At 37.6% G+C, this 60,948-nt stretch overlaps 5 protein-coding genes and 1 long non-coding RNA gene across 7 annotated transcripts; 5 read left to right on the plus strand and 1 right to left on the minus strand.

The window, feature by feature from the left end:
• The first annotated feature begins 26,975 nt into the window (after positions 1–26,975).
• On the plus strand, positions 26,976–27,559 carry LOC116179714. The gene is made up of 2 exons (XM_031499533.1): positions 26,976–27,113; positions 27,165–27,559. Exons 1-2 carry the CDS (start codon positions 27,060–27,062, stop codon positions 27,498–27,500), a joined length of 390 nt encoding a protein of 129 aa, XP_031355393.1. The 5' UTR covers positions 26,976–27,059; the 3' UTR covers positions 27,501–27,559.
• A 5,233-nt stretch (positions 27,560–32,792) lies between these two features.
• LOC116179742 lies at positions 32,793–33,376 on the plus strand. The gene is made up of 2 exons (XM_031499560.1): positions 32,793–32,930; positions 32,982–33,376. The coding sequence occupies exons 1-2, from the start codon at positions 32,877–32,879 to the stop codon at positions 33,315–33,317; spliced, it is 390 nt and encodes a 129-aa protein (XP_031355420.1). The 5' UTR covers positions 32,793–32,876; the 3' UTR covers positions 33,318–33,376.
• Positions 33,377–35,909: 2,533 nt separating this feature from the next.
• LOC116179632 lies at positions 35,910–36,495 on the minus strand. The gene is made up of 2 exons (XM_031499436.1): positions 36,356–36,495; positions 35,910–36,304 (listed from the first exon to the last, which is right to left on the minus strand). The coding sequence occupies exons 1-2, from the start codon at positions 36,467–36,469 to the stop codon at positions 35,969–35,971; spliced, it is 450 nt and encodes a 149-aa protein (XP_031355296.1). The 5' UTR covers positions 36,470–36,495; the 3' UTR covers positions 35,910–35,968.
• Positions 36,496–40,488: 3,993 nt separating this feature from the next.
• LOC116179335 (trimethyllysine dioxygenase, mitochondrial) lies at positions 40,489–44,006 on the plus strand. Its single transcript, XM_031499112.1, has 8 exons — positions 40,489–40,714; positions 40,764–40,826; positions 40,890–40,980; positions 41,038–41,153; positions 42,892–43,094; positions 43,179–43,354; positions 43,403–43,627; positions 43,676–44,006. The coding sequence occupies exons 1-8, from the start codon at positions 40,660–40,662 to the stop codon at positions 43,947–43,949; spliced, it is 1,203 nt and encodes a 400-aa protein (XP_031354972.1). The 5' UTR covers positions 40,489–40,659; the 3' UTR covers positions 43,950–44,006.
• Positions 44,007–48,445: 4,439 nt separating this feature from the next.
• LOC116179726 lies at positions 48,446–49,052 on the plus strand. Its single transcript, XM_031499548.1, has 2 exons — positions 48,446–48,603; positions 48,652–49,052. The coding sequence occupies exons 1-2, from the start codon at positions 48,553–48,555 to the stop codon at positions 48,997–48,999; spliced, it is 399 nt and encodes a 132-aa protein (XP_031355408.1). The 5' UTR covers positions 48,446–48,552; the 3' UTR covers positions 49,000–49,052.
• Positions 49,053–50,930: 1,878 nt separating this feature from the next.
• Positions 50,931–56,208, plus strand: LOC116179784. Of its 2 annotated transcripts, none has more exons than XR_004147037.1 (3): positions 50,931–50,966; positions 51,028–51,305; positions 55,736–56,208. It is a non-coding gene; the product is annotated as an uncharacterized LOC116179784 (long non-coding RNA). The 2 variants fall into 2 exon arrangements; XR_004147038.1 differs by having other exon boundaries at positions 50,947–50,979.
• The last annotated feature ends 4,740 nt before the right edge of the window (positions 56,209–60,948 follow it).

Here is a 60,948-nt window from a genome sequence, read left to right on the forward strand (position 1 = left end):
ATTTAAACGAAATTTGATACATAGGCACTTGGGATAAAGGAAAATCCAACGCCAGTTTCAAAATTTGGTTTTGCGCATGCGCAGTGCCAACTTTTTTATTTATGGAAGAATTTAAATGAAATTTGATACATAGGCACTTCGAATAAAGGAAAATCAAACGCCAATTTCAAAATTTGGTTTTGCGCATGCGTAGTGCCAACTTTTTTATTTATGGAAGAATTTAAACGAAATTTGATACATAGGCACTTGGGATAAAGGAAAATCAAACGCCAATTTCAAAATTTGGTGTTGCGCATGCGCAGTGCCAACTTTTTTATTTATGGAAGAATTTAAACGAAATTTGATACATAGGCACATGAGATAAAGGAAAATCAAACGCCAGTTTCAAAATTTGGTTTTGCGCATGCGCAGTCCAACTTTTTTATTTATGGAAGAATTTAAATGAAATGTGATACATAGGCACTTGGAATAAAGAATCATCGAGCGCCAGTCTCAAAATTTTGGTTTTGCGCATGCGCAGTGCCAACTTTTTTATTTATGGAAGAATTTAAACGAAATTTGATACATAGGCACTTGAATAAAGGAAAATCAAACGCCAATTTCAAAATTTGGTTTTGCGCATGCGCAGTGCCAACTTTTTTATTTATGGAAGAATTTAAATGAAATGTGATACATAGGCACTTGGAATAAAGAATCATCGAGCGCCAGTCTCAAAATTTTCTTTTGCGCATGCGCAGTGCCAACTTTTTTATCTATGGCACCATTTAACTGAAATTTGATACTTAGGCGCTTGGAACAAAGGAAAATCTAACATTAGTTTTAAAATTTAGGTTTGCGCATGCGCAGTTCCAACTTTCTTATTTAGAAAAGCATTGAAATGAAATTCTTCTCATAAACTGAAATTGAAGTAACACGTCAAAATGGATTGCCCATGTGCAACGCTATCTTTCATATTTGTGGCCGGATTTTTACGATTTTAACAGAAGTTGCATCTTATAAATGGGAAATGAATGCAAGTGGAAATGCGCTTTATGTAAATCGTTTACGATTACTTTTTAACTTGTTATTTTATGGATCTTACAATTAGTTACTTGCTGTTTAACAACCTTACCACTGCATTTCAAAGCTTCGGGAATGGGGAATCATATACTCGAGGATATACTAGGCCTGGTGGAAAAGTCTCGGGAAAAGTCACCAGATTTGAACGCGCGCCGCAAGAGCAGACGCCGCGTCGGCGGCAAATATCTTCCTTATTTCATCATGAACATGTTTTTTTCCGTGTATATTAACAAAAAATAGCGATTTAAGTCGATATTATAATTAAATGGGTGATTGTGCTTCTATAATAGATAGACTAACGGGCTAAAAATTTTCAGCCCACAAATCGCCCAAACCTCTTAAAAAGGGTTTTCTGTGTTGGTAAATATTCCTTAAACCTCAGGTACCTAACTAGGCAGATGAATAAAAAAAATTGCGCATGCGCAACCCAACTTTTATATTAGCGCAATCCAAATTTTTATCTGTTAAGATATTTAACTGAAATTTTGTACGTAGGCACCTCAAAATAAAAGTAGAACTGATGCCGGTAAAAAAAATTTTGCCGACGCGCAATCCGACTTTTTGACATCTCCGTTAGTTATGAACCGAACTGAATGAAATGTTGTGTGTAGGCACCCCAAATAAAAGCAAAGCTAATGCCGAATCAAGAAATTTGTTTTGCGCATGCGCAATTTAAATTTTTTTGTGTTCAGATATTTAAATGAAATTTCGTATATACGGACCTCGAATAAAAGTGCCGATTCAAAAATTTGTTTTACAAGCTATGCTGATCTGGTGGAACAGAATCAATCCCAAAAATGATGTATGTGCGAAGATCTCTCGGATCGTTCGGTATTCAGTTGTATCGGATTTTTAACGATGAAAATTTGAAAAACAGAGCTTGTGACGTCATCCCGACATCGTGGGCGGGGTGGCACGGATCCAGGCAGTCCGAACGTCAGGTCAGGGCCGTTCCTAGGCATTTGGCCGCCTGCGTGACAAAATGAAATTGCCGCCCCTTTCTTCAACTTTATAGAATAATCAAGTTAACTAATAATGCTTTATTTTATGCTGTAATTTAAAAAGAATGCACTAACAATAAATAAACATTTCATTCACAAAAAGGGTAGATATTAAATATAATATGCAAAAACAAAAAAAAAGCACAAAACTAAAATTTCGCTTTCCTTGCTTTAACACTAACTTGAACCACTTCCTTTAAACTAATATTTTTCACTAAATTCTTGTGTCATTGACGATCGCAAATAATTTTTTAAACTTTTCAATCTTTAAAAGCACCATTATCCTTGACAAAAATTGTAATACTTATATTTGGTCAAATATTTTCTTAAGGCGATCGATTTCGACTCATAATAAGTCATCATCAGGCCATTGCGTCACTTGGGTTGAAATATAAACTTAGGATGTGTGTGCGATATAGCCATGAGTGATATGAAATGTGGTTTGCTGTTATGTTATATGATATGATAGAGTGTCTCGTGTACTTGGTGGTTATGTACACGACAGGCTTTCTTTTCATCCTAGAATATGCACAAACACATCACCTTTCAAACCGATATCTCCAACCGTTTTCACACCGGCGCTTTGGTTCCAACTTTATTAGCCACTCTGTATAATCATTGTATAATATACAATGGTATAATCAATGTATAATCATAAAGCCTTTGACGAGCGCTTCTTCTCTTATAACCTCTAGCCGCCCTTTGCTTCGGCCACCCTCGTGATTTTCACGCATCGCCCTATAGGTAGGAACGACCCTGCCGAACGTATTTTATATGATGGTGCATATGCCTGACGTCGCCGCCTCTCCCAGGATTTAGTCAACTGTCGTGAGGATGGGTCCCTGGTAGGCACTATCAGGGACGCTTCACCACTACTTTGTTGCCATCGCGCTGGGCCGCGACATATGCCAAACAATGTGGTGGAGTTTGTGGATTGGGGGGGTTGTGGGGGGCGGCTAACTGGGTGTTATCCGACCCGAACGGGTACGGCCACAGCTTCGCCACTGGTATTCTGCCTTGGAGGGAACTCTGCTTTCTAGTGATAGCTTCTTCTCCGGGCGTTCATTGGCTTCCGATGCGCCTATCCTTTGGTCTCGTTCCCTTCCCTGTTTTCCTTCGTGTTAGGCTCTTTTTATTGTTGTCATCTCCCTGCGTTACTTTCTGTCACATTTTCCTCCTCCCCTTGGCTACTTGTCCTTGTGGCTGATTATTCCTCCACCTCCAGTATTCTTCTGCTTTCTTTCTTTCTTTGATGTTTGTCTCTGCTCTTCTCTTCCCATCTTCCGATGGTAATCCCCGAGACCTCTACCGTTTGGTTTATGGTGGTGTTCCATGTCTGGCAGGGTCGTCCTACCTTCCATTCCGAGGCACATTGATTCTTGGCAACTCGTAGGATGTGGTCTTTGTTCCTCCTGTTTATATGTCCCCAGTATCTCATCTGCCTCATGTTCAGTCTCCTGGCAATCGTCTATTCCTCTAATAGTTCTCTTCTCTGCTTTCTTGTGAGGTTGCTGTTTTCTTTAGTATCCTGAGTGCCTTCCACTCCGCCCTCCTCAATGTTCGTCTGTTGCTTCTTGTTGGCGCTGAAGTGTTAATTCCGTATAAGATTGTCGGTGCTATGATCGTGTTGTAAATTATCATTTTCAAGTTGTCCGGTATTTACTTTTCTCGTAAGAAGTTCCAGATTCCGTGTGTGATTCTGAATGCGTTGGTTATTCTGTCTTTCACTGCATTGTGCCATATGACGGTGCATTTGATAACTTACCTAATTTTAAGTTTAGAATCTTTAAACTTGTTATCCTCTTTAAAGTGGACACTGCAAACGGCATGATTATGATTCGGCATAAAATGTTTGCGGTTAATTCTATTTTTCCATGCTTTATATCGACACTGCTCCTTCTCTTCTCGGGGAAAATTATGCAATGTAACATTGGCCTTTTTCAAATTATTGTTGCAGCCAACAACACAACAGTTAGGCATTAATGCAGATCACTGACTACCAGTCTCAAATTACACGTCAAACGTCAACGAAGCTAGTAGCACTCATATACAGTGCGTTTATCTTAAACTCGAACATACGATTTTGCATGCAATGTTAATGTTCCATTAAAAAAATTCACAGATTTCGCAATCCTTGCAACCATCGGAGACATTGGAAATGATAATCGTATAACCTATAAAGTCATAAATAACCCTTATTCACGTGGAATAATCTTGCTCCACTCGCTCGCAAGCTATCTCGTGTCGCAAACGTAAACTTTCTGAATAATAAGGGGCGTAACATGCTCGTAATACTATCACGGGCGATTTGCGATAAATTTAGATTCGAATTAACAAAACCCTTGCGCACTGTTAAGTAAGCACGCATCGACACCGCTACTTTTCCTGAATCTACCGATTGTAGTCGAGTACGGTACAATCAACACTAGACGCGACACCACTTGTTTTCTTTTCTACTCGGCAAACCTGGTAACTTCATACCCATACAAAACATATTTCCAATGCTAAAATGCGCCAACTTATAGGAGTAGTTCAAATGGGTAGTAGGTGCCACGGTCCGTATACTAAACGGTTGCCTCACTTTCAAACAACCAATAAAACGCGCTGAAAATTGTGACGTACTTCAGCACGCAGTAAACGCCGCCCACCACACAATTCTCATGTACTATATGCAAAAAGAGTTAATTTTTGCATATTTGTGTTCGCTAATGATATTTTAAGCTTCAATCAGTGGCCGGTGCATACGTACGATCGTCGACGTTTGATATACGTTTAGGTACCAATAAAACCAGTAAGTTTTACTTATGGAATCGAAAGGTTTATAATTTAGTATTACATGCATAATTATCTTGATATATAAAATTCTGTGTGTGACTGAACTCCTAAACGGGTCCGTTAACTTGCCCCCCCCCCCTGAGAGATTTCATAGTCGTATTATTTTGAAATGAATGCGCTCATATGCGCCACCGATAATAACTCTTGCGCCATTATCGTTTTTTAGAAATCCGAAAAAAACATTTGGGGGGGGCCAAGTGAACGTAGCCCCCCCCCCCCCAGTACGTATTTTGTCCCTTGTAACTAGGTCACCTGATACATTTGGTTATGCGCTCAATTGCGCCACTTGAATTAAAGCTAGCGCCATTACGGTTAAGCCGTGAAAAATTTTCAAAAAGTGGGGGGGCCAACTTAACGTTTTTAAAAGTTACTTTTTTTTAACATCTTTTCATACGAAATTGTACTCTCAGGTATGCGCTGAAATGCGCCGTAAAAACATATCTTTGCGCCATTATTGTTTTTGGTTATCCTTAAATATATTTGGGGGGGGCCAAGTGAACGGAATCCCCCATAACGCATTTTGCTACCGGTATTTGTGCCACTTGATACATCTGGTTATGAGCTCAATTGCGCCACTTGAATTAAAGCTAGCGCCATTACGGTTAAGCCATAAAAATTTTTTAAAAAGTGGAGGGTCTAACTTAGCGTTTTCAAAAGTTATTTCCGGAAGTGCGTCCATTTTGAAAATATTTTACATCGATTCGGCCTTCGGAGTAACTCCTAAATACAAATTTTTAAAAACCTACCTATTTTACTTTCTCAGAATCGTTTAACTAAAGCTCCCAAAAAAACACCCTGTATAGTGTTTCTGAAACACTATAATGGCGCCAAGATTTTTGTTTACGGCGCATTTTAGCGCATGATGAAAGGTACGATGTAGTAGAAAAAACATGTTAAAAAACGTAACTTTTGAAAACGTTAAGCTAGCCCCCCCCCCTTTTTAAAATTTTTTATGGCTTAACCGTAATGGCGCTAGCTTTAATTCAAGTGGCGCAATTGAGCTCATAACCAGATGTATCAAGTGGCACAAATACCGGTAGCAAAATGCGTTATGGGGGATTCCGTTCACTTGCCCCCCCCCCCAAATATATTTAAGGATAACCAAAAAACAATAATGGCGCAAAGATATCTTTTTACGGCGCATTTCAGCGCATACCTGAGAGTACAATTTCGTATGAAAAGATGTTAAAAAAAAGTAACTTTTAAAAACGTTAAGTTGGCCCCCCCACTTTTTGAAAATTTGTCACGGCTTAACCGTAATGGCGCTAGCTTTAATTCAAGTGGCGCAATTGAGCGCATAACCAAATGTATCAGGTGACCTAGTTACAAGGGACAAAATACGTACTGGGGGGGGGGCTACGTTCACTTGGCCCCCCCAAATGTTTTTTCGGATTTCTAAAAAACGATAATGGCGCAAGAGTTATTATCGGTGGCGCATATGAGCGCATAACGAGCGCATTCATTTCAAAATAATACGACTATGAAATCTCTCAGTGGGGGGGCCAAGTTAACGGACCCCTCCTAAACGGCTGTACGGCAACTGCAGGCAACCGTTTAGTATACGGACCGTGAGTAGGTGCAATGAACAACTGTCACCTTCAAATCTACCGCTCTGCAGATAAATTTCAAAACTGTTGTCTAAAGAGATGAAAGTTGAAATTCTAATTTTTTCCAAAGGTCACAAGAGTGCAATACAAGTCCGCGATTTACTTGCAGTCCAGTAGCCTGATGAGCCAATACCTTCCATTTCAACGTACATTACCTCAAAATAATTAAAGGCTGGTTCAGTTGTGACTCGCACAAATTTCCAATACGATAGGTGTGAACCGCACATATCCTATAGTTTGATGCGTTTTTTTTAAATGTAACATCGGGAAACATCATTGCATGTAAAATCGTATGTTCCAATGTAAGATAAACGCACTGTATATTGCTATAGCGCGCCACCGACTCATTTGTCGGGATGGCGGCACACAGGGCCGTTGTTCACATTCGATAACTTGCCATTTAATAACGAAACGCCGTAGCGACCTGCGGTTTTCACCGTTACTCTTAGATATTGTAAATCTATTTTTAGACGAAAACATGAAATTTGGATAAACTGCCCCTTTAACTCATCAATTATGTACACAACAAATTCTCCCAATTTTCGTTGTTCGGCCAAGAATTACAGTGGAATTTTTTTTGAATTTTCAAAAACTAATTTCAGATTTGTGATTTTCATGTTCAAAAAAACCCCAGATACTTACCATGTCAAAATCAGAATTTTTTTCGCACTCCTATTTAGGGGCGCGCCCTTGCGTGGTAAGAATTTTGAACATTTTTTTGCAAATTCGGAAAAGGCATACTTCAAAATCTATTGAAACACATGCCACCGGTCGTTGTAATTCTTATGGTTGCTGAGAAGAAATTAAAGAAGAAATGCAAATTTCACCACTTTTTTGAGGGTGGCTCTCAAACGAAACACATTGAACTCTCGGTGTATTTGGAAAAAGTGCTTGTTTTGATCCTCTGTATGACTCATTTTTTTTACATCCTTACATGTAACACCCTGTATAGTCATAAACTCATAATTGATGCAAAAATCTAATCAAATTTGATACTACATAATTGTGAATGTTTGACCTTAAATAACATAATTTACATTGAAAATAAAAAACGTAAGCAATTTATACTAGGAATTAAAGAAGCACATTTCATTTATTTCTCGTTGTTGTGGTAATGTCCGTAATCTCCCTCTAATACTGGCTGCATTACCACTTTGGATTGCTAATGAAAGTCTCATGCCTTCGTAGATTTCTGTGTTGGCTTTACAGATTTTGAACATATCACCGATTGCCTACGTGTTTTCTTAAAAAATGAGATATAAATAAAGCCGCACCCGAGGCCGCACCATACTGAATTGCTTTCTTTTTTTAAAAAATTTTGACCTCTAGGTGACCCATATTAACAGTCGCAGTTACTGGGGCCAGGATTAATAAACAAAAATGTTTCAAAACCCGCTTGCTAAACATGCTCTTACCTTTTTCTACATTTTCAGGTGGCGAAATTTTGATTTTTTTGATTATATGAACCAGCCTCTTTCTTCTCCTCAAAACCTGATTTTTTTGCGGCGCTTCATTAAGCGAAGTGGCACTCAAGTGGTTTTTGGTTCTTGCGGGAGCTCTGCGGACTAGTATCAAATCGTATATTAGATTCTCCGGTTAATTAGTAGGTTCTATAATTAGATTGGTTACTAAATGTTATGCCCAATTATGACTTAATTCATTGCTTCATTTTAATTTCACATAACGACACGCCGAATTTAGGTAACAAGATCGCAAGTTCAACGCTACATCCAATAGGAAGAATGGTTTGCGCTCTTGACATGAACTTCGTTAAAAAATCAGCGGTTTCTTTGTTGTGTTGTTCTAGCCGAATGAGTTCCGCAGGAATCTGGATGTTTCAACTACTTCACATGCTTCGAATAACCCTCTGCACATCAGTTTTACCACCTTATCGAAGAGAATCTATTGGAGCCCAGGGTCAGGGATTACATCGCAGTTGGTATCAGCCCAAATATGCTGGCATGTCATTGATTCTCCGTCGTGGGTGACCGCCTCTCTTAACTTATCCAACAAATCTGCCATCAACGGTAACGGACATCGAACTTTCACAGCAATCGCGTTTGAGGCTCTGTGATACCTAGCCAGTCTTAGGTATACATATACTGGAGTCGCATACGCCATTGCTGATGAACTTTCTGATCCCGCCTGCATTTAAAGCATTATTACTCGATGTTTGGCATGTTGTTGCCGAGTATATAAAGGATGAAAATGTGCAAGCTCATGGACCACAATGGAGAAATCAACTTAGGGGCGGTATAACTCTAAAATTAACCTAGTGCAGCCTTTATTTCTAGGGTGTGTGCATGTACATACGCGCCGCACCACAGTGGCATGCTTTTTGCTATATTTTGGAATATCTAAAGAAACAGCAATAGATTTCAACGAAAAATATTGGTTTGCGATTTTTACAATTTACTGAAGCTATTGTAATGTGTACTTTTGTGTTAAAAATACATGCCGTAAGGTATGTCCACATTTGCGACATTGTCCCGTCGCTAATCACGCCGAGTGCCGCGCCGCACCAGTGTAGACGACGGCGACGCAACGTACTCCGTCTACGAACCCGATAAGGGTTGCAAATCGAGGTTCGCCGCGATCCATGAGAGTTGTCGGTTTTTCGACGATAACATCAAAGGAAAGAGTGCGGCGCTTATACTAGCTAGTGTGTAGTAAGTTCAATTGAATAATTGAACCACCCTTGCGTGGGTGGTAGACTTGTGATAGCAACGCTTCCAGCTCGGTAGACTATTACCATACTTCATTTTTAGGTATTCTTAATTACTGTACAAATTTTCATTCTTGTAGAATATAAGGCATGTACATAAATTTATTAACATGTTCAGAACATTGTTGCAAATTTAGGAAACATCGCCGACGCGGCGGGCCACCGTTTTGTTTACTTGTACTATTAAAACAATAAAATGGCAGATTATCAGCTTTATAGAAATGCGTGCATAAAAAATTTCGCTGCCTCCTGGACTGTAACCTGCATTAAACTTTGACGTTTCTTTGCATGCGCATTGTAGGGAGCCCTCTTTAACTTAACGTGGCACTGCATCCACACATGGGCCATATTATCAATAAAATTGCTAAAACTGTTCGAGATTAGTAAAATAGCGAGCCAGTACCAAGTGCAAATTTGATGAATATAATGTTGGTGATCTGTAGTATACCAATGTGCATTTAATTATATGGTGTTGAAAATAATTGTGCACATTTAGTTACGTTTAAGTTTATGTTTATTTAACATATTCCATACAAATGATAACCACTAATTGCTGTATATTATTGTGACAAGAATTTAATGAGCTGTAGAACACAAAAACACCACTATATATGACCATTAATTAGGATTCTAATTACTTCAGTATATATTTTCACAATCTTACAACTATTAGATTCTCGACTATCAAGATCTGAAGAACATTATATGTATATATAACTCTCGCCAGGAAAGATTGCCGGTCACAGCACACCTTGTGTCGATCTGCAATCTATGTTTTTCTTAAGATGCGAGCGACTTCCGGAATAGGATCGTGCCAATGTTGAACGAAAAGCCTTTTTGTTCAACATTGACACGGTACTATCCCGGAAGTCGCTCACATCTTTAGAAAAACATAGATTGTAGATCGGGATCAAGTGTTCTGTGACCGGCAATCTTTCCTGGCGAGAGGTTTAGTATGTGTTAATGCATTGCTGAACTTCGAAGGTGCTTACTGATAATTTGTAGATTTTTAAATTTTATTGTTTTGTGTAAGGCCTCATTAGCTGCTTTTTAAAGGCCTTCATCAAGGTTTGACTGATATCACATGTACGTTATTACTCGTATGTAGATACATACATCATTTAAGTGCAAAATAACTGTCATCCAAAAGCACGTGTGCTGCAAGCAAAATAGAATTAATTGGAGCCAACGTGTGAGAGAATAGAGATAGTCATATCATACATTGTTTTAGGGTGTGTTTTACATGTTTCAGTTGAACTTACCTGGTAGATACGAGATACGCAGATACGTGAATTTGTTTCCGTTGTAATTAACCTTTAGATAGATTTAAAGGTTACACAAAAGACCGGCGCTTTAGTTTCTACATTTGTCCAGAATGTTTGCGGTTTGTAACTCAACTTTCAATGGGCGTATATTTCAATTTAGTGCATTCTCAACGTGTGTTTATTTTGATTGTTCTTTAGAGTAATTGTGACTTCAGTACAGCCACATAAATTATGTGGAGAAGTCTTCATGGAGCCCAAGTTAATTATTATGGATTGTGGCTGTTATTTTTACTTTTGGGTATTACCGGCCGTCTGTTCATCTGCACGACAATCCGTCGTTTGAAACTTACCAAAGAAATCGTTTAGTATAAAATAAAGTCCTTCATTTCCATTTTCAACTAGGTACGTAAATCAGCAGTATATCGGTATTAACGATAAACGTATGATTATGAATAATTCCATTTATTTTTTTATTACAGCATGTGGAGTAGGTTTAAACTGATAGAATTGAGATAAAAGTAATTCGTGTTTTGTGGCCGTTTCTTATTCGTGCTAAATCTTTGTGACTCAAAAGACCGTGAAGCACGCCGACAGGTATATTAAATTGATATGGATACACGCGGCGGTCAAACGTGCATTTTTTTTAAAGCTTCTGGATATTTTGGCTCTCAAATATTCGCTTAAAGGCAGATTTCAGAAAATGTGAGGATTAATCACTAATAAGTGCTAAAAGGGAATTAAGATGATTTCAATTTTGTCCGAATGTATTTGTGACACGGTTTTTTTAAGTTTTATCTGACTCCAATAATGAGTATGTAGTATTTTAACTTTTTAGTTTTGAGTTTATAGTAGATAGGACTCGAATACAAACAGACATGCATATTTTGTTTTAATATTGAAATTGTCCAAGAGTGAAATATTTCTAGGTATTTTGAGACTCAATTTGCCATCAGAATGGTAGGTACGTTGAAAATTGAAGAGATTGATCCTAATGAGATATTATCAAAATATGCTTTCAAAAAAGACATATGCGTAGTTTTGCATCATTTCTTATCACAAGAGTTAGTTTACAGAAAGATTAATGAAGCATGAACAAAAGCCCAAAAATGTCGAAATACCTATATTACAAAATTCCGACTTCTTGATAATATCGCATTGAGATGAGCATAACAGATAAGTATTTAGGATAGGATAGGATTTAACTTAAAGACATTTACCACCTAAAGAAATTACCTGCTGATGCGAAACTGAAATTAATCCAAGCATTAATATATCCCATTATAGAATACTGCAGTATTGTGTATTACAATGCGCTCAGCTCACGCAAGAAGGCAAAAGTAAACTGCAAAGATTACAAAATGCATCTTCGTTATGCACTAAACATACCATTCAGAGAGCACGTTACTCCGTATCTGGAAAGAAACCGATTTCTGAAAATTGAGAAGAAATTTAACTATCTGCTCGCTGTGTTTCTGTATAGATTAATGAAGCATAATACACCTGATTACCTCGTAGAGTATTTTATAAGACGTTCCGAGGAACATGCAGTAAATCTACGAACGGATACATTTACCATCCCAAAATATAACACGAGCAAATTTAGGGGCAGTTTCAATGTTAAATATAATTCATCCATACTTAGATTGTCCAATTGAAAAATTTAAAAATATTATATTAAGCATACAAATTTAATTTTTTAATGGTTATGTGTTGAACTTGTTTTATATCAAAATGTTCTTTTCTCTATAAACCCGAATACTGTATTTTATGTAATTATGAATTATTGTTAGTTGAATTGTATGTATAATTATGTATGTCCGAAATGGTTAATTTGGTAGGGTGGAAGATCGCTTCTGAGCGAACCCTGTACCATTTGTGAGTTTTCATCACAATAAACACCATTATTATTATTATTATTATTATTATAGGTATAGGGAATATAATAATTGATCGATGTAGAATTTTGTTGGACATTTGAAAGTGCAAAAAAATAAAAGCATGTTCCATTTGAAAAAATCAACGTTTTAAGGTTTGAAATTATTAAACTCGACAATTAATTTCAAAACACCCTGTAGAAGGGCGATCAAAGTTTAAATCATTCGCATGAATAGCCAATAGAGCCATAGGTACAGGGAGCTAAAGAAAAGCAGTCAAACGTCAAACATTTGAGTGTTCTATTTAAAATAAGAAAGTTGCTATCGGTAAAACCGGAGGTGCTACAATAATGATAATATTTTCTTTCGATAGACCATAAAAAACTATATTGGTATGCAAATTTTCACATTTAAATTATTATTAATGGGAGTCTGAATGCTTTAAGTAACGGTTTGCGTGAAACGGCCTGTATATTGTCTTCCGAAATTGAGCATATTGATTTCCTCTGTTTAGGTGGTCTTGTTACAATGTCGTCTCAGAGATTTCCAAAATGGAGACTCACCATTAAATATAGATGGTACATTGTTGTCATTTTTAATAATAATAATAATATCCCTTTATTGAAAATAAAAGTGAATGGAAAAGCAGGTACAGTAAAAACAAGTTAAAAAGTAATCGTAAACGATTTACAAAAAGCGCATTTCCACTTGCATTCATTTCCCATTTGTAAGATGCAACTTTTGTTAAAATCGTAAGAATCCGGCCACAAATATGAAAGATAGCGTTGCACATGTGCAATACATTTTTGACGTACTACTTCAATTTTAGTTTATAAGAAAAATTTCATTTCAATGCTTTTCTAAATAAGAAAGTTGGAACTGCGCATGCGCAAACCTTCGACTGCAAATTTCAAAATTATAAGAATAGGTTATGTAATTCCAAAATCTTTAGATATCTACAAAATGTTCAGATTTGATCAGACTATAAATGTGTGTGAATCTCTGAAGCGTATATAGAGTTTCGGCGGCCAAAAACGGAAAACTGATGCTTGCAATACTATTAGTATAGGGGAGCTAGCACGAAATCCACTTAACCGATGGAGTTCCATTTTGCCCTATCACAGGGTATGCTAAAATCGATCGTCTGCCGCCTCAGGTCGTATGACTTAAGGCGCTGCGGGTACTTCTTGCGGTACCAATTCTGAAAGGTTGTTTTTCGAGAAAATAAGTTATACACCAAATGAAAACGTTGATATAATAGCTCTTAAAAAAATCGCGCGCATTTGATAATTCCTTAAAAAAACAATTCTTAGTCGGTTTTTCACGAACTTTCTATGGATATAACTAGGTTACGGTGGGACGAATGAAGCTGATTTTTTTTTACAGCCTGATAATAGGTACTACTAATGACTTAACGGTGTTTCGTTTTTAAATTTTTTCTCTAATTATAAGATTATCTTATTATCTTAACATTATAAGATATCTTATAATTAGAGAAAAAATTTAAAAAAGAAACACTCTCATAGTCATTGGCTGTACCTATCATTAGTCTGTAAAAAAAAATCAGCTTCATTCATCCAACGGTAACCTAGTTATATCCGTAGAAAGTTCGTGAAAAACCGGCTAAGAATTGTTTTTTTACGGAGTTATCAAATGTGCGCGATTTTTTTAAATATTTTTTTAAGAGCTATTATCAACGTTTTCATTTGGTGTATAACTTATTTTCTCGAAAAACAACCTTTCAGAATTGGTACCCCAAGAAGTACCCGCAGCGCCTTAAGTCATATGACCTGAGGCGGCAGACGATCGATTTTAGCATACTCTGATAGGGCAAAATGGAACTCCATCGGTTAAAATTTTGATCATTCTCGTTCAGTGGATTTCGTGCTAGCTCCCCTACTATATGTTTGTCAGTCCAGAACCAATGCAAATGCTTCCAATTTTGTTGGGATGTAGCCAAACCTTTGATTCCAAGACCGGAATAATTAAGCTCTTCTATATTTAGTCATTATTTGGTGATGGTGATGCTAAAACTTTTATGGCACTAAAAAAGTGCACATTGCATAATTTATACCTACTTGTTTAATTAAATCTGTCGATTTGTAAATCGTTTACTATTATTGTTCAAGGATGCTATTGATTTGGAAGGTTTGCCTAGCATATTAATTGCGCCAATTGGTGACAAATTTTTTACACGACGACGCAGCAGTTATATTCAATAAGAAACGTATACGTACAAAAAGTAGGTTACATTTAAAATTTACTTGTGCGAAGAGTTAATAAACGACCTTACCGATTAATTAATTTGAACTAGATTCAGTGTTTGTCTTTCGCCTTCAAGTACCCCATTTGGTGTAATAAAACATTGCGAATAAACATTGCAGTGGGTTTTGAAATGAGAAGGATGATTGTTTTGATTTACACTTCTTTCACAGTACACGTATTTGGAGACTTACTATTTTTTGGCATTTTACATATTCCTTATAATTGCTATTATATTTTGGGAGCAAGTGTAATTTTGTTAAATGTTAATCATTTTTTCTCGTCATGTTTTGATTGGCCAATTAACCTAGTATAAATAATTATATTTCTAATCACGTCGCGGTTCATTGTCTTTCTGTCGAAACTTATAAGAATAAATATTTACAATGTATGAAGCATATCTAAATCTATCAATGTTTACAAATCTTCTCGTATCTCAGATTACTCTAACTTTTGTTTGCTGAACCACTTTTGTTACTATCTAAAAAAACATAATTTATACCTACTGCATAGGTATATTGCTAACAAACCGTTACAGGTTTGGTTACTAACGGGCATGTAAATGGATTTCATACTATTTATAGCAGTTATGTTCGGTCCTCGTTTGGTTAAGTGAAAATGTGATTTACTTTTAATAACGTCTTGAATGATAATTTAATGTATATTTAAATAGTCTTCACAACTTGTTGCACAAAAAAGTGGGATAGTTAATTACTTATACTGTTATAGTATCTGCAAATTATAAACTGCTCCAAGAAGCGTACAATTTTATGTCTATTATTATTTTTTGATGAAATTATAGAGGCGATTTTCTATTACCTAAATTAAAAGTGTATGTATTATTTTTTATACATTGGTCCACTTAACAGAAAATAAGCACGTTTATGTGTAATAATTCATTTTTGATACGCAGGGAAAGTGGTCACTGGAAGTCTCGAGTCTCGACTATTTGGATGGGACCGTGTATTGAATGAAAGCGCAATGTAATGATAACCATTAAAAATTTGCTCCATAATAGCGATTTATGTAACAAGTTGCAAATTCAGTGTCTTTGGCGCACTAGACGTGTGCGCCAAACACAAAATTTGCAACGTGTTACATACAAGGTTTTTTGTAATTTCGTCAAGAAATTGATAAAATGTCCTTTATAGCTTTGTATTGTCGTCCGTCCGTCCGTGTGCGCTCTAACTCTTTTTAAAAGTGGCCGATAGTGTTGACATTTGGTGTACGGGTATTTTGGACACTAAGGACGGACGCTATTGATTTTCAGGAAGCTGGTTCAACAGGAACAAAAGTTATAGGACTTCGAGTGAATCGGGAACAGGAAAAACTGCGGCGCTCAATAATAGAAATCAACATAAACCTCTCGCCAGGGAAGATTGTCGGTCACAGAACACTTGATCCCGATCTACAATCTATGTTTTTCTAAAGATGTGAGCGACTTCCGGGATAGTGTCGTGTCAATGTTGAACAAAAAGACTTTTCGTTTAACATTGGCATGATCTTATTCCGGAAGTCGCTTGCAGCTTAAGAAAAACATAGATTGTAGATCGACACAAGGTGTGCTATGACCGGCAACCTTTCCTGGCGAGAGTTATATTTCATTCCCTAGGTCATGTATTGAGTTCGGACTTTCGCTACATTATTCCCTATTGCTTTTAGATGTGTAACATTAATAATGTTTATTTATCCTGTTTCGACATAGAGATGTAGGACAAAGTCAAATATGAGTAGGTACAATAAAACAAACACAGAAATACAATTCAATATAACTCTTCTCTGTGGTATAGGTCGAAAGTTTTAGAGCAAAATGTAGCCAAAATTATACTTTATACATGAATTTAGAGTTTTAAAAGGTTTTAAACGCATTATCTTGATGCTGAAAGAGTACATCACGTGCACATTTGATAACCACATGTACGTGATGTTAAATGTTTTTCTGAGGCCACATGGATTTTGATCAAAATAAGTCAAAATCTTTATTTATGCACCAAGATCGTGGAGAAAAAAAAGACTAGGGGCATTATCTCAATGCTCAAGACATGCTTTATCTCAATGTCCAAGACATGAATTTGATGTATTTTGTAAGATTAAAATAAATTGTCGGTAAAAGTGATTGTAATACTTAGGATCCTTCGATATTTGGTTGTATCGGTTTATTATAATGGGATAAGAACTTTATTTTAAGATTGAATACCCATGTATTATCGAGATACTTATGCGTTGCTATGGATACGCAGAGACTGTCATCTTTGTTTGAATCATCCACAGAATACGGCCTTCTCAGAATCGAAACAGTAATGTTACAAATTTGTATGGTATTTTGGCGGACCCTGGTGGGTGTACTCTGAACTAAAACATCAAAATCAGAGTAGCGCCATCTGGTGACCTGCTTCTAAAACCATGAAGTAATTTCCCTAATTCGATCTAAATCATAAATATCGATAAAGAATACGCAGTTGTTAAATTGCAAGTGTATTTAGATACAATCACGTTAAATTATTTAACACAGAGCTTAAATTACACGTTTACAAATTAAATATAAAACTCGGAAGTGAGGAAACTTACGCTTTGTAGAAGTTAACACTTTGCAAAAAGATCCTTACTAACGATTTGTCGTAAGAAATATTTGGTTTTAATTGCTGTTTGGACTACATATTTTTGCTCAAAAATGTCTTTTAAAAATTATAACTAAAATTTTTGTTCCAAGAGGTACTAAAACCGTTTTAGCAAATTGTCACACAAGTTCTTGACAACAAAATAATGTTACCTAGATCCTGGTGGTTACTTGTTACTTGAGAAGCGAGGGTGGAAGTTGTTGAGTTATCTAAAACGAATTACTTATATCTACGTCTACATAAATATAAAACTCAAGTCTACACCCTTTTGCGCCTATACACTTGGTAATTAGTCTGCGTTAATTTGTACCTGTTAGGAAATTTATAAATTCCATACCTTGCATAAATAGGAAAGAAATAACAGTACATTTCAACCCTCTTCGCGTTTCAAGCACAAAACAATATGCTTCAAAATGTGGGAAACGATGCCTCTTTGATACTTTATCGTTACAATCCGCCACACAACACTTTTTACAGTCACATAACTTGTTCATATTTTAAATCTTTCCAAAAGTCAAAATTGATATGTGTAAAACCATGTGTACGTATAAAATCGACGGTAAAAATATTTCCTGTAGGTAACGAGCAAAATTACAGGTTTTGCAAAAAATATTTGAGTCTGCAATAAATAGTTCTCCGTACAACCACAGGAAGCGCTGTAGTCAGTGACAATTTAGCGCCATTTATGTTTCTGTTCTGTGAAGGTCTTATTCTGTGGAAGCATCCTCATTTCGCGTCTTTTATGTTTCAATCGCGTTTGGGAACTTTTTGCTAGCAAAATGAACGATTCGTATGAAAATGTGAGTATTTCATCCGACGTTGAAGCGACTGCAGAAGTAGCTAGTTCGTATTTACTTCCTCCGATATTATTTCCGTCCAGCACACGAGGTAGCATACGCACGCTTTGAGGTGTGGGGTACGCAGCGACAATTGAGCAGCATTAGCGGAAAGGTACACCTATTAACTACCGTATTTTCGTTAATCGGTTTCGTATAATCGATTGCGTTGTATTGTAGGTTAAAGAAAAAATAAAATTTTAGTAATTCAGGCAATTATTGAGACTAGGTATAGTGTAGGACTAACGTACGAGTGCGCCAATTTAGATTGGTGCACTAGTTCGCCAATGTTTCAAAATGTGACACTCGTGGCCAAATGACGGCTTTTTTAAAACTCAAAACGCCTACTAAATTTAAGTATTTGATAACGAAATTACAAAATAGTCATTTATCCAAAATCGTCATGAAAGCTTCATTTTCATGCCTACTTTATGTCAGGAAAATGTTAGTTTTCATGACGGAGGCAGGCCAGTCTACTTTTCCTGCCGCGTGTCACTTTACCGGCCGCACCTGTCACATTGCTAAATTTCTATAATGACTCTTGTCATCATTGACAGATTGGCATTAATCAAAAGTTCTATATGAAAATTGAAATTTTATATGAAAATACGATTTCGAGTAAAATTTAATACAAAACTCGTCAGTAAAATGACATTACTTGACTCGGAAATGAAAGTACTCGGCCCCATAGGGGCCTTATACTGCAATATTTCCTCGCCACACATGGGTTGCGGTCTCGGTTGCGGTGCTCTTAAAAGTTTGTAGCTACCTGTTAGATTAGTATCACCTGTGCGTAATCTGGTCAAGACCACTTGCTCTCTCCTTGTCAAGAAGCCAGGGAAGATCCACCATTTTACTTCCAACTTTATCTGTTGAAGTTGTGCTGTATTGTTCAATGCCCATCTATTTTCCCAAAGTTTAATTATTTTTTCCTTAGTTGCGCATTTTAAGTCCTCCGCTCTAATTAGTCGTACATCTTTCATCTGTTCTGTACCTGCATTTCTGGCTGCTTCATCGACTTTGCCATTTCCTGTAATGCCTACATGTCCGGGACTCCATGCTAAACAGATTTCCTTTTCGTCATCTGTGGCCTTATGCAAAGGCTGCGAGATTATTGTTATGGTCGGTGTTTGTGGTGAGAACTCAGGTCTAGCCTGGTTAACTAATCGCATGGATTAAAATCAAGTAACGATTAGTATTTGTCTGTACGGCGCGTCGTTCGTCTGGTCAAGTTTTGACGAGTCCTAAATTTTATAATTTCATAAATAACAGTAATTAAATTTTAAAAAAACTACAAATTAAAGAAATATAGGAATAGTATGTAATTCATACTTACCAAAATAGCTATTGATTTATTATTATTATTATTATATTTGTCTCGTCCTGACGTGCTACTTGCCTTTTATGAGTACCTACCCTCTTCCGACACGTTGCTTTAGGTTCATCAATAGATATGTCTCATCCAGTCGATTCATTTTGCCTTTGAGGTCTTTTCCTCCGACAAACCGTTTTCGCTCTTAAAGTTTTTACATCACCAATGGATATATTTCCTTCAGACGTTTTAATCGTCCATTGTGAGTACGCTCTTCGGACAAGCTGTTCTGCAGGGGGCATTCCGTAAGGGAATATATGCGATCACGATAAGGGGAGAAGGAGCATATGGTTCAATTGAAAATAATTCCTTTCGTTAAGATCTTTCATTAGAGTACCATTGTGGGGCTAAATATTAAGGGAAAAAGATGAAAAGAATGGATATTGAAAGTGCTCGGATCTTGCTTGGCGGGTGACGCTACAACACCCCCTTGCCAGAATTTTGGTTTATACAAAAATTTGAAATAGTAAGTGACACAAACGATACAGTTTAAAATAATACAGGTTGAAACTTAGAACTAGAATAATACACATATGTAATATACAATATAAAAAAATCCATTTTAGTCGCGTCGTAAAACGAGCACAAACATAAGGAGCACCTACACTACAACTCCTATTTACACGTATCCAGGAGTACGGGATAGTTATAAATCCATCCAAATGCTTATTCGGACGGGAAACCGTCGAATTCTTGGGCTATCGCGTATCACAGGACAGTACATCACCACATCCGGCGAAAGTAGAAGTGCTCATGTCTTTCGCAAAACCCGAGACGGCGAAGCAATTGAGGCAGTTCCTAGGTATGATCAACTTTTATCCTAGATTTATTCCAAGGGCTGCCCGAAATTCAAGCTCCATTGCACAACTTGCTACACGGCAAAATTAAAGGCAACAACCCCGTAACCTGGACAACGCAGGCCGAGGACGCTCCAGTACCATTCCGCCCCCCCCCTCCCCCGTCGCGGCCCAGTCTGTACAAACCAATTTATTTCGATGAGACCTTTCATAAGAAACGACAGGCCGAGGACGCTCCAGTTCCATTCCGCCCCCCCCCTCCCCCGTCGCGGCCCAGTCTGTACAAACCAATTTATTTCGATGAGACCTTTCATAAGAATACCATGGACAGAACGTGGATTTCCCCCCCTCCAATTTTCAAAAGTTTTTACTTTACTTGGCACCGCTAAAGGCATGCGTAATGCAAAATCTGAGACCAATTAGTTGTAAAAAGTTTTGTTTTCAAAAACAGCATCTCAGGAAATAATTCATCGGGGGGGGGGGGGGGGGGCTTAAGACAGTGAAATTTGATGGCCGTCTGGCACACCTTCAAGGTATAGGCTACCTACTGCAAACAAATCCAGGACTCGCGGACCATTCCCCTAGTAGTAGTTCAAAACGACAGAAGTGGGTCCGGACGGACGGACGGACGGATACACAAAACAATTCTTAAAAAAATGCGCTAAAAATAGTTGTAGATGGTAAAATCACTTCGGGAATATTGGGCCGTTTCCATACACATCGGCAACCCCGTGCCAGTTGAATCGTGAACGTTGTATTTCCACCCTACCAAGTGCTTTATTTCAAGGGTTTGTAAAATTAAACCTTACTTTTGATTAACCGCACACGTGCAATAAAATTGTTCGTTCAGTTGTAAAAATTGTATAGTGGAAGAGATGGCCGTAAAAACAAAAAGGAGAAACCAAATGAATACAGATTAACGAAGCGTGCAGTACTTATAGTAGGTAAATATTAATTTATAAATTGTAATAGAAGAAAAATTAAGCAATCGTACTTTAGCAATAATAAAAATTAGAAACTTTATTGTTTAACTTTTACTTCCTTGTGTATATAAATGTAATGTAAAAAAACTAAGCTTACTGTTTGCAGCTAGGATAATGTCCTTTGTTCATATTTAGGTGTTACCCGTCACGTGTATTATACACGTTTTGTATAGTATCCTCGTACATGCCGCCAGGTCAGATCAATATTAGAATCTGAAGTGCGAATTGAGTTGCGAAATGCATAAATTTGTTATTACTTAACAATGCCTATAAATTGTAGAAAGTTGTTTACGTTGCTTTTACTATCTAATAAGAAAATAAACAAATTTTCTAAAATTTACATAATATAAGCGTCTTATGGCACGTTGCACACTATCGCAAATACGTTACTCAATAGGCAGACCACGCCTCTATAACAAAAACACGTGCACCAACCATGCGAGAACTTTAGGAAGCTTGCCAAATTACAAGATGTAAACAAATATTTTTTAATTAAATTAAATTAATGCCGCTAATTTTGTTGTGATTGAAAAATAACGCTAATTTGTTTTTCTGGCTGCAAGAATGGTCGAAAATACCGGGTGATTGCAGGAAATCATTGCGCACAGTGAATATCGAAGATTAATATCCTAAATGAAAAGCAATGCGCAACTACGAGGGCTGTCAGACATTTTGAAATAAAAAATTTTAAACTTGTCAAGAAAATCTATTATTGTATACATTTGGGGGCCACACTCTTGGGCTATTTATCAACACAAACGCCATTCAAATTGAGGCACTTATCATAGCGTGGCACAAGTGTTTTGATTCCAACTTTTATAAATCCGCCGCCTGAAATTTTAACCTGCACTGGGTAACGCTGACATGAAGTTCGGCGTCGCTTTCGAACCGCTGCGTTGCGACTTTGCGAGCCAGGGCTTCAACGCTGGGAAGAGGTGGAAGTTTTGTTGTTCAACGACAAAGGACGCCCGTACCCAGTCAACCGTACTGGACAGCTCTCGGATGATTTTGGATGGAAGAAAACATCACTCTCCATACAGCATGGATCTAGCGCCAAGCGACTTCCACCTCTTCCCAGCGATGAAGACGTCGCTCGCAACACGGCGCATGGACAGTGATGCCGAACTTCAAGCCGGCGATAACCAGTGGTTGAAGTCTCAGGCGGCGGATTTATAAAAGTTGGAATCAAAACACTTGTGCCACGCTATGATAAGTGCCTCAATTTGAATGGCGTTTGTGTTGATAAATAGCCCAAGAGTGTAGCCCCCAAATATACAATAATAGATTTTCTTTACAAGTTTAAAATTTTTTATTTCAAAACGTCTGCTACTTTCTAAAGGACAACCCTCGTAACTAAAAAATAATAATTGCTTGTATCTCGCGCTGCATAGCGAGATTCTCCTGTAATCGTCTGTTCCTTGTGGTGACCTGACTTTTCGGCTGGGGATCTGCACTGTCTGTTGCCATTCCTTGGGAATTAAGTTCCTAGTCCATACCTTTTGAATTAATTCGTGTAGGTCCTTTATTAGCCATTCTGAAGCATATTGTAGTAATTCGGCCGAACCCTATCCTGCCCTGGCATTTTCCCCTTTTTCAGTCTTCCTACTATATCCGTCATTTTTTCCAGCGTGGGGGTGGTGGTAGTGGCGAATAATCGTTCTTCTCCAATAACTGGGCTGTGCTTCTTGTTCCTCCTTCAGAATTTTCTCCCATGTTGTCATTGGTACATATTTTTTGGTTCCTCCTTGTTTGCCCCTTCTGTTTTTTTATGTGCTTATACATTTGCGCATTCCTCTCCATTGATCGATTGATCTGTGATTCAGAATTCCCTCTTCTCTATGTTGTCAGCACCGTTTTGGATTTGCTGAATGTGTTTTCCACCCTCAGTCTATGCAGATGCACCATGCTCCTAAGCTCGCTGCCATTCATTTTGTCTTCCTCGTGCTTGAGCATTTTGCCTAACCTTTGTTCCTCTGCTTCCCTTCCGCCTATTCTGCCTAGTTGCGCATTGAATTCGCCTAGTATGATTCCCGGGTACCTTCCGCTCTTTTGGCTCAATTCCGCTTTTTCTCGTTTGTCCGAGGGGATGTGGCATCCTATGACCGTTAGTTTTTCTAAACTCGTCCTGATTTGGGCCATACATATACTCTCGCTTCGTTCTTCAAATTTCTAAACCACAATGCCTTGGTGTTTCCTGATCACGAGTGCTGTGCCCCTGCTGGTTCTCTCCTTCTACCCTCCTCCTATCCACCAGTGGTAGTTCCTTGTCGCTGCCATCCCATTTGTCAGTTTGGTTTCCTTTATGCTGACTACCTCTATATCCTGTTTTCTTAATTCGTCGTCGATTAGCTCCCTTTTATTTGGGTCGTTTGCCCCTTATACATTCCACGTGGCTACTCTCATACTGTTGTCTCCTTCTGCATTCTGGCTACTATTCTGGTTATTTCCACTGACGAGGCACTCCTCCCCGATACCATGCTGAGACTATAATCGTTTGGGATGGCGGCTCCTCTCGTTTCTTCGTACTCTTCCATCACCCTTGTTTTCCGATGTTCGTCCTTTTCATCTACCTCCCCTATCATGTTTACTGCCCTCAGCACGCTGCCGTAGTGGTTCCTGACATTGTTTCTCCCTAGTCTGTATGCCTCGCTGTAGGTGTGCTATATAGCAGCGGCCTGTGGTCGTCGTTATTTGTCTCGGTTCTATGATGTGATTTCCCCCTTTTTAGCGCATTTCCACAAAAATAAAAAAAAAAATGCGCTATTGTGGCCACTTTGTCCGTCCGTCCGTCCGTCCGGCGTCCGTCCGTCCGTCCGTCCGTCCGTCCGCTAACTTTGCGACGCTACTAGTTTTTTTATCTTAAGAGCTATTGTTCTACTTTTTTCGCTATTTGGTTCGTTATGGTGTCGAGTCTTGTACCAAGGAAGGAATTTTTTCTGTACCGCTTACAAAAAAAGTTATTGTAAAAAAAACAAAAAACCGTTTTTTACATGTTCCATAATTTTACACTTTTGCCGTTTATTAACGATCCTAGAGATCGTTTATAATTTTGCATTGCTATCTGTCGCCTGCCGGTTGGTCTCTCCGTCTGTTCCTTTGTCTGTCTGTCCATCTATCTGTCCGTGTGAACGATAACTTTGTTTAGAAATGTTCGATCGCTTTTACATCTCCGTTAGTTATGAACTGAATTGCATGAAATTCAATATGGGCATAGCTTTAGCCATATAATACGCAATGCCAAAAGTTGAATCGAATCGATTCAAAATTCACAGTGCCCTTTTCGCATCTCGACCATTTATAAACCGAATTGCAAACTTTTTTACTTATAAAAGTATTTGAATGAAATTTGATACATAGGCACTTGGAATAAAGGAAAATCAAACGCCAATTTCAAAATTTGGTTTTGCGCATGCGCAGTGCCAACTTTTTTATTTATTGAAGAATTTAAACGAAATTTGATACATAGGCACTTGGGATAAAGGAAAATCAAACGCCAATTTCAAAATTTGGTTTTGCGCATGCGCAGCGCCAACCTTTTTATTTATGGAAGAATTTAAATGAAATTTGATACATAGGCACTGGGATAAAGGAAAATCAAACGCCAATTTCAAAATTTGGTTTTGCGCATGCGCAGTGCCAACTTTTTTATTTATGGAAGAATTTAAACGAAATTTGATACATAGGCACTTGGGATAAAGGAAAATCAAACGCCAATTTCAAAATTTTATTTTGCGCATGCGCAGTGCCAACTTTTTTATCTATGGAACTATTTAAGTGAAATTTGATACTTAGGCGCTTGGAACAAAGGAAAATCTAACATTAGTTTCAAAATTTAGGTTTGCGCATGCGCAGTTCCAACTTTCTTATTTAGAAAAGCATTGAAATGAAATTCTTCTCATAAACTGAAATTGAAGTAGCACGTCAACAATGGATTGCCCATGTGCAACGCTATCTTTCATATTTGTGGCCGGATTTTTACGATTTTAACAGAAGTTGCATCTTACAAATGGGAAATGAATGCAAGTGGAAATGCGCTTTATGTAAATCGTTTACGATTACTTTTTAACTTGTTTCTATTTTGTCGCTTATAAGCGACAAAGTGACATTCCTCGAAAAAGATGACGTTTGCGTTGTCAAATACGAGCGCAAATGCCTACTTTGGATATCGATTGTAGAAAAAATTATAAACGATCTCGAGGTTCGTTAATAATATAATGAGACGAATAACTTTAATTTTTTTTGTACTTCTTTCCAATTCAGGAATATCGTTTCAACTTTTCTTCTCCTATAATACAAGAGAAGATGCATAGACAACTCAGACACTTTTAACATTACTTTTTTTAAAACCTGAAACACAACAACTTGCTATATATTTGATTTATTACTAAAAGAAAATTCAAATTTCAAATACCTACTTGACAGATGTCTCTAAACAGGTGTAGCAATCCCTAACATTAAAGTTACTAGAATCTGGTATCTGGCAATTTTTGGACAAAAAACATGCGTTCTCTCTCTAACACACGGGCTCAATGGATTGCGGTACTTTCTATATTTAGTGACTTATAATGGATCTACAGTGACTGTATACCTACTGTATAGAGGCAGTTTGGTCATACTTTGGTGTTGTTTTTTATTGGTATGTGGGATATCCGCCATATTTTAACCAAATAAATCGGGTTGGCGGAAATTCACTTGGAATCCAAGGTGATCAAGTCACAAACAGTTGTGGCAATAATATTGTAACCATAGAAAAATGCCAAGATCTGCCAATTCAATTCAACCGATCAGCTTAATGAAGAATATGGGAAAAACATGGCGGATATACAGCATATGACCACACTGTCTTTATACAGTCACCGTTAATGGATCGATATTAATTACAAGGCAAAAAATTTGCGCATGCGCATAGCGTATCGCACATGTGGTCAGCTAGCTTCTTCTTTAGCCAGCAAAATCATAGTTTTTGTGTTTAAAGGATGCCGCCTGAAAATTTGTTGTAGTGTCTAGAAAAAGCCTATAAATAGCCTATAATTTTGTGATCTGAATTTTTCGCCTTAGAAGCAAATCTCACAAGTGGTTAGCTAGCTTCGTCTTTAGCCAGCAGAGCCATATGCCGCCTGAAAATTTGTTCAAGTGTCCAAAAAGGGCCTATAATCAGCCTATAATTCTGATGTATTTCGTCCTTCATTTTTCTAAAATGGCTCTGCTGGCTTCTGGGACCTAATGTTTTATGTAGGTATCTACCGACTTTCTAAATTAATTAGTAATGAAGAACCCTAAGAAAACAAACACGCAGAAATACATTCACGTCCGTCTCACTGCAGTGAGCTGTAAATTTTGATGATGCTCAATGCATAAACCAAAAAACCGCAATGTAGTCGTTGTAAAAACATCTTAATTTCCGCATGAAAACCAATAAGAAAACTTACAGTGCAAATTATTACGTAGTGAAGCTCTCTCCTACTCGCAATAATACAACAAATCATTTAAACGTCATTGATGAAAGAAACTTAACCCGACTTGAAGTCGAGTCAATTATCTTGACATTGTTTGATATTAAGTCAAGTCAAGTACCAAGTGTTATCAAAAATCATCAATCTACGTCAGTTGATGAATCACTAATTGTATTTATTGTGAAATGACCAATTTTATACGTCTTTCATTCGAATTTTACCTTAAAAATCGGGTCCAGTTTTTTCGTAATTATTCTGAAATGGTTTCATTGAAATTGAAATCGAAATGATTATACGACTCTACGAAGCAGAAATGTGTTGTTCCCCATTTGTATATAACACGGCAGGTTTAGTGGTAAAGCATCCAGTAACATGAAGGCCTTTATTGCAGTAGTGATCACCTGTTTCGTAGCAGTCGCCCTTGGGGTAAGTACCGTTTACAATAACTAGCGTAGGTTAAGCACAACAAGTTTTTAGCAAGAAGATGATTTTAAGAAGATGATGAAGGATTGCGGAGAAAGTGCCGGTTTCGCAGATAAGGAGTCATTGGCAAAGGCGATAAAGGAGAACGGCATCAATGATGAGAAATTTCAAAAATTCAGCGAGTGCATTTTGAAAAATACCGGTACTTTGAAAGATGACGGTTCTTTGGATTTTAGTAACTGGAAGACAAAGTGCGAGGCGTCTGGTAAAGATTGCTCATTCATCGACGAATGCGCAAAGCAAAAGGAAGATACCAATCCGAAAACTTACGCAAGCATTGTCCTCTGCGGATTTAAAAATGTGCGCAAGCAAAGGAAAGAGAACGCATAACTACAGGACGTTCCGTACCTGAAATCTGTCAATTTTAATAATAAATTTGACTAACTCTGTTTCTTCTTTACTATCTTTACGCCTTTGTCTTGGTTCATTTCAGTGTTCTAATGCGAATACATGTGTTTTTCACACTGTTAGGGTGAGATGAAAAACCGACCTAGTAGCAGCAGTTACATCAATTTTACTTCAAAAAAACATCCAATTTTTGTTTATTAATTGATAAGCAGTAGAACAAAGAGATGGAAGGGGAGTCGATATGGTCTCAGTCTGTCCGTCTATCCTCCGTGAACATTATAACTGCCAAACGCATGGGCCGATTCGGTTGAAATTTTGGACAGTTGACCTATATACCACATTGAAAATGGGTCCGCACCAATGACCCAGTAGGGTCCCACCACTCTGGTGCTTATCTAGATCCGATTTAGGGGTTTATTTGTACGAGTATTAGCTGCACAACATAATAAACGAAACAATTGTATGCAAATATGTACGATTTTCATAGTAGGTGGTTTAAGAAAGTTAATCTGCAGTAGAGTTGGTTAACACTTACTGAAAGTAACGAGGAATTTGGGACCATTCCAGCCTCGACTGCAGCTAAGCTAATGCAAGCGGAAGAGCACGGAAGTTACCGTCGGAAACACAAGTACCTACTATTTCACTCTTTATTATGTATAATATTGCCTTTGTTGGTGTTGGAACGTTGTCATGTTCTACGTCGAAAATGGTCAACTTAAGGTCCCGTCTACTAGCAGCACAGTTGAGAGCAAGATCAGAACTGGATGCTATAGGAGAATAAGTACTACGAGGCAGTGCGTGTCTATAAGACGCAAGAATCCTGGAAGAAGAGGAAGAACGTCGCAGGCGGCAGTTGTCAGAGTCCGAAGACTCAAGTTTTGATGTCGATCAGACCGGATCTGCTATTGCCACTCTCTGAACTCCACACGTTAATCATGAAACAGACCATTGACAGCTGGGAGACATAGGAGTCGGACAGTTCCAGCATTAAAGAGATTAAATAACCAGGACTTCGTTTCCCAAGAAGCCTATTTCAAAATGGAGTCACAAGCAATCCGTTTTGATTTTGTAAATAAATCTATGCGAGAATCAAACAACGTAGAGAGATGTGGGACAACTGAGAGCCATGTTTGAATAAAGCCTTAACACTCGATTCCACTTGTCGTGCCGGAATTATCAAATAATGTTTTATGAGATACAATATTAAAACCAGTGACAAGAGATTTACCTGAATTTTGTGGAAATCCTGAAGAATGGACTTTCCTCAGCGACTTTACAGAGTCTACAAAATCTTCTGGTTTCACAGACTCTGAAAACATTCAACAGGCGTAGAAATCTTTAAGAAGGGAAGCTCGCACTGCTCTGTAGTTCGAAGAATGTTAAACGAATCATTAATAATTTAAGTTTAAGTTTAAGTAAAAACTGCCGCTGTTTTTTTTAGGTGTGTAAATAAGTAGAGTCCGATATTTCACATCCTCGCTAACTTATTCAGTCAGTGATATATAGCCATGTCGGAATGGTCAATAATCTCCCACACATTCTTCCAATCTGCAGATTTTGCGGTTTCCATGCTACCGAGTGATTTCCTCGTATAACCTTCCCTTTTTACCAAAATTCGACTACATCAAAATTTCTCGGGAAAACACTTTTTCTTATTAATTTGGGTGCGTAGAATCCAAATCAATTCGTACTTTTTCGATCAGACTTCTCAATCAAAAGTTATAGACTAGAAACCAATTTCGAATGAAAATTCAAAGGGCTGTAACTTTTGAAGTAGCCCAATCTTGGAACTGTTTGAAATTATGGATTCTACAGGCCACATTCTATAAGAAAATTTTTTTCCGGGTCGATCTGAGACAATTTTTTTTCGGGGCTCAACATTATTAACACGTTTCTCTAATTGGGGTTGTGTAGTGTTTTACAATGAATTTATCATTTTTTGTCGTAGCATGAAAGTGCTGAAAGATAATGATAGGCGACGCACCTCGTGTGGATTGTATATTTTGTTACTTTTAATTATCAGCTGAAATTAAAAAAAAACTGTATGGTAATTGATTTTCGAGAAAGGAGTACTGTTCTTGTGGTGCACCTCAGAGCCCCCCCCCCCCCCGCCACCTTCATTACTACACTAATACTTTAATGGCCCGTGACCTATGCAATTCCACCTGGTCCGTAAGTACCCAGTCCGCCCCTGATCTCCTGCAGTTTTGCATCCAATCCAATAGTACCGATTATAAAGATTAAATACGATACAAATTCCAGTCTTTATGTCTACCAACTTAATTAGTAAACAAGAACCCTATAGAAAACAAACACGCAGAAATACATACACGTCCGTTTCATTGCAGTGACCCGTAAATTTTGATTCTGCATAAAAATTTTAGAGTAATCATTGTGTGCGCGCTTGCGTGTGTTACTTTAGTATGTAAGGGCGCGGCTGACACTTATCGAACTCAGTAGGGTGCGAGTAGCGTACGTCGATAGTCTATCCCAGTTAGTGTTATGTATGTACCTAACGTATACTTATAAGGTTTATTAAACGTATTACCCGCGGCTCGTTATCTCGTTGATCACTTGATCCGATCCTCTAACAAAAAATTACTCAATTCCAAAAAACCGCACAAAATCAAACTTTATCTATTTCTGGTAAAAGTTCGAAAAAGTGAATTCAAATATACAGCTACCGTTACAATATTTTTATTATGTATAGCAAATACATCTGCATCTGTAACGGAAGAGAAATATTCAACATTGCTCCTCATTATGTGAGAAAAATAGGCCGCGAATCTTTGTACCGGATCAAGAGTGACCCTGTTGGACCTAGCCCCACCACCATTGCGACTCAATGTGAGAATGGTATCCAATTTATGAGCTATTTAGAAGCTTTTCATATCGCAAGCTTAAAATTTTAGAGCTCGCTTTAATCACTAGGAATCCAACATTCCTTATGGGGTGGCCAAGTCTACTTGGATTCAGCCCCCCCCCCACTGATCAGAATTACTTTTTTCAAATTAAATTTTGTACTGGAATTACGAGCTATTTAAGAGCCATTAACAAGTAATTTCGACTTTTGAGCGCCACTCCTAAAAGAGCTAATAGATATAATCGATGGGGCGGCCAGTTCCACTGGTGACTGTGTTACAGCTTCCTATAGTGAGTTTAGTACTTGTGAGCATCCAAGGAAAAGTCCGGAATCTACTACATATGAGTCTAATTCTGCAATCGATGCTTTGCTGTCTGTTACTCTTAAGATTTTCTTTTTGGTAAGGTTTTCTGTTAATATAGTTCAACAGCTGCCGTCAGGATGGCGTATACTTCGGCTTGGAGAACGGTTGCTTTTTGTCCTAGATTCTGAAGCCCTGTCCATTGCTTCCGTACACTCCACAGCCGGTGCCCTCCGTAGTTTTTGAGCCATTTGTGTAATACACGATTCCATTCTGCTTTACCTTACTAGTATTATCCTCCCTTCCGTATCGAGCGGGGATTATCATCTTAAACAGCTTTTTTTTATCAGAAACTGTTTTGGTTATCCTCTCAGTTATCCTACCGAGGATTTTATTTTTAGAGATTTCATCACAGATTAAGCGAATGCCTCACCTTTGACGATTCCTCCTTTCCATTGACTCTCAGCCAGTATGCCCGTAATTAAGGGGCGTAGTGGCGGCCAGTTCATATAGTCTCCATAGCTACTGTCACGGTCGTTATCATTGCCCTCGTAATTGTAAGGCAATCTTTGCGCTGCACCTTGATAAGTATATGTAAACCTCTCGCCAGGAAAGATTGCCGGCAATCTTTCCTGGCGAGAGTAATATGTTCTTCTGGACGAAGATCTTATTCCACCACACCAGTGACGCATAAGTATGGTATAATTATTTTGGTGTATATCCAGTGTGCTCCCCACAGCGACCTTGTGACGTTGTTCGCTATTTTTTTCCATTTGTGCTTTGAAGGTAAGCGCTTACCCGAACGTGATGCCCAAGTATTTACCTTCTTTCACTACCTGTACCTTGGTGCCCTACATTGCAACGTCCGTTAGCCTTGTAGGCCCTTTTGTACGTGAGAAAAGCTAATGAGGTTTGTTTCTGTTGAACTAACAGACAAGCCCTCCTCTTCGCATTATGTTTCCACTAGATTTAAAGCTCCCTGTCTCACAACTGATACGGTCTCCTCAAATCCCCTACGTACTACAATCACTATGTCATCGGTAAAGGCAACACTGTGGTGTAGCCATCATCATTTAATCTCCAGCATTTTGGCTTTCGATCCTTTTCGGGATTTTCTCAGGTTTTACGTGAGTACCGGAGATACAGGCGTGTGCCCTTACGGTCTTCGTTTCACAGAATCAAGATTTCGCCCCCCCCCCGCCCTTCTCTCGCTAGTTTTGGCCTAAAGCAGTCCACCGATAACTGGTTTGCGAATTGATCTACAGCGCTCCTCCTCATGGCGACATCCCATAAATTGGGGAAAACCGTCTCAATGAACAAAGCGTCGACTCTGTCAAGGATCCAGGCTTTGATTCGCCATATCTCCTCTTCCCACAGCGTTCCCTCCAAGTCTTCATGAACAAAAGCAATTCGGAAACTGTAGCTGCTTCGTTAATGGCTCTGGTATTCTTTACGGTCCAGTTTTTGCCTTTTTCGAGGTACTTCCCTTGGAAGTGCTGCCATCAGACCGGTGTTGCTTTTGCGTCCCAGTCTTCAGTGCAGTCTCGGTGGGTGCGTTACCTGGTTGCTTAGAACTCCCCGGTTGCGCCTACTTCATCAGATGGCAGGTCAGGTTACCGAGAGCCTCCTGGTTCCTGTCTCGTCTTGATTAGCTTCCGGCGCGCCGCTCCAGAGAGTTTTTAAGGCTCTCTAATAGGTGCTCTGGGAGTAGTTTGTTGTGTTTTCTGATTTTTCTTGGACCATAAGAGTGCCACGAGTATGGGGGAAAGAAATGTCCACACGCGTCGTGCCCCCTGCACACGTGTAAGGCGACTTAATACAACGGTATTCAAAATTGAGACAGTATGAAATAAAATTTTGTACGCTACACGGCCGTGAAGTGATTATTAAAGCACTCGTTTATAAATTCCGAACTCGGCTCCTTCGTCGCCTCGTCCGTAGTTTAATAAGCCACTTCCCGGCCTTATAACGTAAATAACTATATAACGTAAATAACTATATTGTGAAATGACCAATTTTATACGTCTTTCATTCGAATTTTACCTTAAAAATCGGGTCCAGTTTTTTCGTAATTATTCTGAAATGGTTTCATTGAAATTGAAATCGAAATGATTATACGACTCTACGAAGCAGAAATGTGTTGTTCCCCATTTGTATATAACACGGCAGGTTTAGTGGTAAAGCATCCAGTAACATGAAGGCCTTTATTGCAGTAGTGATCACCTGTTTCGTAGCAGTCGCCCTTGGGGTAAGTACCGTTTACAATAACTAGCGTAGGTTAAGCACAACAAGTTTTTAGCAAGAAGATGATTTTAAGAAGATGATGAAGGATTGCGGAGAAAGTGCCGGTTTCGCAGATAAGGAGTCATTGGCAAAGGCGATAAAGGAGAACGGCATCAATGATGAGAAATTTCAAAAATTCAGCGAGTGCATTTTGAAAAATACCGGTACTTTGAAAGATGACGGTTCTTTGGATTTTAGTAACTGGAAGACAAAGTGCGAGGCGTCTGGTAAAGATTGCTCATTCATCGACGAATGCGCAAAGCAAAAGGAAGATACCAATCCGAAAACTTACGCAAGCATTGTCCTCTGCGGATTTAAAAATGTGCGCAAGCAAAGGAAAGAGAACGCATAACTACAGGACGTTCCGTACCTGAAATCTGTCAATTTTAATAATAAATTTGACTAACTCTGTTTCTTCTTTACTATCTTTACGCCTTTGTCTTGGTTCATTTCAGTGTTCTAATGCGAATACATGTGTTTTTCACACTGTTAGGGTGAGATGAAAAACCGACCTAGTAGCAGCAGTTACATCAATTTTACTTCAAAAAAACATCCAATTTTTGTTTATTAATTGATAAGCAGTAGAACAAAGAGATGGAAGGGGAGTCGATATGGTCTCAGTCTGTCCGTCTATCCTCCGTGAACATTATAACTNAGAAGACACGGAAAAACACCACACTGACACAAGTGGCAACCCTTTGCGACAAAGAGAGACAGTGAAATTAATGGCACTTTGGAAAGCGCTGGTTGGCCTGCATGAAATACGTACGTAACGTAAGTGGTTTAAGTTGAAGTTCGGTCAACTTTTGCGTACGTAACGTTGCGCGGCTCATGTTTTATACGAATGTGAACTCATGCCTTTAAAGTACATTTCAACTTTACATTTTTCATGTCTTATTGTTACGACACGTAATTAAAGTGGATGTGAACTAGCTTTAAATCTGGCAACTAGGTTTTGCACATTGACAGGAAATTATCATTGTGTATAAAATGGACATAACCTAATGAGTGACAGCACACAGTGAATTTCATCACCCTAACATGGCCTACTACTGGGACAATAACTATTGAACGGAGTATAGGAAAAAACAATATACATAAATCCCTATGTCTACTTCTTAATAAATAGCACCAGAGTTGGACTGGGTCAAGCATAGAGTGACCCAGTGACCCGGTGACCCAGTTAGTTTACTGACCCAGTGACCCGGTGACCCAGTTGACCCGGTGACCCAGCTTGACCCGGTGACCCAGCTTGACCCGGTGACCCAGCTTGACCCGGTGACCCAGCTTGACCCGGTGACCCAGTTTGATCCTGTGGCCCAGCTTGACCCGGTGACCCAGCTGGACCCAGTGACCCATCTTGACCCAGCTTTACTCAGTGACCCATCTTGACCCGGTGCCCCAGTAATTAAATTATTGTTAGGTATCATCCAAAACAATTTCAAGTAACTTTTAATTTAAAAAAAAACTTCCTCAATAATATTCGGCAACAAGCACGTAGCCCAATTTCATTCAAAAGAACTAATACCTAAAAAAATCAAATGCATTTGTTTATAGTTTGTAGTCAAGTAGTCAATGAAAGTATTTAGAGAAAAGATTTATTTGGATTAAGCTAACTAGTAGAAAAAAATTAAATGTGAATGAATACCTGTAAGCAAACTGGTAAGCCCTGAAGCAAAGAAATGAAGGAGGGAACTGTTTAGAAATAACATTACTCTAATACAATTCGGGACATGGAAAGTTTTTTACGGCAGTATTAAAGCAAACATCACAGAAATGGCAGTTGTCAAGCAATCCAGTATTATTTTCAACAAACCAGCATTTCATTTACTTCATAATCTGTACACTTGAACCGAGGGCACTGACTTAATTGCGTTGTTCGATCAAACTAGGTTACTGGGTCGAATTGGGTCCCCGGGTGAAATTGGGTCGCTGGGTCAAACTGGGTCAAGTTGGGTCACTGGGTCAAACTGGGTCATTGGGTCAAACTGGGTCACTGGGTCTAACTGAAAAGAATATGACGTGACCCAGCGACCCAGTTTAATTCAGTGACCCAGGTGACCCAGTTGACCCGGTGACCCAGTGACCCAGTCCAACTCTGAATAGCACTATATATGCCAACTGTGCAAAGTTTGAGCCGAATAGGTTCAAGCGATTGACAGAGACAGAGAGATGTGCCCCAAAGGGTCTTTGGGTTTGACCCATTTTTAATAGGCTTATGACTTATGATGGTATATAGATCAACTGTGCAAAGTTTGAACCGAATCGGCCCAAGCGTTTGCCAGTTATAGTGTTCACTGACAGACGGACACTATCGACTCCTCTATAAAGTGATTTTGTTTGCGCGCTGTTAATCTGATATAATAAAGCCTTCTTTACTTTTTCTACCTCGAATCGTAAAAAACTGCCGCAGTTTTTTTTAGGTGTGTAAATAAGTAAAGAGTATGATATTTCACTTCCTCACTAACTTATTCAGTCAGTGATATAGCCTTGTCGGAATGGCCAATTTCACCTTATTACTACCTAGATCAAATGAATCTAGAGTAATCACGTGGTTGTCTTTTCGAAATAGTGTAAAAGGTACATTTCCAGAATGAATTTAAAAAAATAGATCAAATTCACTATGCCACTATTGCATTTCTACAGTTTGTAACATATACCGATCTATTCGATTACCTAGGTCTCAAATACAACCAGAAAATGAAAAACAACTTTGCTGCAATATCAAAATCTCATATTTGAGTCACTAAAATGGCCGTTTGCACCGACAAATTTAAGTGAAGCTTAGCTTAAGCGTAGCTTAAAATCCATGGCAACCATTGTCTCAATAATCGTTACCATGGATTTTAAGCTACGCTTAAGCTAAGCTTCACTTAAATTTGTCGGTGCAAACGGCCATAAGACACAAAATTAAATTGACGGTGTAAACATAGTAAAGAACAAACAGAGTTAGTCAAATTTATTATTAAAATTGACATATTTCAGGTGGGCGTCGTCCTGTAGTTATGCGTTCTCTTTCCTTTGCTTGTGCATATGTTTAAATCCGCAGAGGACAATGCTTGCGTAAGTTTTTGAATTGGTATCTTCCTTTTGCTTAGCGCATTCGTCGATGAATGAGCAATCTTTACCAGACGCCTCGCACTTTGCCTTCCATTTACTAAAATCCAAAGAACCGTCATCTTTCAAAGTACCGGTATTTTTCAAAATGCACTCGCTGAATTTTTGATATTTCTCATCATTGATGCCGTTCTCCTTTATCGCCTTTACGAATGACTCCTTATCTGCGAAACCGGCACTTTCTCCGCAATCCTTCATCATCTTCTTAAAATCATCTTCTTGCTAAAAACTAGCTGTGCTTAAACTACGCTAGTTATTTTAAACGGTACTCACCCCACGGGCAACTGCTACGAAGCAGGTGATGACTACTACAATAAAGGCCTTCATGTTACTGGATGCGTTTACCACTAAACCTGCCGTGTTATATACAAATAGGGAACAACACATTTCTGCTTCGTAGAGTCATATAATCATTTTGATTTCAATTTCAATGAAACCATTTTAGAATAATTACGAAAAAAACCGTACCCGTTTTTTAAGGAAAAATTCGAATGAAGGACATATAACGTTGGTAATTTCGCAATAAATACAATTAGTGAATCAAGTCAAATAGATTAGATGATTTTTGATATTATTTGACTTGACCTGAAAATTAAGTATTTCAAAAACTTAACATAAAGCTACTTGACTTCACTTAGTAGTGAATCTCTACTTACATACGTATTCCCTACTCAAGTTCAGATAATTCACTCTTACACATATGGGGGTTGTAACTTTTGTGGTACATACATTCTTTCATCGATGACGTTTAAATGATTTACAAAGAACCATGCATTCCTTCCGAAAAATAAAATCCTAAACCGTTTTCAAGTTACACATTTTCATGAGAAAACATTCTTTTACATGTTAGCAATTTCAATTGTAGGGGTATAACTCTTGTGGCTCACCACTCGCTAGCAAAGGCTTGCAAAATGCTGTTCATAAGAACAATGTAAGAAGGAAATTATTCTATAATCCGACTTTGTGGTTTAATGGCAGAGCATTGGGCTATAAATTCGGAGGTGGAGTGTTCGAACCTGGACTTGAGGTAAGAATTTTTCATCTGTGACAGAGATAGGAATGTCCTTAGACCAGTTTGGAGCATTCTTCCGGCTATTCCGAATTAGGTTTTCCTGCAGTTTTCCTAATTGGTAAGGTAAATATCGGAGTAGTATAGAACAACTTAAGACCTTCTGCAGAGGCACTTCTAAAAAGCTTTATGCGGGTCACTCTGTAATTGGGCGCAAGCCTGTCGAGGGCCCAGAACAAGAGAGAGATAATAAATAAATAAATAAAACATCTAAACAAAAATAACCAAAACTCGAATCAAATAAACTCAAAACGCAAATTCAAAAGCGCTAATACTATCTCCCTGTGCATTTTTCCCGCACAGAATCAGTAATAACTCCGGAAGGAAGTCACCAATCCAAATAAACTTTTGTCCATTCTGTTTTCTGTGCTGTACTACACCGCATAAGAAAGAAACCACAACGAAAAAGCTTAAACTGGAGCACTAGTAATGGAACAGACGAACAACGCGCGGACAATAGCGTTTCATTTTCCTTTTCAAAAAAAGCGCTAAAAACTATGTATAAACTTTAGACGACGGCGATGAAACAAACGTCACTTGGAACTGGAAAAGAAATCCTATGGCAAAGTTGGCAATTAGACGGTTAGACCATAACACACTGCATGAAATATTTCATTTCCAATTGTTCATATGATTTTCAACCATTTTGGACAGATATATAACTACTGCCTTGTTTCACTCGTTTTATTATCCAGGCTAGTGTCAGCGAGGGATAGCGGCATAAGTTTGCTTGGGTGTTTTTCCTTTCAAGTTTGCACAATCTTCAATGAATGGGCAATCTTGCGCTTTGTATAAGCTGAAATCAATCGAGCCGTCTGTTTTCAATGCGCCCATTTCTCGAAAAATACATTCTCCTAATCTCTGTGAAGGTGGAAACAAACGTATGCATATGCTCTGGTTTCACATCTTGGAAAAGACGCATTTCGAATTCTGTTACACGTATACATCTCGCCATTATGGAGTTATATTGTCTCCAATCCATCTACAAGCAATATAGTTGATCATCCTTACTTAGTATTAAGGGTAGGTACATACGGCATCAGTAAACGCCATGAAGCAGACGAGGATTACAATAAAGAAGGTATTCATTTAACATATGCGAAGTACGATTTAATTCCTGATTTATATGAAAATCGGTGTCCTCAGGTGAATAAAGAACCTCATGCATTGTGCCAATGTGTAGAACCAATTGAATAGTTCCACAATGGATGATTAATTGAATGCAATTGCGTAATCGAACACGTAAAACCCTTTTAGTTAACCAACAATCAACAAATATAAGTATACAAAAAGCTTTTCGTTTTTACGAAGCAAGGGAAAATGGTTTGATGGAATACTCTATTGGCGTGATAATTCGCCGACCCCTTGGTAGGAGGATGGGAAGAAAGATCAGGTTGAGTAGAGGGCGTACGATATACTGTAACGAAGCACCCGTTTTCTGCTTTGAAGTTTACATACTTTCTTGACCGCCCGGTATCTGGAGGCTGGAGGTATCTTTTGCAACAATGGGGGTTAATTAGACATATGAATTTAGAAATATTATTCGCCAAATTAAGTAAGTGTAATTAGCGGTAGCTGATTAAATGAAATATAGGGGTCTCAAAAGAAGCGCTCTTAATTAATTTAGGGCCACAGAATTTTAGCCCGTCCGAATGGCGCACAATTAAGGAAGTTTCAATTTTTGGATGTAGATAACCGAATACAGATATTATTAATAGTATTCGAGGTATGAGCAAAAATCTGAAAAACGAAACCTTTTGCCCGATCACCCCTCACCCTCTGAACTGAACTCTTAGTCTTCACACCCCAAAGACCAACTTGTGTGACGTAATCTTTTCCGGAAATATGACATGTTTCGTTCTGAAACATTCGAACAGACTCGCTAACACTCGAGCAAATCCCTGGTTTCTAGTCTATAACTTCTGATTGAGAAGTCTGATCGAAAAAGTACGAATTGTTTTGGATTCTACGCACCAAAATTAATAAGAAAATGTGTTTTCCCGAGAAATTTTGGTGTAGTCGATTTTTGGTAAAAAAAGGAAAGTTATACAGTGCCTTTTTTTGAGGCCCGCAAAAAAAATTGTCTCGGATCGACCCGGAAAAAAAATTTCTTATAGAATGTGGCCTGTAGAATCCATAATTTCAAACAGTTCCAAGATTGGGCTACTATTTCAAAAGTTACAGCCCTTTGAATTTTCTTTCGAAATTGGTTTCTAGCAGGGGTAAATCTAATTGCGTTTCAGTTGAGTACGACGAAGTAGTAAATAGTTCGCGCTGTTATAAATTGGCTATAATATGTGAGTGCTAAATGATAATTTTAGCTGGTCAAGCTGAAGCAAAAGCCGCTTAACGCTTGGACACTCTGTTTCTCATCTTGAGTCATATCTTTTATTTTTTGTTGACCTTCAATTTTAGCTCCTACTTTAGCTTCCATGGCCTGTTGACCGGCTTCCATCTTAACCTGTACAGTTTCTGTTTTAGCTTCGATCTCTTGTTGATCTGCTTTGTTTCAGCTTATTTGACCAGCTTCTATTGTAGATCCCGTGAGACAGAAAAGAAAATTGGCCCGACAGTACGGTGACCAATAGCGAGGGAAAACTACTCAAAGGAAAAGACCGAGCAAGTTGTACCCCGGTCCAGTTGTTCTCAGTGGAACTTGTTACGGTTAGAAGATGGTCTTCTGAAGAGGATTTTTTTATTTTTTATTTTATTTTGCCTTTATTTTTGAGTGGGCGGGGTTTCAGCCAAGGCTGCTCTACCAACCCAACCCACTATACATTTACAAATATCCATTCCCGAACCCGGATTCGAACCAGGGACCCCTTAGCACCACAGTCCAGCGTTAACTGAACTGCGCCACATGGGCCGGATTCTAGGAAATGATGATGGGATGACCACCAGGGTGCAGCTAGTGATCCCGGAGAGTAAGAAATCTGAAGTACCTACTACCACAAATGCACGATCGTATATGGAGGCCATCTAGGAGTAACGAAAACCCTGGTTAAGGTGTGGTCCAGAAAATGTGTAGTTCGTGCCACAAGCAACGGTCTAGTAGAAAAGAAGAAGGCACCAATGAGGCATAGATCGTATGTGTATCCAGTGTTAGCAGGAACCCCTTTAAATAATAATTTAATAATTTTATCATACCTATACATGTGAATATTTGCTACTAAAAGAACTAACCCAAAAGATGTTTGCAAAATTTGGGGGGGGGGGGGGGTTTCCTCACCATAGGGAAGAATTAAATGTCAACCACTTACTCTTAAATTCTATGATAGGCAATAATCTTCATTTTATGTTTGGTGATTCGTAACGAGATATGATAAGAGCTGTTATTTCATAGCGACAACGAGCAAAGTACACTACATGTGCGACCCTTTGTTTTAAATAGATCACTGGCGCAAATTAAAGATGAATTTAGGAGAAAGTGAGTTTTTTATTAGTGCCCGAAGCACAATTGCAAGGACCATCAAGTGAGGAATCTGTAATTGTTTTTCCTGGTTGGTCCATGATCATGAAAGCTACCAACAACTATAACAATAATACAACACTATCTTCACTATGTATGTAGTTACGCATAACATGATGTGATAAGTTACTGTTACTTCATAGTGAGAACGAGCAAAGTTCATTCCCCAAAACTCACACTTGCCTTGCTTAAAATGGAAAATCTCGGTAAACTGTTTTTTTTTAAATTGGGTAGGTACCGTATTAGGTAATCTCTCCCATATCTTTCAGAAACTGTGCAAGTTGAGGATGAGTGGTTGTACGTCAAATTTGGAGAACATGGGAGAAGGTTCTATTATTTGTGGCTGAGGGATAATTGCAAGTAAGTTAATTTCCCATAAATGTTAAGGTTTCTTTTGTACCTACTTGTACATTTTAGGTGCGAAAAATGTTACAGTACATTTTACAACCAAATTCTCTTTAACATTCTGGACATCCCCTCGGATATCAAACCAATTAGCTGTGAGATCGTCAAGGATAAATTACTTATAATCTGTACGTACTGGTAGTTACAGTAAAGTACAATTTAATCAATTTCACAAGTTACCAAGCTTTAAAAGAGCAAGAAATACTATCATGTTCCTCGCAGATGATTTCGTTGCTGATGCTGTTGCTGTACTTGTAACGATAGCCATTTTTTGTCAAAGTGGATGATTGATACATTCACCTTGGAAAATGTTACCATTTATATTCCTCTAATGCAAACATATTTGCTTTTCTTTGATGTTGTAAAGTTGAAGAAATCAATGTGGGACTATAAGTAAAAGTGGTGATGTTGCATGGAATCATTGAATAAAGAAACTAAAATTCAATGATGGAATCGAATGTGAACGTATATGGACTATCTACAGTGCTATTTATTAAAAAGTAGACATAGAGATTTACGTGTATTGTTTTTCCCTATGTCTACTTTTGAATGACAAAATCACTTCTGAAGGCGCCTTTTTACACGCATTTAGTTAGTACCATCATTTGAAAGATAGTTACCACTAATAAGAGTTGTTATTTAAATGATCTGTGCCGCCATTTTGGAAAACTGGGGCCATCTTGAATTTCTTAAGTGGCCACCGTTTTTATATAAAACAATACTCTTGTAGGAGCATTCATACCAGATTTCATGGTAGTTTCATCATTTGAAAGATACTTACTAGTGATAGTTAATATGTGTCGCCATCTTGGGAAACAGCGGCCATATTAAATTGTTTGTGACCAGCGTTTTTATATAAAACAATGCCCTTATTGGAGCATTGATAGCAAATTTCAGGCTTGTATCATTATCTGAACAATTCGAGTATTTTCTGGCACTACCTGCCCCACTACTTATGAAACTAGGGGAATAGATTTCATTATGGGTGTAGCCGTAGTATTTTTTTGTAGAGCACTGTTTTCTTAATGGATTCCGAATATCGAAAATTTGGATCATATTCAGATATTTTAACTATGTCTATTTGGTTACAACTGAGATCATTCTCTAGCGTAAAAAAGCAAAATCGGCATATTTGACGAGTACATAGAATTTAATTTATTACCATAACTCTATTTTGGTTCGTAGAGTGGAAACAAAAGAAACAGAATAAACGATTAAAGATATCCGTCTGCATTAATAACTTGCCAATTTGTAGGCGTTAATTAGTTAAAAAAATTAAGATGGGGATATGATATTTTTTGGATTCATTCGGTTTTGGGCAACGAGATAGTTGGTGCGTGGGTCAAGAGCATTAAACGCTGTGTTTAAGCTGCGAATGCATTAACCGACAGTCCAAAATAAAATTTAAATTCGGGCATAAAGGAACCCAGTACCGCTTGGGGGTATTTTGGGTTTCATCAGAACAAAATAGTAATAAACACGAGTTCCATTAGTTATAGTTAAAAGAGGAAAAAACTTTAAAGGACTAAGGGCTAAGCCACGTAAAAACAATATGGATTGTCGCGAGATTAAGAGGAAGTAATAAATCGTTAACGTCGACTACGTATGGAGATGAAACGAACCGTAGTCGGTTAAGGACAAACCAATTAAGCGTACTCGTACATTTTATCTACCATAAATAGCTAGGACCGCGAAAAAATAATTCAATATAGTGGTGTGTTGCCCGTGACCAAAGAAGGGTCGCACTCTGTCGTCGTACTCGTAAAATTATTACTGTAGTCGCAGTAGTTTCGAAACATTCCCCTAAAAAGCAAAAACGATCACATACCACTACGTTTTCATCGACTACTATAAATACATTTTTAGGGATGGACAAGCACAAGACCGAATATGAAATGAAATGGTTAGAAAGTATTACGTTTCCTCTTAAACATGCTTTAAAAACGATTTTGTGGGACAGGAAAGTAGTTCCGAAGAAGATCCCCCTTGAATTCTATTTGAACGACAAGGATGGTCTCAAGTCCCTAATCAGTGCTGTAACAACATATGGATTTGGTATTGTCACAGGGGTAAGATCAAAATAATGGAATGTAATAGTTTACATAGAAAATTCTGAGCTTTTGGTTCAACTGCTTATTTTCCCAATATTTTAGGTTCAAAATACATTAGAGGCGACTGAAAGTGTAGTGAGACATCTAGCATCCGTCCAGAAAACCTACTTTGGAGAAATGTGGAAAGTTACCACCGATAGTTCGTGCAACGATACATCTACAACGAACGTTGCATTACTGCCACACAACGATAATACATATTGGAGTAACGCGGCAGGGTAAATAATGAAATAGCTCCAATAACAGTACACCAAACTCGCCGTTAGCTTGCAGGTTTTCCATTTACTGAATCGCAATGGTGAAGGTGGGCATACGATTCTGGTCGACGGTTTTAACATCGCCGAGAAAGTACGGAAGAGAAACGTCGACTCCTTCAACTTGCTGTGCAATTCGGCGATCGAATCCCATTTTATCGATAAAGATCAGCATTACTTTTGCACAGATCCCGTGATCAAACTCCACAGCGCCACGAAGCAGCTTCATCAAATTCGGTAACGTGCCGAGTGTCAAGGTGACCGTACCGAATATTATACTTTCAGATTTAACGTTTATGACCGATCACCACTGGTGTCGCTGCCGGAAGGGGACATTCCCAGGTACTATGAAGCTTATAAGTTATTCGCGAGCGAGGCGTTCGATCGCGAAAATCAATACGAAATTCAATTGGAACCAGGCGATGTCATCTTCATTGATAATTGGAGGGTGTTACACGGCCGTAGGGAATTTATGGGCACAAGGGAGCTCGGGGGATGCTATGTGTCCAGAGATGACTACCTAAGTCGTGTTAAGCAGTTCTATCCAACGATCAATTAAATTTTACTAAAACTACCTTATTTTACAATGATTAAACGGAGCTCCATTTCTCCGAAACACTTCTCTCTCTCTCAAATTAAAAGGAAAAGACTAATAAATTAAACTGACCCGTCAATTATGGCTAACAATCAAACTTGGATCTTAGTACCTTTACCAATTAAGTTCGGTGGTCTCGGAAACCGAGTCGAAGCGAATATTTTGAACACGAAGTGTTGGAAGAGGGTACACATAAAGGATAGGTGGAACGTCAGGACGAGACATCTACTGGGGATGTCAAAACTTTCAGTCCAACGATCTGTAAAACGGAGTATCGAATGAGGGTACTCTCAAAGAACGGAAAGATCGCCTAAACAAGACACATCTACTGGCGATGTAAAAACTTAATTGTGAATATCTTGTTGGAGAAAGGTACTTACAAAGGGAAAATGCAATATTGCGGAGAATCTCTCTAAGGACTTGATTTATCTTTACATTTTGAATGTATACCAGGCAATCTTAAAATATGTATGTGTAAAGACCCCCTCCCCACTAATCATTTATCAAGAAATATATAGCATGCTACTACCATACAATGCTACTACCTTACAACCCAACCATTTACTAAGCTAATTCGGTTTTAAAAAATGTGTTTTGTAGAGTTGTGCACAATTCATACTTGTTTATTTAATATTAAGCAAGTAATGCGTCACGAATCATAAAGCAAAATTTAGAATTCACGATGCAAACACACAAATGGCGTACGTAAATTTTTATATGTACTTTTTATATTAGCATAACAGCAGTACCTTTTTACTAATATTCTTTATTTGACCATTAACAAAGAAGGGGCACACTTTTTTTGGGACGAATGGCGTATACGTATTTGTATGCTTTACATAACTCTATACGATTTATTCAAAACATTATTGGTACAATTTCGGATGGCCAATTTCGAGCAATAAATGATGATTACTATCGTGTTTACTGGATAGTAGATCTTCTCGTATTTTATAACACAATGAAGTTCCAAAATGAATGAGATTATTTTACTCTCCGCATCTCCGCTCCGTTGTAGCATCTAAAGTATTAGTCCTATCAAAACATTTTTGTTAAGTAGTCCATATTGTATAGAATTTAATGAAGAGTTCAAAAAACGCCCAAATTTTACAATTTTTATATGACAAATTCCAAAATCAGTTTTGGAATATCGTAAAAAAATGTTAAAACTTTCACGGCCTCTTTGATGTGGTCCGATCCTCATCGTGCTCTACCCCCCATCATCTTTTAGGTCATCTTCCATCTCCTTCATCAATTCGTTGCTGAGGTCGTCCTTTTCTTCCTCCAATGAATGAATAGTTCTTCCCCAACAGGAGCCTTTACAATTCAGGCAGATTGTCGAACAATTTAGTCCAGGGAATAAAGACTTTGAATTTCTTTTGCATGTTATAGACAGTGAGCTGGTGGTTAAGAATCTAAGTTTTCGACCTCCTACCCCTTGTGCTTCCCCCGTACCACCCACAAACCCCCCGAAATTTGGTTAGTTTCTTAGTTTTTCAGTCATATCTTTTAATGGTACACTTAAGAAAAGAATCACAGATTGTAGAACATAAAATTGTACATAACTTTATTATGTACTACTTTTTTGTAAAGTATTTATTAAAAAAGCTACAGAGCTTCAAAGTTGCATATATTTTGAAGAATTCTAAAATTTCTATTAGATATTTTAACGAAATTTTGTACCTTATGTCTATAATTAAGAGTCGTATGAGAAAATATCTTGAATTTATCGTGTGATAAATCCCTCCACTTTGCACCCCTACCAAAGGGGATGCATAATGATTCAACTTTCAACATCCTACTGGTGATATTTGAATCACTGTGATATTGAAGAGCTGTCTAATATACGTTTGATATAAAAAATTGCCTCACTTCAGTTTCCCCCCCTCCTCCACTCTTGTCCCAGTTTAACCCCCCCCCTCCACTGAAATTAATGATTGTTAAATCATCTGCTCGATCGCACTTAGGTAATGGCATTTCCGAATGCAAATTTCAAATTAAATATAAAATAATGACTTGTAAATTATGTTCGAAAAGGATACAATCTTAAATAATTGTACAATATCACAACTAAATACGGGATTGAAATAATCATCCCTTAGGATAGAAGGGGTTAAATTAAAATAAGATGATTTCATATTTGATTATTGTGTTCGAAAGTGCCATAATCACGCAGTGATTCAAATACCTACCACTATTAATAAGAGGTTGAATGGCTATCCATCCCCTTTGATAAGGGTGCAGGATGCGGAAATTAATAGCATCACAATTTTCTATTCGATATATTTTCTCACGTGACTCTTAATTATGGAGATAAAGCATAAAATTTCGCTAAAATGCATAGAATGGTTCAAAATACAGGGTGTCTTAGAACAACATGGCTATCTCTGTTATTATTATACTTACAGATTCCGTTATAAATTGACAAAGTATTGACATCAACTTCCTAATTTTAAATGGGCGCTATATTGGATTTTTACGTCACTCGATAGATAAAAAAATTGCAAAACCAGTAAACACAGTATTTCATTTGGTAATCAATCTTGCATTTTTGCCTCGAAGTTTACAATGTATTTCTTATGGCAATAATTCCATGGCCGTGTCGATTGTGCCTATGCGAGACAATAAACAAACGAATTTGGTTTCAATCACAACCAGCCATGGAATTATTGACATAAGAAACACATTGTAAACTTCCAGGCAAAAATGCAAGGTTGATTCCCAAATGAAATACCAAGTGTTTAGTATCACTGGTTTTGTAATTTTTTTGTCTATCGAGTGACGTAAAAATCCAATATGGCATCCATTTAAAATAAGGAAGTTGATGTCAATATCTCGAAAACCGCCAATTTTTTTTTCTAGACCCTTTGAATTTATCCCATCGAATCTTATATTTGAAACTTTTTTCGATAACTCTCTTTGTTTCTAAAAAAATTAAATTTTTTAAAATGGCGATTTTCACGTTTTTCCAATTATGTACGAAACGAATTATTTTTTTCAAAATATCGCATCGGAATATCCATCAGTATCAAAAACTACACAACTTTGCCAATTTAACCGAATCTGTAACTATAGTAGTAACAATAGCCAGGTTATCCTACTCAATTTAAGGCACCCTGTATAGGTAAGCATCTTTGAAGCTCTATATCTATTTAAATAATAATTTCCCAAAAAAGAAGTAAATATCAAATTTGTCTAAAATTGCAGTTAATAATTTCTAATATTAGTTTTTTTTAAAGCGGTCTTCTAGAAAGATATGATTGAGAAAGTAAGAAACCAACCAACAGATATTCAATATTTGAATGGGCACCTCCCCTTTTGTGAAGGAAGAGTTTGACATTTTTAGTAATGTACATTTATTGCAGTGAAAATAAAGAAGTATTTCCATAACGTAGTCCTTGTCAGAGATTAGCACCTGGAGGTAAGCAAACATCTATTAACAGTGTGCTGAAGACCGCCGGTTTGGTTTACCCCCACAAAAGTGATCACGTTGGAATCGAACGAAGGAACTGCACGAAATATAATGGGTGCCGCGAAAAGAGTTGTGCATAAATTATTTATTGTTTGAATCTGAGAGGGGCCGTAAAAGTAAGGAGCGCATAAAGGAGGTTTCGGGATTTTTTTTGAGGAAAATCTGATGAATATATTGACTATTTCTTAATGATCTATTGATAATGATTGTATAAACTCACTAAAAATGTGATTCAAAATCATTGGGGATCAAATGTTTAAACTGAAATGAATTTGGACACAAAGCAAGCGAGTGTAAACAAAAGAAGAAAAACGGTGTACATGTGTGTAACTCGAAAAATGTTAAAATATTAGATTTAACGAAGAGAAAGACGTTTACTTACTACAAATATTTATTCATCTACGGTAAAACAACGGAAGGTTTTATCGATCTCGGAAGTGACCATGAAACAAACCAACTGAAGTACCTACCAAGTAAAGTTGTGCCGATTGAGAAGACAAGAACGATGCTATTTGTAATCGCGAGTAGGGTATATCTACGGACGTGGTTGAAATGAAGATTGAGTTAACAAGTAGAGAGGTTATTAAATATAGACCGTATCGTGCGCCGTATTCGGCCCATGGTGGAATAAATAGAACGTTAGATGAACTTTTAAATGCGGGAATGATACAGGAATCGAATTCTGCGTACGCAAGTCCCGTTGTGTTAGTTGCTAAAAAGGAAATTTTGCCCATTTCAAGCACTGGGTAGGTTGTTTCCACATGGCTAGATCAAAACCAGACTGCTTTACTGACTAATAGCAAAAATTCAGGGGTTTAAGTGTATTTTTTGTTCCACTAGCGACGTTTTGCTAATTTTCTGTGATGCAAGACGTTTTTGTAATCGTTAACAATGGACGGGAACATATTTTTTGGAAATATGATGTACCTTACGTAACGTGCAATTGCTTCAATACACTATTGGTACGAATTAAGGTGGCCATTCAAATCGTTTTTCACGTTCTGTTACAATGTTGCTTATTAGATTGCTCCGTCGAGCATAAATTTCTCTTCGTATATATATAACACCAGCAAATGTGTAAGAGCACTCATCAAAATGAAGGCTTTTATTGTACTCTCCGCTTGCTTCGTCGGGTTTGCTGCCTCGGTATGTTTGAAATACTTAAACAATATTTTATTAATCAATTGCTTTTAGCAAGGCGCTACTAAGTACATGACAACGTTCATGGCATGCATGGATGACTTAGGTATCGATAGATCGACTTTGACCGAAGCCATGAAAAACAACCCACTTGACCAACCAAAACTGCATGAATTGAGTGAATGCGTTTTCAAGAAGATTGGTGCCTTAAACGACGACGGCACATTTGATTTTACGGAATGTAAGGCGCAATGTGAAGCGGAGCATAATATGGATTGCTCATTTCTCACAAAGTGTCTAAACTTTAAAGGAGCAAATGAAAGTCAAAGATTGGTCGGCGTCTTTTTATGCGGGACCAAAAGTTATGCTGATTTATTGGCCAAACAGCAGCGAGATGGTTAGTGTGCCGCAATTTATTTTTCAGTCTGCTTTAAATAAAGATTGTTAAACATTGACTTGTTGACTCATTGTACGCGTGTCTTGCCCGCACTTTTGATTTTATATAGATCCTAGTTAAATGCGCTAAAAAACACGAGGAAGATATACACTTTTTAGTTCATTTTTGCAAATTTATTTGTAAAAAGGTAGCTTTTAATCTCTTTGGCCGGCTGGCAGCAAATGTGAGCCCTTATAAGAACACTTGTAGAAAGACAAGGAGTGTGCGTGTACCTATAGGGGCCATGTAATTAACAACTTTAGGGACGGGGCTACATGATGTGGGGCGACATCCGAGCGTGCTATACTACCGTGGTGATTTTTGTGCCCAAGTTTCTTAGAGCTCGAATCGAGATCTCTCTTTCTCGTACCGCCAATAGAAGCTGCAGCTATGAGAACTGCCCCCAAAAATTGAGTACTATGTGATTGTGATTGCCCCCGACAGGCGACAAGATCTTACTGATGGTAGAGTCAAAACTGAAAACGCGAGGACTTTGATAATATAGTGATAGTATAGATAAGTAAATATAGAAAATAAAAATACACGTAAAAACGCCACCAATAGACGACGACTGTTGTTAAAACCATGTTTGCCTATGCCTTAAGTAAAAAACACTAACAAATTAAACGGACCACAGTTATTCTGGTCACATGATATGTATACCGTTTCGTACGAATAGTAGGCTCGCCTCGAGTTATTAACGATAAACGTGACCGAGACAAAAATGCAGTGAAAACAAAAGATGCTGATTTACTATTGGTTTAAGGGGGACGCCGGCCGCAGAAATTTCGTTGGTTCCGTTTTGTCTTCATATAAATAGCGAAGCGCAAAGAAAAAAGAAGACCGGTAGCGATTGAAATGGCTGCAAAAGCAGGATTAGTAAAAAAAATAATTAGTGGCCGCGTGAGTACAGAGTGCAATTACGTTGTAAAACGCGCAGTTTTTCGATGTTCAAGTTATAAATAATACGCTGCGTTGAAATTAATCGGATAACAAATGGCGTATTAGTTTATAGAAAAGGAATAATCGTTTAATTGCGAAGATTTGAGTGAAGAAATTAAATTATGCGTTTACCATACCAACGGTCTAATAAAAGAAGGTTGACGCGTTGGCAAACCAAAGCGCGGATAAAACCGCAATAACCGTGTTGATTATTATTTGTTATTTAATTATTATTTTGTATATTATTTATTTACCTCTCTTGTTCTGGGCCCTCAACATGCTTTCGTCCAATTACAGAGTGACCCGCATAATGGTTTTTAGAGGTGCCTCTGCAGAAGGGCTTAAGTTGTTCTATACTATACTCTGGTATTTACCTGACGAACTAGGAAAACTGCAGGAAAGCCTAGTTCGGAGTAGTCGACAGAATGCTCGAAACTGGTCTAAAGAAATTCCCATCTCTGTCACACCCCCCCACCTCCGGATTTATAACCCAACGCTCGACCATTGAATCACAAAGTCAGTTTTGAGCTCTGTATAAACAAACGAGAATTTATTCAACCTGAGACGAGACGCATTCGTTCAAGTCTCGAAAAGGAGCTGTTTCCTTCCCCCAATATTCAGATTGACCAGCCCCTATGAATAATCGCCCCATTAAGCGACCGTACTAAGAGTAAAATTGTAATTCAGTTTCAAGTGTACCTACTTCAAAGGCGTTAATTGTCTTTTTTGATGTTTTGCTATTTTTCTGTGATGCAAGACGTTTTTGTACTCGTTAACAAAGGATGGGAACACTTTTTTTGGAAATATGATGTATATTTACATTACACAACGTGCAATTGCTTCAATATACTATTGGTACCAATTAAGGTGGCCATTCAAATCGTTTTTTTTCGGTCGAGCAACAATAGGTAATATAACACTAACAAATGTGTAAAAACACTCATTAAAATGAAGGCTTTTATTGTACTCTACGCTTGCTTCATCTGCATCGGTATGTAACCACAGTATGAAACACGTAAACAGTAAGTAATTTATTAATCATTTGCTTGCAGCAAGATGTTTATGAATACATGCGGACGTTCACCAAATGCATGAGCAATTTAGGTTTTAATAGATCGGCGTTCATCGAAGCTATGGAAACACACCCACTTGACCATCCAAAATTGCACACATTTAGTCAATGCGTTTTGAAGGGGATCGGTGCCTTAAAAGAAGATGGGACACTTGATTTTACGGAATGTAAAGCAAAATGTGAGAAGGAGCATAGTATGGATTGCTCATTCATACAGAATGTGAAAAGTTTGAAGGAGATAATGACCACCAAACACAGGTCGGTATATTTTTATGCGAAACAGAAAATTATACCAAACTATTTCGGAAAATCAAGCAAGCACAAAGTTAGTTCGTGTGCCGCACTTTATTTTTGTCTGTTTTAAATAAATATAGTTAAACATTGACTTCTTGGCTCACTGTACGCGTAAGTCTAAAGGGTAAAGTATAGGCATTTTTACCCACTTGGATGCCTTCCCGCTTTTTGCTCACATTTTTGATTTTGTATAGATTCTAATTAAATGATATTAAAAAAACGAGGAAAACATACACTCTCATTGTTTAAAAGGCGCTAAAAATCTTCTTGCAAAAAAAACGCTTTGAGAAGAGGAGTCTAGGTAGTACCTACAAGTTTTGGATAAGGGCTTTGGGTACGCCTTGGGGTATACAGTCTGTTCAACAAAAAGGACCCAGGTTATAGTGCTTTTAATTATGATTTTACGAAAAATGTTCCGATATATATCCGATCGAATATTAAAGTTTTGTTTTTCTTTGTAAGATAGTCAGTTCTGTCAGTTATAAAGTTTTGTAGTACAGTGTGTGTTAACGTAACACGAAGAAAAGTGAATTTTAGTCGAGTTAAACAGTAGCGTTTACAAAGAAGTTTAGTCGGACTGCTGTGGTTATTAAGCGTTTGTGGCATAAGAGACTGTCTGCAAGTACAAATTAAAAGAAATTTTTTCACCCACAAAAGGCCAACGAAGTCGGTGTCGTCTAAATCGTGTTATAAGTAAAGTCAAAGAAGTTTAGAAGCATCGTCAGTTAGCGTTTGTGTTATGTGTTAGTGCGTCTGTTTGTTCAAAAGTGCAATTATGACCGAATGATAAGGATTATTAACTAATTTAATTTTATCTGTTCTATTGACCACTTGTTTCGTGGTGTGCTTTATCTGGCCCTGAAGACCATTTCTTTCAGCTTATTTGATTGATTGACATTGAATAAATTTTGATTCATCTTCCTCTTAACTTCCCTATACTTCCCCGTACTTCCCTTTACTTCCTCATACTTCTCCTTACTTCCCAGTACTTCCCCCAAACTTCCCTTGTACTTTCCCGAAATTCCACCGTAAGTAGACATTGATATAGACTTTAGATTTGCTTTTTCAATGTTATACGTAGTAACAGTTATAAACAACGTGTCCACGAAAATGCATTGTATGCGAAATGCGAATGGATGTGAAATGAATACTATACATGAGATGAAAAATTACATAAGTGTTAATCATTACTTATTTTCACACATACCTATTTAATATTTACCTTTGTATTTACATGAGGTTTGAAAGAATTTTTAATATGAAAGAAAATAAGACATAAATAATTGTCCTGCCAGCATTTATTGCTAAATTTTATAATAACACATATACGGATCAATAATAATATTCATAGATGGATATTTAATAATACTAATTTATCAGTAATCACGCAAACCGTTACCTCAAAGTATTCAGACTCCCATTAATAATTGAAATCGGAAAATGTGCATCCTAACATAGTTTTCCATGATCCATCGAAAGAAAATGTTATCATCATTGTGTGACTTCCAGTTTTACCGGATGTGGATAGCAACTTTCTTATTTTAAATAGAACACCCTATATTGTATTTCCGGCATCTACATGAAGATCTACGTCGTTTGATACCACATTTCCCTACACCCAGCATCAAAGGTTTTCAAGCTATTCAAGATTTTTCAAAATTTCTGTTTAAGTCATTATAAGGTTAGGGGTTGATATTATTGATATTTTATGTGATTCTATGTAATAGTACATTATATACCAAGGTAGAGAAGTCTAGTATTATTGCCTAAGTACGAAGATTACACCCTGAGGCGCTTGCGCCGAGGGATGTAAGGTGCGTAGTAGACTTCTCTATCGTAGTGTCATTGAGTAGGATAACATGGCTATCTTTGTTATTATTATACTTACAAATTCGGTTAAATTGGCAAAGTTTACGTGTAGACTTTGATGTTGATGCAGATTCCGATGCCATATTTTGAAAAAAATAATTCGTTTCGTAGATAATTGGAAAAATGTGAAAATCGCCATGTTCAAAGTAACAAAAAGAGCTATCGAAAAAAGTTTCAAATAAAGTTGCAAGATTCGATCGGTTAATTCAACGGATATTCAATAGAATTTTTTTTCAAAATGGCGGTTATCGAGATATTTCCTTGTTTTGAATGGACGCCATATTGGATTTTTAAGTCACTCCATAGAGAAAAAATTACAAAACCAGTGATACTAAACACTTAGTATTTCATTTGGGAATCAACCTTGCATTTTTGCCTCGAAGTTTAAAATGTATTTCTTATGGCAATAATTCCATGGCCGATTGTGATTGAAACTAAATTCGTTCGTTAGTTGTCTCGCTCACTGGTTTTGTATTTTTGTTTCTATCGAGCGATGTAAAAGTCAAATATGGCGTCCATTTAAGGTAAGGAAGTTGATGTCAATATCTGGAAATCCGCCATTTTGAAATTTTTTTTCTACGCCCATTGAATTTATCCCATCGAATCTTGCACCTTTTATTTGAAACTTTTTTCGATAGCTCTGTTACTCAAATATTAGAATTTTTTTTAAATGGCGATTTCTCATTTTTTATCAATTACCTACGAAACGATTTATTTTTTCAAAATCTCGCATCGGAATATCCATTAGCATCAAAAACTATACAACTTTTCCAATTTAACCAAATCTGTAAGTATAATAATAACAAAGATGGCCATGTTAGGTATCTACTCAATTTAAGACATGCTGTATACTACTTTTTTCACTACTACTAACGGGCGATCAAAAATGAGTTACTGTCGAGTCGCCTTTGGAAATTCAAGTTAAGTACGATTTACCATGTAAACAAAAACTCCAAAGGTGACTCGACAGCAAATCATTTTTGATCGCATAGTACTTGAAGTCCTCTAAATTAACAGATCTATATTGTTAAAAAAGTGAACGGTTGAACAGAATTTTTGGTTTATTAATTTAACATGTCAATTAAGTGGGTGGAAGCAACAGTCAAGAAGGCCGAATTTTGTTCTGTTATTGAGATATTTTCAAAGAGTAATTTCGTTCGAATTGTTTCAAGATGTGATAATTTTAAGTATGTAATTTCTCTGAAACTGACGGATAGTGGCAATTATTCATTTTAGAGAACTTATCGGAACGTTTATTGAGGGAAATTTCGGGTTGTGGTTTCTAAAAGTGACAGCGTGACAGTTCTCATTATTGACTACTGGTTAATAATGACCACATTATTAACTACTTTGAACAACTGGCGAGAAACCCTGCTCTACAAGTGGAAAAAAGGTTAATAATCATGTTATCAGACGCTAGTAGTGAAAAAATAGGTTTTGATTTTAGGTATCTATATAGATAATCCCAATCATAGGTGTTGACTTTTTTGGAACGAAGCGGGATTTATGCACTCAGAAATAGCTGCCTTATTACTTTTCAAGTATTTACCTCTCAGATTTTACCTCTCCGATCACCTTCTGTCACATTTCGCATCTTATGAACAAATGAATACTTCCTCTTTACTTCCCATATACTTCCCCGTACTTCCTTGGACTTCCAGTACTTCTCCGAACTTTCCTGTACTTCCTCATAACTTCCTACATTCTGTACAATTACTTCCCCTGGTGTTTACCCCCTGCATGGCTGTCTCTCTATTCTCCTCACTCTCAAGGTACACCTACATTTGCTTCTGCACTTTTTACTGGTGGAAACTTCCACTAGGAACGGTCTTAATTGTCCATTTTCCAATTGCTGATAGTGTTTCTGTCCCTGCTGAACTTGATGCCCTATAGTGCCTTCAACTCTTCAAAGTCCACGAAGTACTCCATATTGTTTGTAACATGCTTCGTTGCATGATTGTCAATCCATGAAGTTATATTTGCTTTTCCACAATTATGCTTCTGATGCTTCTTGCGGTTTTCTTGGTCTGCCATCTTCCTTCCACTTCTTGCATTTTCTCAGCCAATGACCTGGCTGTTTGCAATAGTTGCACTTACTGTTTTGTAACTTTTTTAAATCTTCTTTTGCAACTCTGCTGCAAATGCTTTTAGTGAAAATTTGAAGTCTCTAGCTATTGTAATCGCTGAAATCTCAGCCGGACAGCCAGCCAGCCAGCCATAACGAACATAATAGCGTACTTTTTTCCAAAAATGCGCTAAAATGGTGCGTTTGTGTGCGTTCGCTTACCTCTGGTAAGATTACATTTAATGATATTTAACAACCAGGTGACTAGTAAATGCCTTATTATAATAATTTCTGTTCCGTGAAGCATGAACCTCTTTTTGTATATATTTAGGCTACAGATACTAACCTTATTTAGCAAAATGAGTGCTATTATTATTATCTTCGTTTGCTTCATCAGACTCACTTTATCTGTATACATACACCTACTCAGCGGCAAAAGTAATTCCATTCGTTTTTCTAGCAAGACCCTAACGAATTCTCGAAGGCGAAGAAAGGATGTACGCGGATTACAGGGGTGGACGAAAAGTTTCTGGATAAGGTGTCATTAAAACAAGCGTTTAAGTACCCGAAAATGCACCAGTTCACTGAATGTGTTTTGAAAGCGATTGGTGGTTTGAAAGAAGACGGTACACTAGACTTTGACACATGTCAAGAGAATTGTGACGAATCGGGTAAAATAGAATGTTCATTCATTGAGGACTGTGGAAAGAGAAGGGAAGATACAAACCAAAACACATATGTTAGCATCTTTTGGTGTTTGGATCAATGTTTCTATCTGTATGTTAATAAAGTACGTATGTGATAAACATTTAAACAAATATGTAGTACATAGCTTAATCTGTTCATCCCATCAACTCCAACTTTGGAATGCATGCCTTACTGTAACTTTTCTTTTATAACAACAACAACACAATTTGAATAAAGTACTGACATTATAAAGTTATTTGTATACAGGGTGGCAATTTGAAAACTTACCACCCCCCATGTCTTAGTAAATAAACGAGATATTTAAAAAAATCAAAATCACAATGATATAGTTGGCCACGCACCCCCTCCAACCCCCTGCGCCCCAGCCACCCCAACTTTTAAATCTTAAATAGTGACCCCCCATGTGTGATACGTCGTTGGAAAACTCTGAAAAAATGCTTTCCAACCATACCAAATAGCATTACATTTAGGTTAGTAATTATCGTGCAAATCAAAAAATAAACTAATATGATACATTTTCTAAAGTTGGCTTTTATTTCAATAAATAATGTTCAAAATGGTTTCCGTTATTGGTAAGACAGTAGTACAATCTATTCTCAAACTCTTGTCGAACCTTTTCAAAGGTTGGTTTTGCAATATTTCGACATTCTTGAATTATTCTCTGTCACATTGGACTTTCTTCTTGCATTTGCAAAGTTTCAAGCATCTGAAGCAATTATTTTTCTCAATCACTATTTTCTGCTTATAAAAATGTAGATATTCTTCCCCAACACATTTGATAACAATCCGGGAGCTGTGGGAGCTTAATCTTCTTGAATGTTGCTTATTATATACTGGCGTTCTCCCCTCCTACCATTACATTTCAATTGTTATTGTGGCGATGTAGTTGACTAAAACCCTTCCTTCACATTCAAGGGAAATATGCATTCAATTCTTTACGTCTCCATCCACCTAGATACCTACGGCCTAAATTGAGATCAACCTATTACATGCTCAATGGTTTAATATAAATATAGATGTACGTACTAGGTATATATATTTACATAACCAAAGCTTATAAATGGAAATCGGCCGTGACCCCGACCATTTAAATCATTATTTCGATTGGGTATTCAATACCAAAATTACTCGTTCAACAATTTTCGTTATTAGAAGGCTCTGTGGAGCATACCTAACCAGCAACGGCACATTTCACAACATGATCACATTTGTTATAGTCATTGCTTGTCTTCTCAGTCTTACTCGATCGGTAAGTATAGCAACACAATATCAAAGTGAGAAAAAATAAATCGATTGTAGCAAGGCCCTCAAGAGTTTTCAGAGAAATGAGTGCATGCAAATTTCGCGATTGGATAGAAACTTCTTTAAGAAGGCGACATTAAAGGATGCGCTCGAAGAGCCGAGAATGCACAAATACAGCGAATGTCTGCTGAGAAAAATGAAAGGTCTGAGACAAGACGGGACGGTCGACTTAAGTCCATGTCAGGAAAAATGCGAGGATGTCGGCGAGTTCGACTGCTCTTTCTTCGATGGATGCGAAAAACAAGGGGGAGATTTTTCTACAAATTCTTACATTAAGATCGTTCGATGCTTGCATGTGTCTTACGCCATTTACTGCAGTACCAAAGAAAACATGGTTTAATAAGTAGTTATCCGGTACCATTGACCAATGAGTGAAAAAATTTTCTAAAGGTTTAGTTCTTTTTCCTTGGCTTATAATAAATAGGAGCTATTTTGCTCTTTTGTGAAATACTCGTTTTGAAGCACTAGGAATCCGAATCGAACAAAATGTTTATTATGTCGATCTGTACTCTCATTGCGGAACTGATTGGAACACATTCTTAAACATAAAAGGGCAGAATCGCACATGCGCAGATGTGCGGGTGGTACCTGGGCTCGCCGTAGCAATTTTTTTGGTTTAATATCTGTGATGTGTTTGATGTTTGTGAAGGTGATTAACACTTAAAAAATTTGCTGTGGCTAACACAGATACCACCCGCACGTCTGCGTATGCGTCTGCCCAAAATCTTTTCAGCTCTTTCTTTTATGGGTACCAAATTTCGTTCCAATCGGTTCAGCCGTTTAGCGGAAAATGAGAGTACAAACAGGCAGACCGACAGACCAATCGACATCATCAAGGTTTTGTTTGATTCGGATTACGGATGCTCTAAAGCGTGTTTTTCTGTAAAAAAAAAAGTGGAGGGGGAGGTCAATTTTTGGTAAAAATAGATCATCCACTTCTACCAGTACCATGACAACAATGAGGGCCCAAAACAAGAGAGGGATAATAATAATAATAATAATAATAATGACAGAGGTTAAACGCTTCCATTGCACTCGAATTGTTTGTGGAGGGCCTGAGCCTGTATATACATGGTCCTGCAACAATGCGTCGGTTTTCCTAGCTCACACCTGGTAAAAAATATATAAAAAACCTTCTGTGAAAATAGATTGTTGCGCATCTACAAAAATTATTTTTGATTCTAGATTTAAAGTTCTGGAAGACGTGTTTCTGGGTTTAAATCGGTGTTATTGCGAGGTCAACCTGTCATAAAAAGTTTTTCTAATCGGAAAGTGTGAATAAAGTGTTTTCACCGAACAAACGCACTTAATCAGTGACTTTAACAGCTGTTTTGGCACTTTTAAGTGATCACAGGTAATTCCAAAACCATAATATTCAATCGAGCGCAGTATCAGCGCTATCACGGACACCTTTAACCCATTACCTTACGATTATTTTTCAACGTGTATAAATATGATTTATAATAACACCTAATCGTTATCAAATCGCAGTCATGTATACACCTTCCCAAGCTACTCCATGCACTTCTGACAACAGGGGTGGGCAGGGGTTAAAAGATTCTACGGTACCTCCAGAAAATCAACGATACACACAAACCTCAAGATCCTTTTCAAATGTCGTGGCCCATTCATCTTTTCCTAAAAAGGATCAAGCTATAGGTAATATATCCATCAATAGAAGGATGCAATGTGAAAGACTATGTTCTTGCAACTGGGAAAATTGTCGGTCCCAAAAACGTATTGTTTGCCTCACGCATGAGTAACAACCGCGATTGCATATACCTATGAGATGATTGTCGGCAAGCTTTCATTGATCACCAAATATTAACGCTTCCATCTATTTTTATTTTTACTTGTCTTTGTTTTGTTAAGCGCAATGAACATTATTTTGTTAAAAATTGCGATGTTCATAATTATGACACCCGCAACAAATTAAATGCATTTGTCCCTTTTTGCCGTTTAAGTAAGACGCAAAACAGTTTTGATTATATCAATATAAAAATGTATAATTATATTCCTCCCAATATTAAGGCTTTGCCTTTTAATTTATTCACATCAAGAACTAAAGCATTTCTTATTGATAAAGCGTTTTACTCGTATGAGGAATTTTTCAGTACATAGTTCTTTTTGTTATAATTTTGTTTGTTCTTACATTTGTAATATTTTTATTTTGCTTTTGTATTGACTTATGTATGTAGGCTGTTCTACAAAACATTAAATAAGCTTTATTATTATTATTATTTATTATTATTATCTTCAAAAGAAACTGCTCAAAACTTTATTGAGGAATCTGGTGGAGTAAACATCAACAACATATTTGTACCTGCTAGAAAATTTTACCGGCTAAACGAATTATTTTGTCAAACGTTGCACCTTGTATTCCGCACTACATACTGGAAGATGAACTAAAGAGAATCCCTTTGCAATTGGTTTCCCCGATTTCATTTATTGGAGCGGGAATTGGTCTTGATGAGTATGCACATGTCTATAGTTTTAGGCGACAGATTTTTATTGCAACAAACCCTGACAAGCCGAACGACTTCCCTTCATCCATTGTTTTGGATTATGAGGACGAGCAATATAGAATCTTTCTCTCTGATGAAAAAGTGAAATGCTTTCGATGTAATGAATATGGACATATTGCTTCTAAATGTACGCTACAAGAAGTCAACCTTGTGCACAAGATGAGACAGTACGTAATGGCACTAAAAGGCCCCATCCGCCTACCGCCCCTTCCACCGAGGTCATATCTCTAGATCAAGTAAGTGAAATACGGAGTGTTCAGGACGATTTGAACAAGGACATCGACGCACGCAGTGAATCAGAAGTAAGCGATTCTTCCATCGAACAGGTAGTTGTTGAAGATAACTTCCTAGTTCCCAATAATTGTTTAGCTATTCGAAACTCAAAAAAACGTAGAGTTGAACGGTCGTCACCTGAAACCCATGATGAAATTCAGCACCTCTGGGAAAAAAATAACTTCTGTCTAGATTTCGTAACGTTTACTGATTTTCTTAATCAAGGTACCTGTAACCCACTAGATGTTGCAAGAAGGTTCACGAATAATATCGATGATCTCTTAACATTGATTAAAGAAGCAATTCCTTACTTCGCACAACGAGCGACAAAGGAGCGTTGCAAACGCATAATATCAAATATCAAACGAGACTTACAGAAAGAAGGCAGCGTGCAACAATCTGCAGTGCATCATCATCAGGTGGTAACTTCTGAGTCCGAGCGCACGCCGTCCGTTGAAAGCCTCACCTTTTAAAGGAATATGCAGGAAAATAATTACGCTCATTACACTCAACACAAAAAGTTTAAGAACAGAATTCACAATTCACAATCACAATCTTCGCGTGTGTCACGTAAACATTCGTTCATTAAATTCATGTTTCCATGAGTTCTGTGACTACATCACCCAAGAAAACTTTCAACTAATCGCAATATCTGAAACCTGGCTCTCTTCTGACATGCCTGATTATTTGTATACTTTACCTAATTACTCTCTTGTTAGACGAGATAGACCGTCTAAAGGAGGTGGAGTTTGCTGGTATATTGTCTCACACATTAAGTTCAAATTAATTGATATACCTCTTCCAAAAGGTTCAACTTTGGAGCAATTATGGCTGAAAATCTGCGTCAATAAAATAAACGTTGGTG

The sequence above is a fragment of the Photinus pyralis genome, unplaced genomic scaffold (assembly GCF_008802855.1).
Source record: "Photinus pyralis isolate 1611_PpyrPB1 unplaced genomic scaffold, Ppyr1.3 Ppyr1.4_LG8, whole genome shotgun sequence".
Taxonomy (NCBI): domain Eukaryota; kingdom Metazoa; phylum Arthropoda; class Insecta; order Coleoptera; family Lampyridae; genus Photinus; species Photinus pyralis.

Excerpts from the sequence above, each read along its gene's own strand:
- LOC116179335 (XM_031499112.1), top strand. The coding sequence starts at position 40,660 with ATGATCATGAAAGCTACCAACAACTATAACAATAATACAACACTATCT. Across the intron at positions 40,827-40,889 it reads GCTTAAAATGGAAAATCTCG|AAACTGTGCAAGTTGAGGAT; the intron begins GTAAACTGTTTT and ends CATATCTTTCAG. Across the intron at positions 41,154-42,891 it reads GGATAAATTACTTATAATCT|GGATGGACAAGCACAAGACC; the intron begins GTACGTACTGGT and ends ATACATTTTTAG.
- LOC116179726 (XM_031499548.1), top strand. The coding sequence starts at position 48,553 with ATGAAGGCTTTTATTGTACTCTCCGCTTGCTTCGTCGGGTTTGCTGCC. Across the intron at positions 48,604-48,651 it reads TCGTCGGGTTTGCTGCCTCG|CAAGGCGCTACTAAGTACAT; the intron begins GTATGTTTGAAA and ends AATTGCTTTTAG.
- LOC116179632 (XM_031499436.1), bottom strand. The coding sequence starts at position 36,469 with ATGTGTTGTTCCCTATTTGTATATAACACGGCAGGTTTAGTGGTAAAC. Across the intron at positions 36,305-36,355 it reads TCGTAGCAGTTGCCCGTGGG|CAAGAAGATGATTTTAAGAA; the intron begins GTGAGTACCGTT and ends GCTAGTTTTTAG.
- LOC116179742 (XM_031499560.1), top strand. The coding sequence starts at position 32,877 with ATGAAGGCCTTTATTGCAGTAGTGATCACCTGTTTCGTAGCAGTCGCC. Across the intron at positions 32,931-32,981 it reads TCGTAGCAGTCGCCCTTGGG|CAAGAAGATGATTTTAAGAA; the intron begins GTAAGTACCGTT and ends ACAAGTTTTTAG.
- LOC116179714 (XM_031499533.1), top strand. The coding sequence starts at position 27,060 with ATGAAGGCCTTTATTGCAGTAGTGATCACCTGTTTCGTAGCAGTCGCC. Across the intron at positions 27,114-27,164 it reads TCGTAGCAGTCGCCCTTGGG|CAAGAAGATGATTTTAAGAA; the intron begins GTAAGTACCGTT and ends ACAAGTTTTTAG.